The 72,089-nt window shown below is 40.4% G+C and overlaps 1 long non-coding RNA gene across 2 annotated transcripts; it reads right to left on the bottom strand.

Annotated features, from left to right (window-relative positions):
- Positions 1–33,732: 33,732 nt before the first annotated feature.
- On the bottom strand, positions 33,733–60,444 carry LOC143682493 (uncharacterized). 2 transcript variants are annotated; one of them, XR_013175162.1, is made up of 3 exons: positions 60,192–60,444; positions 36,406–36,707; positions 33,733–34,092 (listed from the first exon to the last, which is right to left on the bottom strand). It is a non-coding gene; the product is annotated as an uncharacterized LOC143682493 (long non-coding RNA). The 2 variants fall into 2 exon arrangements; XR_013175161.1 differs by having other exon boundaries at positions 36,448–36,707.
- Positions 60,445–72,089: the final 11,645 nt, after the last annotated feature.

Raw genomic sequence — 72,089 nt, 5'->3', positions numbered from 1 at the left:
TGCTCCTTTAAATGTAATGCCACATGAGGCTGGGATTGCACAGTCCTGCAGTAATGGGGACCTCATTTGGACTCACCCACACATTATTCCCAGTTCTCCTTGCAGCTGATAGCAAGCAAGCAAGCTAGGAAAGCAATGCCAGGATGCCCAGGAAACTCATGAACACTGATGTTATCTAATTTTGAGTTGTTTCTTATCTTGAGGTATAACTCCTAACTCCAAATTTTCAGAACAATAGGGTGATATGTGGGAATCCTGAATTTTATGCGTGATTGTTCAGTAAATCTACAACTTCTTCAGTAAAGAAAAAATTTAGGGAAAAAAAAGCTTATTACACAAAACAACTATGTCTTAGTGGTGCCTTGAGAATAAGGAAAAGGGTCATGTGCCCACACTGGGGACCAAGTAATAGGAGCAGTGATGGGGAAAGTACAGGTGATGGCAGTGAGAGCAGCAGAGGAGCTTTGCAGTGAGAGGTGACAGATGACCACCAGGAAAATGTAAATTCTCCCAGAAAATTTGTGGCAAGCACTGGATTTCTTAAAGTTATTGTGGTCAGCCATTAAAACAAAGGTGACACTGTAGACTGGAGATGGTGGAGCCTCTTACTGTTGGAACAGAGAATTGTATCCTTTATGCAGTTTTTTCAAGCTCTTCTAACTCATTTAAATGTACATATGATCTTCCTTGAAACAAGGGGAACAATATGCTAAGAGACAAATCACTGGAAGGGTTTCTGGCTTAATAGGAACCAGGATATGATGATAAAAGGAAAAAGTCTCATAGGAAAGTCTGCATTATGATATGTTCCCAAGTGGATTCATCCAGCTCAAAGAGATTTGGACAGGGAGTTAAACATCTGGGTTGCAAGAAATCTTTAAAGAGCATTGGCATTCTCAAAGGATCTCAAAGCCAGGTTTAATTTAATCAGTTGATTTTTTTAGACTAAAAATCATCTGCTGGCTGTGAAGTACACAGAGAAGGGTTTTAGAATTCAAAGGAACAGCAGCCTGACAAGAAATCAAATTCCTCTCTTTTTGAGGCTCAGATTTCCATAATTTTGGTTATGCTGCACTCATTGAATCCTGCCTTTTCAGACTTATTGAAGAACCAAAGGAAGTATCCTGTTTTTAATGCTATTGTTTGTCTGTTTTTAAAAAAGTATAAGCTGGTCATAAAAACAACCTGGATCAACAACAGGTCAGGGTGACCAAAGTGATGTGGGCCTGAAGACAGAGGGCTGCTGTGTGGTGTGGGCGCAGAAAGGTCCTGACAAGAGGCCTAGGTTCCCTTTCAGGTCCCCAGGCAGCTGTTTCATCTGCGAGGGTAGCAAAATAGAAAACAAAGTGGGTTGCAGGGAAGACCCCAGTTCCATCATTTATTAGCCTGACCAATTCAACCCAGCTTTCTCCACTGTAAAATGGAGATGATGAGAGAAGTTACTACACTGTTGGTTAGCTGATGGCTGGGGGTAAGTGGCCGTACTGAGTCAGTCACACAGTCACACAGACATACAGCACACAGCACACGACTCAGGAGACAACCCTCAGGGGTGAGTGGAAGGCATCCGCTTTATTGAGGAAGTGCACAGGCTTATATAGGCTGGGAGCATGCAGGGACACGTGTCGGGCTGGGATTGGTCACCGTTGTTGCTAGGGTGGAGGGCAGATTTAAGGTTAGCGTTTTTGGCATGAATCACCACCAGTTCTGGGAAGAAAGCCGGTCGCGGGCTAGGCCATTTTGTGTTGCCTGGCATCAGCCACGGCAGCCATGTTGGCAATATCTTATGGCTTCTCCATCACTACACGGCACTGGAGAATGCTTGGCACAGTGCCTGGACTCAGGGCAAGCTCTCTAAGTGTTAGTGACCCTCTTCCTTTGGTGATTAGGGTGTTATCAGGGAGGGCTACACATTAGCTCCCCAAGAGGGACAGGATACGAGCACAAGCTCTCCTCTCCTGATCTTGAGAGAACATGCTAGATAAGCTAAAGGTGAAAGTGGTAGGCAGGTAGAGCACTGATCTATCTTTAAAATCTTCTGAGTGCCAAGCGCTGTCTAGAGAGTGCACTAACAAAACAGCTCACAGATCTCATTTAAAAAAAATGCTGGTATGATTCTTAACATGCGACTATGTTAAAATCATTTTTGAATTTATGGTAGCTTCAGGCATTTGATATTTTCTCAATCAATGAACAATAAACATACTAATACTCTAATAGAGGCATTCCTTCCTCTGGCAACAAAGCAGTCTCAGTCTGGAAAAGGCCGGGGCCAGCAAACCTGGAGCTGGAGGCTTCTCCTACTTGGGGGCTGGGGGAGGCAAGAAGGGTGGGTGGGTGTCCAGAAGGCTGCAGGAGCCTGGGATTTGGGACTGGGGATGTGGCTCTGAAAAATGTGACGGGGTCAGTTTTCCCCAGGCTGTCCCCAGAAAAGAAGCAAAAATATCAGAAAATGGACAACATCTTCAATGCAAACCTACCATGTGAGGCAAAATCAGACTTTGTAATGGTCTGGGCAATTCAAAATCCCTTCAACAAGCCGAAACGTAATTCTGCTTGCCTTTCCCCGCTCACATCAGTCTCCACTTCGTTTTTGTTTTCACCTCTGCCAATCCTTCCAGCTTTCTCAGTTCCTCTTCTTTTCACACCCACAGAGAAATCTGGTTCCAGTAGTGAGAAAAACTTGTGAAGCAAATATTTTGGCTATATTACAAATCGTTTGTCATTTGTTTTCTGTTTTCTCTGTTTACATCTGCCTCCCTGCCTGGCTTTATATGGAATGGGGACGCACACTCAAGCTTTAATGCACTAACCTAAACATGGACGATTCATGGCACTGCCCTAAATCAATTAAAATCTTGGCCATGAGGCCATGAGAAGATTTTCATTTTGGCAATCTACTTTTTAATCACTTAAAACTTGTTCTCTCAAGGAGATGCAGGTACAAATAGAGTCCTAGCAATCTTAACCAACTCTGTGATGTAACACATTTTACAGTTCTTTGCCATTCCTGGTGCATTGGATCACCCCATATAGTATTTTATATCTTACTTTGTTTTTACCTAATATTTTATAATATGAAATTTCTGTTATCATAAAATTCATTCATAGAGGGAAACATCTTTAATGGCTGCATTATACTCCTGTGTACAACGTAGCAACATTTATGTAATCATACCCAATACTGGATATGTAGTTGATTCCTAGTTTCTCATTAATATACACCATGTGCAATGAGCATTTTTGTGAATGAAAGAGTCATCTGCATTTCTGTCTCTTTCTATGGGACAGTCATCCTGAAGTGGAATTCTGTAGCCAAAGGATATGAACATTTTGAGGGCTCTTGAAACAAATTGCCAAGTTGTTTTCCAGAAAAGTTGCATTCTTACTACACATCTACTACCCCTACCTCCCTCCAAGCTTCTACATGAATATCGGAAGAATAAAATGTGCAACACTTGGCACCTAGCCGCAGTTCAATAAATGGTAGTTGAAGATGACTTGGATGATGATCAAGCTAATGACCACTATTACCTCTCCCGGCCTCCCCGTCTTTCTCTGTAGGGGTGCAAGGCTTCCACGATGCTCTAGGCTTTTCTCTGTTGTGAATCATCTGGATGTCCAGATCGCCTAGTTATGTCCCTTCTCACAATGCCTTGCCAAGGAACTGACCGGCTAATCTCATACATTTCTTGAAACTGTGGTGCCATTGGGAAAAAAAATCAGGTACAGCTTTATCACTCTTTGATTTTCAGTAGTTATTTTAACATGTAACTCAGTAGTTCTGAGCTCTGGCTGCATGTTAGAATCATCTGGAAGCTTTGAAAACAGTACCAAAGCATGGCCTTAGTTGGCCTAGGGTTGGGTCTGGGATTTGGCATTTAAAAAATATTTTAACTGAGAAATATCCACACACGTACAGTCCAACCATATTATACAATCAATGGCTCACAATACCATCATGTAGTTGTATATTCTTCACCGTGATCAGTTTTAACATTTGTGAGCATTGGCATTTAAAAAATTCCTCCCAGGAAATTCTAATATAAGCAAAGGGTGAGAACCAATCACTCAACCCAAAAGATGAGAAGTTTGGGGATTCTGGACCCAGGTGGGATTTAGTGAAGGAGTTATTTGGAACCTGAAGTCTCTCAAAAATTAGACCATGGATGGCATCCTAAAGGTCCTCATGCTTCAGTACACTGGCAATAGTCCACCTGCAGGAAGGCAAGATAGATCAGCCAATTCTTTCTAGAAAACTTGTCCTGCTCTTGTGATTATAATAACAACTTCCATTATGCCCCTTCCCCCCAACCCCCTGGAAGAAATGTAAAGTTCAAATTAACTGGCACTGAGTCTCTGCTAGCAAGAGGCTGAAGGAGTCAAATCCAAGTACCCTATAACCCATGTTCTTTCTCTCAATCCATGTTGCCTTTTAAGAAAAAAAATTGTAGTGTAACTGATTTGGATTTTATGCTTTTGCTAAGTGGTGTTGACTTAGCTCCTCATTTTCAAAGATGCTTACATATAAAAAGTGTCCCCCCCAAAAAAAAAAACCCACCAACAATTGTCTTTTGATCGCGTATTATGGGTGTGCTCTCTGCAACGCCCAAGAGGAATGTAGCTGTATCTAGTCATCACTTTTATAAATATTGATGAAGAATGGTAAAAATGTTTTAAAGGAAACTTTATCTGCAGGTGTGTCTTAGAATTCAGCAGGGTTTTCTTTCCTTTCATGTCTTTCATATCTTCTAGCCCTGGGACTGAAACCCAAACATTTCAGGGTCTGCCACATCCCAGTGTTCATAGTTGTGGCACTGGCAATTCTGTACTTGGCAGGCTTGGGGCAGGGTGGCCCAGGGGACAGCAGATAGTCATTGTCCCTGAGCGGGGGCATATATTTGATAAAAATCAAGACCCACAAAAGGGTCTGGTTCTGAGGTCCACATCACTTTATGAACTCCCTTTATTCCAAAGATATGTGAGAAGAAAAGGCCCATTTATCGTTCAACCCGTCTGAGGACACACAGTTACACTGACCATCCTGGAAGGGGACTTGTGCCTGGTGGTTGTGCTGTCCAAGGGCTAGTCTGCCCTTTTATCATTTTCCTCTATTGGTTGCTGATTTAAAAGTTGGGAACAAAGGAGTGTATGCAAAGAGGGTTATCACTAGATTTTTTATAACAAAATTGGAAGCAATTTAAATGACAAACAAGATGATGGTTAAGAAAGATGATCCATTCATTCTATGAAATATTTAAACATTAAAAAATGGTTAAAAACAGTTTTAATGACTTATAGTGCTTATGATATGGATTGTTTTTCTGATTCTTCTTCATACCCCTGACCTCTAAGTCCAGCGTATTCAAAATGTACCTCATCACCTGGAAACTTGCAAGAAATGCAATCTCAGGTCCCACTCCAGAGCTGGTGAATCAGAAACTGCATTTTGACAGCACCCCCAGGTGATTCACAAGCTCATGGATGTATGTAAAGTACTGAGGTAAGTAAGCAGTTGAGTCCTCAAGCTTCCTTCCTACTCTAAATATACTCATGCTTTGAGTTAACTATTCTTATACCTAACATCATGTTAAATTTCTGATCTGATCAGTCTAGGATGTGGCCTTGGGCACTGGGGTTTCAAAACTGCAGCCTATGTTGAGGTCCACTGCCTACCTGATTTCGCTTAGCTGGAAAGTGCATGATACCAAATTGCATATTTTGTGTGCTATTACTTATGAGAGAAAAACATAGAAAAAACAACGGAAGGGAATAAACCAAAATGTGAACAGTGATACAAATAGAGGTAAGACTTTTTTTCTTGGGGGGGGGGGTTAAGTGGGCTTCTTTTTATACTTCTCTACATAATAGTCACAGATCTCAGGCCACTGACTCAGCTGTGAAGACATAAAGTTCATTTTTAATTTTTAGCCCCAATCTGCTTGTGGTGGAAACTTCTCAGTCACTTCAGTGTGATCTCTGTCCTGTCAAGAGTTGTTCAGTCAAGCTGCCAGTAGCCTATGGCATCATTGTTTGCAAAAGTTCTCTCTCCAGGAAGATGCAACCCAGCCCAGGGCACACGGTGCACAAATGAGATGTCATTCCCCATCTGCTCCCTAGGCTGGATGCCCCTGTGCAATGAACAGCCTGCCCTCCCGTGTACAGTGCTTCTTTGCTTAGTTAACTCAGGATCCCACTTCTTTACCCAGAGCCTTGGGTAAATTCCAAACTTACATGGTGGTACTAGGTTGGGAGGGGCCAAACGGAGGCATCAAGTCTCCTGTTTTCATCACTGGTGTTGTCTATGCCAAGATGACCTGATTCCCTTCTGGTCCTTGGTTTACCAGACTGTTGCTGAAAGCTCCAAAGCACCCTTTGGCCGGTTTCTCTCTCTCTGGATTTCCAAGACTTCCTGAGAAATGCTCAGCTGCTCCACAAGCCTCATGAGCAACAGGGAACTCAGGACAATTTAGTACCTTCTTCTGGGTGCTTCTTATAGTCACCCCCACACTGTGCTTGGGGGAAGCTCCTTAAGTCTCACTGCCCTCTGGAGCTCCATCTAGTGGGCACCAAATGAGTTCTCTCTGTTCTCAGTTGCCCCAAACCTTCCTATGGATTTTTGTTTTTTTTTTATTAATTAAAATAAAATTAACAAAACATTTAGAAATCATTCCATTCTACATATATAATCACTAATTCTTAAAGTCATCACATAGTTGCATATTCATCATTTCTTAGTACATTTGCATCATTTAGAAAAAGAAATAAAAAGACAACGGAAAAAGAAATAAAATGATAATAGAGAAAAAAAAAAACTATACGTACCATACCCCTTACCCCCTCTTTCATTTACCACTATTTCAAACTGAATTTATTTTAACATTTGTTCCCCCTATTATTTATTTTTGTTCCATATGTTCTACTCTTCTGTTGATATGGTAGCTAAAAGGAGCATCAGACATAAGGTTATCACATTCACAGAGTCTCATTGTGAAAGCTATATCATTGTTCAATCATCATCAAGAAACATGGCTACTGGAACACTGCACTACATTTTCAGGCAATTCCCTCCAGCCTCTCCACTAGATCTTGAACAACAATGTGATATCTACTAAATGCATAGGAATAACCTCCAGGATAACCTCTCAACTCTGTTTGGAATCTCTCAGCCATTGACACTTTGCCTCATTTTACTCTTCCCCCTTCTGGTCGAGAAGGTTCTCTTAGTCTCTTGATGTTAATTCTCAGCTCATTCTAGGATTTTTCTCAGTCCTTTGATGTTGAGTCTCAGCTCTTTCCAGGATCTTTGTCCCACGTTGCCAGGAAGGTCCACACCCCTGGGAGTCATGACCCACGTAGAGAGGGGGAGGGTGGTGAGACTGCTCATCATATTGGCTGGAGAGAGAGGCCACATCTGAACAACAAAAGAGGCTCTCTTGGGGGTGACTCTTAGGCCTAAATTTTAAGTAGACTTGACCTATCTTTGGTGGGGTTAAGTTTCATGTGAACACCCCCCAAGACTGGGGGCTCAGCCTATAGCTTTGGTTGTCCACACTGCTTGTGAGAATATCAAGAATTCAACTTGGGGAAGTTGAATTTCTCCCACTCTCACCATTCCCCAAAGGGGGCTTGCAAATACTTTTCCAGTCACTGATCAAATCATTCTGGGATTCATCGGGGGATCACTCTGGACAAACCAACAAAATCTCATATCCTACCTGAGATTCCAAGTACTTATGACATTCAATCAAACTATCTACATGAGTTATATTAGGAAATGCTCTAGTCAAAATCTAAATTTTGTAACAAATAAACATTTTTTGCTTTAGTCTTACACATAATGTGACATTTTGAAGTATTAGTTATCATCTATTTTCAGCACCCTGCAATAATGATAATCCTTTGTTCTTCTTCATGCAAAAACATTTTTAAAATTTGTACATTGTACATATCACTATTCTTATACACTCTAGGCATTCCTAGATTATACCATCTTGATCTTTAACATCTATCTTTCTTTCTGATTTCATTTATGTCCCCAGCCCTCCTCCCTCTATCATTCTCACATGCAGCTTCATTCAGTGTTTTAACATAATTACATTACAGTTAGGTAGTATTGTGCTGTCCATTTCTGAGTTTTTATATCCAGTCCTGTTGCACAGTCCGTATCCCTTCAGCTCCAATTACCCACTATCTTACCCTATTTCTATCTCCTGATGGTCTCTGTTACCAATGACATATTCCAAGTTTATTCACTAATGTCGGTTCATATCAGTGAGACCATACAGTATTTGCCCTTTAGTTTTTGGCTAGTCTCACTCAGCATAATGTTCTCTAGGTCCATCCATGTTGTTACATACTTCATAACTTTATTCTGTCTTAGAGCTGCATAATATTCCATTGTATGTATATACCACAGTTTGTTTAGCCACTCATCTGTTGATGGACATTTTGGCTATTTCCATCTTCTTGCAATTGTAAATAATGCTGCTATAAACATTGGTGTGCAAATGTCCGTTTGTGTCTTTGCTCTTAAGTCCTCTGAATAGATACCTAGCAATGGTATTGCTGGGTCATATGGCAATTCTATATTCAGCTTTTTGAGGAACCGCCAAACTGCCTTCCACAGTGGTTGCACCATTTGACATTCCCACCAACAGTGGATAAGTGTGCCTCTTTCTCCACATCCTCTTCAGCACTTGTCATTTTCTCTTTTGTTGATAATGGCCATTCTGGTGGGTGTGAGATGATATCTCATTGTGGTTTTGATTTGCATTTCTCTAATGGCCAGGGACATTGAGCATCTCTTCATGTGCCTTTTGGCCATTTGTATTTCCTCTTCTGAGAAGTGTCTGTTCAAGTCTTTTTCCCATTTTGTAATTGGATTGGCTGTCTTTTTGTTGTTGAGTTGAACAATCTCTTTATAAATTCTGGATCCTAGACCTTTATCTGATATGTCATTTCCAAATATTGTCTCCCATTGTGTAGGCTGTCTTTTTACTTTCTTGATGAAGTTCTTTGATGCACAAAAGTGTTTAATTTTGAGGAGCTCCCATTTATTCATTTCTTTCTTCAGTGCTCTTGCTTTAGGTTTAAGGTCCATAAACCCACCTCCAATTATAAGATTCATAAGCTATCTCCCTACATTTTCCTCTAACTGTTTTATGGTCTTAGACCTAATGTTTAGATCTTTAATCTATTTTGAGTTAACTTTTGTATAGGGTGTGAGATACGGGTCCTCTTTCATTCTTTTGCATATGGATATGCAGTTCTCTAGGCACCATTTATTGAAGAGACTGTTCTGTCCCAGGTGAGTTGGCTCGACTGCCTTATCAAAGATCAAATGTCTGTAGATGAGAGGGTCTATATCTGAGCACTCTATTTGATTCCATTGGTCAATATATCTATCTTTATGCCAGTACCATGCTGTTTTGACCACTGTGGCTTCATAATATGCCTTAAAGTCAGGCAGCGTGAGACCTCCAGCTTCATTTTTTTTCCTCAAGATACTTTTAGCAATTCAGGGCACCCTGCCCTTCCAGATAAATTTGCTTATTGGTTTTTTTATTTCTGAAAAGTAAGTTGTTGGGATTTTGATTGGTATTGCGTTGAGTCTGTAAATCAATTTAGGTAGAATTGACATCTTAACTATATTTAGTCTTCCAATCCATGAACACGGTATGCCCTTCCATCTATTTAGGTCTTCTGTGATTTCTTTGAACGGTTTCTTGTAGTTTTCTTTGTATAGGTCTTTTGTCTCTTTAGTTAAATTTATTCCTAGGTATTTTATTCTTTTAGTTGCAATTGTAAATGGGATTCGTTTCTTGATTTCTCCCTCAGCTTGTTCATTACTAGTGTATAGAAATGCTACAGATTTTTGAATGTTGATCTTGTAACCTGCTACTTTGCTGTACTCATTTATTAGCTCTAGTAGTTTTGTTGTGGATTTTTCCGGGTTTTCGACGTATAGTATCATATCGTCTGCAAACAGTGATAGTTTTACTTCTTCCTTTCCAATTTTGATGCCTTGTATTTCTTTTTCTTGTCTAATTGCTCTGGCTAGAACCTCCAACACAATGTTGAATAATAGTGGTGATAGTGGACATCCTTGTCTTGTTCCTGATCTTAGGGGGAAAGTTTTCAATTTTTCCCCACTGAGGATGATATTATGCCCTTTATAATTTTAAGGAAGTTCCCTTGTATTCCTATCCTTTGAAGTGTTTCCAACAGGAAAGGATGTTGAATCTTGTCAAATGCCTTCTCTGCATCAATTGAGATGATCATGTGATTTTTCTGCTTTGATTTGTTGATATGGTGTATTACATTAATTGATTTTCTTATGTTGAACCATCCTTGCATACCTGGGATGAATCCTACTTGGTCATGATGTATAATTTTTTTAATGTGTTGCTGGATTCGATTTGCTAGAATTTTGTTGAGGATTTTTGCATCTATATTCATTAGAGAGATTGGTCTGTAGTTTTCTTTTTTTGTAATATCTTTGCCTGGTTTTGGTATGAGGGTGATGTTGGCTTCATAGAATGAGTTAGGTAGCTTTCCCTCTACTTCAATTTTTTTGAAGAGTTTGAGCAGGGTTGGTACTAATTCTTTCTGGAATGTTTGGTAGAATTCACATGTGAAGCCATCTGGTCCTGGACTTTCTTTTTGGGAAGCTTTTGAATGACTGATTCAATTTCTTTACTTGTGATTGGTTTGTTGAGGTCATCTATTTCTTCTTGAGTCAAAGTTGGTTGTTCATGCCTTTCTAGGAACTTTTCCATTTCATCTACATTGTTGTATTTATTAGCATAAAGTTGTTCATAGTATCCTGTTATTACCTCCTTTATTTCTGTGAGGTCAGTGATTATGTCTCCTCTTCCGTTTCTGATCTTATTTATTTGCATCCTCTCTCTTCTTCTTTTTGTCAATCTTGCTAAGGGCCCATCAATCTTATTGATTTTTTCATAGAACCAACTTCTGGTCTTATTGATTTCCTCTATTGTTTTCATGTTCTCAATTTCATTTATTTCTGCTCCAATCTTTGTTATTTCTTTCCTTTTGCTTGCTTTGGGGTTAGTTTGCTGTTCTTTCTCCAGTTCTTCCACATGCACAGTTAATTCCCGAATTTTTGCCCTTTCTTCTTTTTTGATATAGGCATTTAAGGCAATAAATTTCCCTCTTAGCACTGCCTTTGCTGCATCCCATAGGTTTTGATATGTTGTGTTTTCATTTTCATTCGCCTCGAGATATTTACTAATTTCTCTTGTAATTTCTTCCTTGACCCACTGGTTATTTAAGAGTGTGTTGTTGAGCCTCCACATATTTGTGAATTTTCTGGCACTCTGCCTATTATTGATTTCCAACTTCATTCTTTTATGATGAGAAAGTGTTTTGTATGATTTCAATCTTTTTAAATTTGTTGAGACTTGCTTTGTGACCCAGCATATGGTCTATCTTTGAGAATGATCCATGAGCACTTGAGAAAAAGGTGTATCCTGCTGTTGTGGGGTGTAATGTCCTATAAATGTCTGTTAAGTCTAGCTCATTTATTGTAATATTCAAATTCTCTGTTTCTTTATTGATCCTCTGTCCTGATGTTCTGTCTATTGATGAGAGTGGGGAATTGAAGTCTCCAACTATTATGGTAGATGTGTCTATTTCCCTTTTCAGTACTTGTAGTGTATGCCTCAAGTATTTTGGGGCATTCTGGTTCTGTGCATAAATATTTATGATTGTTATGTCTTCTTGTTGAATTGTTCCTTTTATTAGTAGATAGTATCCTTCTTTGTCTCTTTTAACTGTTTTACATTTGAAGTCTAATTTGTTGGATATTAGTATAGCTACTCCTGCACTTTTCTGGTTGTTATTTGCATGAAATATCTTTTCCCAGCCTTTCACTTTCAACCTATGTTTATCTTTGGGTCTAAGATGTGTTTCCTGTAGACAGCATATAGAAGGATCCTGTTTTTTAATCCATTCTGCCAGTCTATGTCTTTTGATTGGGGAGTTCAGTCCATTAACATTTAGTGTTATTACTGTTTGGGTAGTACTTTCCTCTACCGTTTTGCCTTTTGTATTTTGTATGTCTGATCTAATTTTCCTTCTTTCTACACTCTTCTCCACACCTCTCTCTTCTGTCTTTTCGTATCTGTCTCTAGTACTCCCTTTAGTATTTCTTGCAGAGCTGGTCTCTTGGTCACAAATTCTCTCAGTGACTTTTTGTCTAAAAATGTTTTAATTTCTCCCTCATTTTTGAAGGACAATTTTGCTGGATATAGAAGTCTTGGTTGGCAGTTTTTCTCTTTTAGTAATTTAAATATATCATTCCACTCTCTTCTAGCCTCCATGGTTTCTGCTGAGAAATCTACACATAGTCTTATTGGGTTTCCCTTGTATGTGATGGATTGCTTTTCTCTTGCTTCTTTTAAGATCCTCTCTTTCTCTTTGACCTCTGACATTCTGACTAGTAAGTGTCTTGGAGAACGTCTATTTGGATCTATTCTCTTTGGGGTGCACTGCACTTCTTGGATCTGTAATTTTAGGTCTTTCATAAGAGTTGGAAATTTTCAGTGATAATTTCTTCCATTAGTTTTTCTCCTCCTTTTCCCTTCTCTTCTCCTTTCCGGACACCCACCACACGTATATTTGTGCGCTTCATATTATCATTCAATTCCCTGTGCCCCTGCTCATATTTTTCCATTCTTTTCCCTATAGTTTCTGTTTCTTTTTGGATTTCAGATGTTCCATCCTCCAGTTCACTAATTCTAGCCTCTGTCTCTTGAAATCTACCATTGTAGGTTTCCATTGTTTTTTTCATCTCTTCTACTGTATCTTTCATTCCCATAAGTTCTGTGATTTGTTTTTTCAGGCTTTCCATTTCTTCTTTTTGTTCATTCCTTGCCTTCTTCATGTCCTCCCTCAATTCATTGATTTGGTTTTTGAAGAGGTTTTCCATTTCTGTTTGTATATTCAGAATTAGTTGTCTCAGCTCCTGTATCTCATTTGAGCTATTGGTTTGTTCCTTTGACTGGGCCATATCTTCAATTTTCCTGGTGTGATTTCTTATTTTTGCTGGCATCTGGACATTTATTTACCTTAATTAATTTATTCTGGAGATTGCTTTCACTTATCTTACCTAGGGTTTTCTTGCTAGATGAGTTTGTTGTCTATCTGTTCATTGACTTTCAGTTCAGCTTTTTCTGGGCCTCTAGATTAAGTTTTGTTTAACAGAGGGTAATTTTTCAGTTCTTGTTTTCTTGTTTCTTGTCCTGCTTGTAAGGTGACTCTTCCCTCCCCACCCTTAGGAGGGTCTACATAGGTATTTCAGACTCCAGCCGGGTTTTCCCAGACTAAGCTGGCCTCCTTTCAGGGGGAAGGAATCACCTGCATCAGTTTTCCCTGAGTGTGAGACCCAGCAGGTTGAAAGACTTTCCTGTGAAGTCTCTGGGCTCTGTTTTTCTTATCTTGCCCAGTATGTGGCGCTTGTCTTTCTGCGGGTCCCACCAGCAGAAGATGTGGCTTGTTTAACTTTGGAAGGCTCTCCCTGCTGGGGGCATGGTGGAGACAGAGGAAAGGTTGTAGGCTGGTTTTAATGGCTTCAAATTGCAAAGCCCTGGGGTCTGAATTCCTTGAGAGAGGGATTCCACCTGAGTTGCGTTTCACCCCTCCCGTGGGGAAGGTTCAGGTGGGAGACAGCCCTGAAAGCAGCCTGTTTCTGCATTTGGGGCATTGCAGCGTGTCTAATCCCTCCTCCGGGAAGCCACCTGTGGGGGAGGGGCGTCGGGTGCCGGCTGCCATGGCTTGGGGAACTCACTGTTCTTGAGACTCACAGCCAATCCTGCTGGTCCAGACTGGGGTACGCTGTGTGTCCGGTCACTGTCATGGCTCTGGGAGCTGTTCTGTACTGTTTCTGGTTATTTAGTAGTTGCTCTGGAGGACGAACTAAAAACGCGCGCACATTACTAAGCCACCATCTTGGCCCCCCGCCCCCATGGGTTTTTAATACCATCTCCCCCTTTCCTTGATTGGCCTGGGGTCTTAGCAGAGAGTGATCACAAAGAAGAGCACCTCCTGAGTGCTGTTCTTCATGTTTTCTACCCTAGGGATCCTCTTCTCTTCTGGGACAGGAAAATCTGCTTCTTATATCATCTTGTGGTCTTCCAATTTTATTGTTTATCCATGGACTTTTATGTCCTGGCCCAGGATTTACAAATCAAAATGTTTAATTTTATATATCAAAGCATTGCCTCTGCTTTCTCCAGTTTCCCCTCATCTGGCCCAGTGAGAGACTCTAATTGAATGGGGGGAGGGGAAATAATTTTATGGAAATATGGAAAAAAATGTTGGTTAATATTTCAAAATACTATCCTGATACATTTACTTTCCATGTTTCCTAAAATAAAATTTTATGGAAAGCAAACAAAAAATTAAAGCTGCAGAAAAAAATCTCATAATAATTTTTTTCTAGATAAGTTTATATTTTTATAATAACCATTTTCCTTCCCCTTACTCTCTTTTGTTGGAAAGACAGCTGCTAGCTAACATTTATTGAGCTCTTGTTCTTTGCAACACACTATGGAAAGCACTTTGTATGTATTGCCTCATTTAATCCTCACACACTATATTATTAGCTCCAATTCTCAGGGGAGGAAACTGGGGCTTAAAGAAGTAAGTGACTTGCTCACAGTCTTCCATCTAGCCAGGGGCTCAGCCTCCTGGGAATTCAGCACCGCAGCCGCCGGAGAGCTCCTGCTTTAAGAAGCTTGGGTGGGGCTGCGCTGCTTTGTCCTCAGCCACGTGCCTCGCTTCCGGTGCCCAAAATCAAAAGGTTCCCACTGGCCTGCTTGAAGTTCATAGGTAACAGCCTTTCTTGCTTCACAAATCTGCAGTGATTTTTTTTTAAGTGGTTGGCAATTGTGGCTCTGTTTTTGCAGGTGGTCTGATGGGTGTCCTTAGGGGAGAGGGAAGGGTCATGAGGAGAATGTGACACTGATTGGGGCTCCTTCCTTGGGAAGCCTGGTTTTCTCATTAGATGTTGCAGATCAAAAGGTAATGAAGGCCATCAAATTCGGCGCAGCATGAGAAACTCAGCATTCATTGCTGGGTGCTTGTCGACAGCCATGGAGACTTATAACAAAGACTATATAACACCAGCACCTGGGGGAACAGGAGAGCTTTGTGCTGCCTAATTTCACCCTACCTAATGAAAAGCTGATTTCAAGCTTACATGCCCATGAAATCACTGAGAGCCAGCAACTGTGAAAGTTCTCCTGATGGTGGAGGTTTTGGGGGAGAAACCCAGGGGAAAACGCTTCATCCATGGGCATTTGTATGGATGCCCACATATTTCCTGGGCAGTGTTTGTCAGATAAGCAGACATCTGGTGGATTTCTCTGAGAAGCAGCTGGCACAGTACCTGCCACTATGTCAGCTATGGCTGCATATTAGCATCTATTGCCCCTCCTCTGGAGTTTACAATGGTGTTCTTGTCTGATTGCAGAAATTGAAATGATTTCCTTTCCCTGGCAAAACTATTTTTGAACATCTATTACATGTTGGATCTTTGCTAGTACTGAGAATAATAATTTATGAAGACATTTCAGTCCCTGCCTTAAGGAAATCCTAGTCAAGGGACTGATTTTGCAGTGATTACAGCTGTGGGATTGACGTAAAGCAGTGGGGACCTTTGGAAAAGGACTCTTGCATTAAGTGGTCGTTCCAGTGTGGCTTTTGCTATAGTTTCTCTCTCTTTCTTTGAGAGAAGTTGTAGGTTTACAGAAAAGCCATGCATAAAGTAGAACATTCCTGAATACCACCCTATTATTAACACATTGGATTGATGTGGTACATGTGTTACAATTCATGAAATAATAGTTTTATAATTGTACTACTAACTATAGTCTGTCCTTTACATTAGGGTTTACCATGTTGTACAGTCCTTTTTTTTATTTTATTCTAGTAGCATATATATAACCTACCATGTCCCCTCTTAACTGCATTCAAATATATAATTCAGTGCTGTTAATTATGTTTGAAATATTGTGCTACAATCACTACCACCCATTACGAAAATATTTCCATTGAAACAGTCTTATATTGAGAAAGCAAATTCCCCACCCATTCCAGTGGGGGTGACGGTGATGGTGGTGCTATTTTCTAGGGATGACAAAGTTGCACATTAAGGCCCTGCCAGTTGACAACGAGATGAATTTCTGGGCACAACCAAACCAAGAACTGACAATAGGAGCAAAACTGAAGCACAGGATTTTCCTGGATTCCGAAGGTCTTGACTGCCTGCCCGGGACCACCTCTGTCACCCACGCTGCACCTTTTCCTCAACCGCACTTCCAGGTGAGAGTGGAGGAGCAGCTTGGCAGAGAGGACAAGTGTCTTTGGAGTGGGGACAACTGGAGGTGGTGCCCCTCTCACATAACCAGCTGGGTGGACAAAGGGAAACACAAAAGCAGATACACCAAACTGAGGAAGCCAGGACCATACCATGCAGGCCCAGAGACTTGAAGCTCTTCATGGGCTGCACCTAAAGCTCCGCTGGAGCCCTCAGAGGTTCTTGAAACAGACCCTTGACATTGGCCACAGCCCTGCTGGTAAAACTTCAGAAACAGACTAAGAACAAAGCCTGGCATCGCTAGAGGGTGCCCAGAGCTCCCCGCTCCACCAGGGAGGAGGCAGGAGAGGAGGGGCATCGTGGGGGTAGGGGGAGGTGACCCTAGGACGGAGCATCCAGCGCGGCCTGGGGCGGGGGTGGGATGGAGGCCGTTGGAAGTTGTGGGGTCTGCCTGCCATCCTCTATTTTGGCCAGTCTCTTTGGATCTCTTCTTTCCTGGTCTCCTTAACATTGGTCTGTGCAACTGGGTTTGGGGGACTGGCTGAGACTTGGGAGGTTCCATCCTGCAAAGGCCCTCGAATGACAATGGCTTATATTTACAGAGCCTTGATGATGCACTGGGAACTCTGCTAAGAGCTATACATGAGTAATCTTACTTATCCACACACACGCACACGCACACACACACACACACACACACACACACACACACACACCATATGGTAGGTACAATTATTATTGCAAATGAGGAACTAAAGCTCTTTCTAGGATAATATTGGCCCAGTCCCTCAGGAGGCAAGGCATGAAAATGCTACGTCTTTGAGATAAACCTTCTCTGTCCTTCTGAGAATTTTTCCTCAGCTTTATCCTTTTTAAATTTTTCTTGCCATCTGGATGATTAGCATTTTCCCCAAAAGTCTGCAAAGGAAATACTTCAACTCACACCTGGACCAGCCCAGTTCTCCAAGGGTCCCAGTTTTGTTGTTGTTGTTGTTGGGGAGAATGAAAGATTCAGTTACTTAAGTAGTAATATAGTGTGTATTTAGCCTTGACCTCTGTGAACCCAGCAGGCCCAATAGGCTAGCTGGTGGAGAGTTCTAGGGTGTGAGATCTCAATTTACAAATCAAATAACTGATCACTAATTTAAGATAATTAACTTACATCTATGAGCATGCGTGTGTCACGAGGGAGAGGCTATGCGTGCATCTGCATACATGCATACACACACACTGAAAGACATGCTTATGGATTTAGATACATTTACACACTGTCTGAATTTGCTTCATGTTGGAAAATACGTTGTGTCCAAATTGTCACCCTCTCAAAATACAACTGGAGAGAGAATGCAGCCGTATTTCAGAGACGTTTTAGATTTCATTGAATAGCAACAAATCAGTCTAGGTGGCCAAAAGCTAGGAGGATACACGTCACCAAGCTGAGGACACTGATCACAAAAAACACCAGTCCCACTCCTCCAGCCACCCCCTAATCATCCCCCAGCTCCTACACAAAACTGTGGTCAGTACCAAATTTGCTGAATTCTTTCCTCTATCTCGGAGTTCCCTCATGCTCCTGGAGCTTGCCATCCCCAAGGGTTTCCCAGCTGCTCTGGCTGCTTTCTTCTCTCATATGCTTAGCAGACTTTCCAAGAGCTTCCTTCTTTATACCGGGAATTATGGGAAAAGAACATCAGAAGCATGAAGCCAGGTTCCTCCAGAGCATCTCCATCAAGACTTGTCACCCGCACCTCATCTGCAGGGATTAGGCCACAAGCAAGGAAGGAAAGTCTGCTTGCTGTGGCCCAGGCACTGGACTCGATCCTTTGGGTATCATTTAGGTCATTCAATCTTCACAACAGTCCTGGAGCTATTGTTACCTCCATTTTACAGATGAGGAAACTGAGGATTGAGAATTTAAATATATCAGTCATACAAATCTAGGATTTGTACCCATATATTCAAAATTGAAATCTCGTGCGCTTTTCAGTTCTGGCTGCAAGAACTACCCAAAGCCTGCCTCCCAGGCTGTGAAATCCCCTTGTAATTGAGGTCTTATATTGGCAGCCGGGTTGAGGATGATGGTGATGAGAACGACAATAGCAGCTAACTTTTATTGATCACTTACTGAAGGCCAAGCACCAAACTTTGATTATCTTTAACCTTTACAACTCTGTGACACAGTTACTATCATTTTCTGTTAAGAAACTTGCATGAGGTCAGCGAGTGGTAGAGCTGCGATTTGAGCTGCGTCATCCGGGTGTTTGAACCACTGTGCAGTACTGCAGGTAGTGGGAACTTGACGGTATGGCGGCTAGGACAGAGAAACATGCAGGGCTAAAGCACTATTCGGAAGATCCTTTTACAAAAAAAAACTCTGAAATAATAGTCGGCAAAAAGAGGAACAGCCATATCTTCATGCGATATAGCATAATGCACAGCTGGAAAAAAAAAGCTTACATGCTCCAATAGGAAGCTTTCTAACCTTTCCTGCTTAAAAAAGTAATCAACTATGATTGTTTTCTTTTTGCCTTTGGATTGAAAATTCCAAGAAGAGTGGTTTTAATTGCAGTCAGAAGTCAACCTGCACTGTTCTTGTTAATCAGGAGCTCCTCTCATCATTTCTATAACAAGTTGATAGATTTATCACTAGGGAACTGGTTCATAAGTGTTTCTGGTCCAACGAATGCCTTTTATTATTTTTTTTTTGGCAAAAAAATGCTGTTTTGTTGCCAGCTGCTATCTGACTATACAAAAAAACAAATAAAGACAGCTCAGGGAAAAGTTGAAGAACGGCTAACGTATTGGACTGGAGTTAATAGGTTTGAAATTCTCGCAGTGGTGGGGATGGGGTGGATGAGCACTTTCTTAGCAACACCTTGAAAAGAATCAGACATCAAATGAGACCTGAGCAACTCATCAATACTCCCCAAGATTGCATTTTTAAACCCCGAAGAGTTTGAAATTTTTCCTAACAGTGTTTCAGAGAAGAAACAATAAGGATGTGTTCATCAACAAGGGTCAGGTAGTATCTCCTGAATATCTGGGACACAAATAGTTCTGCTCAGTGGTGAGCTGAGGTGTGTTGACTTGGAGGCTTCGTTCAGATGGTGTATGGCAGCTGCTGTCACAATCAGCCCAAGGAAGAGAACTCACTAGTGAGCCCCTAGATGGCAGTAATGAGCAAGGATCTGGGAGTCCCTCAGGGTGCCGTGTCTCAGAGAAGGAATCCCTTCCAGGTACCTGGGGAGAAGCTGGACTTGCCATGGGGTTGACGATTCTGAACTGGGTGGTGTAGAATATAGGAACGGGAGGCAGTGAAGTTGCTGGCTGTGTGACCTGGGGCACCTCTTCTGCTCACAACCCCTTTCCCTTCTTCTCCTAATTTTCCTCATCTATAAAACAAATGGAGTTGGATGAGCTCATTTCTAAGAACCTTTAGATATACTATGACTCACAGTCTGATGGAGCCCTGGCACGCTTTAGGAGGAAAGCGCTTGAATACTTGGGAGGGGAGTTTGGATGGGAGGCTTGCGTGTGTGTGTTCAAGAGAGATGTGTTATCATCTGCTTTAAAAACAATGTTTACGTCCAGAGAATAAGCTGACCTTCATATCCTAGAATATTGTCGCCCTAGTATTAGTAAAAGAGGGACTGCAAGTGATTTTAAAATAGCTGGTGACATCATTTGGCCCTCCTATTGCTCCTTCTCCACTAGAGCCCCCTCCTGCCCTGATTGTAGCTCCTTTAGGCAGTTCCAGCAGCTGTGTCCATAAGAAATAGAACTTTTGCAGCATTGTTTTCTAGCCAACTGAGCTGTGGCTGCACCATGACAGTTATAATGTCTTTGCTCTCTCACTGTGTCAGGACTATGCTAAACCTTTACTGTTATCTTACGCATATCAAATCCTCAAACAATACTATATTGCTTTTATTCAACCTTCAAGTAGTTTTCAATTATCCTTGTTTAAGCAAACTAGCCCCCTAAACCAGGTTCATCTTAATAATAGTTAATATGTACAGAGCTATCTTTTTGTGCCAGGCCTTATTTGAAGTAATTTATGAGTGTTGTTTCATTTAAACCTCAAAATAATTTGATGAACTAATATTAGTATTTGACATTATTTCTATACAAAAATTGAGGCCCAGAGAGGTTAAATAACCTGTTCTAGGTCATACAGCAGCCCCAGGATTTGTCCATCTGGTTCTAGGATTGCTCAAAACACCACACTTAAAAGAGGTCTAGGAATGTATACATACTGCTTCTATTTTTCTTTCACTAAGTTAAAAGCAGGTTTTAATTTTTTCTATTTGGTAATTTATTACAGAGACACTCTGATTAACTTTGTTGTCTTTCTAGGATTTATAATCTGGGAATATAGTCACAAAAACAAATCCCACCATGACTCCACCAGGACAAGGTGACTCTCCCCTTTATTTAAAAGGGATTTTACCTATACTGGAGACTAAAAAGTCTAATTTTTGTAATTGGAAAACAGTTGTTGGAAGTAGAGGAAACAGCGTTAGGGAAAAAGAAGTAAATGTCTTTGGGGACAGCTTACAGAGTTGTCTGAAAGCGCAAAATTATAAGAATACAAGAAAAGATTCGATGGCTTGAATGAAGATTTTAACATGAGGCATGGAGGTGAGATATGGCAAAGAGACTGTTTGAAGTGACAAGAATGCCAGATGAAGAGTCAAAGTTAACGTTAGTTGCTCTTGAAGTAATATAGCCCACGTCCAAGGTAACACTGGAAGAGCTCATGAATTTTCCATGTCAAGGAGGCTAACTGAGTTTATACTTGGATGGGCTTCCAAGGCTTTTCATCTTGATTGTAGGAGAGTCAGTCTACTTTATTGATGCCTTTATTCCTTGGAGAATTGCTCTGGGGTGCTAGGCCAGTATCCTGAACATGTGTCCCCATTTTGAAGATGCAAAAAATGAAGTCTGTAATGAGTAAGCTGCTGGTCTACTACTCACCAAAGCCCCTATATCACCAGGAAAATAGCTCAGTATTTCAGTCAAGTTTCTCCCCCCCCACCCCATCCTGTCTTCCCACCTAAGAGAAGACACAAGTTTATGTGATGTCTCTCTGGGGCCAGGGTGTTCATGGAAATATGGCCTCTGTGTATTTTGTTCAGTATTTATGCATCTCTGAGGTGCTCCAAATTCACTTTCAGAGCCAATTGGCCATTGGCCATTGGCTTTGGCTTCTCCAGAGGGAGGGCATGCTGAGCAGCTAATAGCTTTTATCCTCCGGGAATTCAAGTCACAATCAATCTCTGTTCCTCAGGGAAGAAACAAGCAAAGGCTAATTTCATGACTGTGAGAATTTATTACTCACACGATACTGTTTTGGAGTATGCTGCCTGTCTCTGGGTCTAGTGATTCTTGGCAAGTCAACAAAGTTTTCTTCAGCATCAAACTATTTGGGTTTCAACTGTATTAAGACCAAAAGCTCATGGTATGTGCTTCCTACATACAGCCTCTTCCAGAGTCGTTCCTTGAAGAATGTTGGCAAAAAAAACACTAATCACAGGAACACCTGTAGCAACAGAAAAGTGTGAAGGCCATTTGAGATCTTTCCTTAACTTTCCCTGTGTTTTCCTGAGCCTTTTGCTTAGGAAGAAGATATTGGAAGTTTTGTGTTGCTTCATTTTCACTTAAGTACTCAAGAAGCTCTCAAGGCATTCTAGAGACCATTGATCTGTTGTCCCTAGAACTCCTGTAATTTTTTAGTATTTCTAATTTTTTTTATGGAAAATAAAGATTAGTGAAATCAAATGACTTGCCTAAAGCCAAATAGTTATTAGGTACCTGAAGGCAGGTGTTCAGACTGCAAAGTCTAAAGGCTTTACTCTGTGGAGTGCTGCCAATCATCAACCTACATTAAACACACAGATTAAAGTTTCTTTTGTGACTCTTCCTTCTATCATCTTCCCCTATTCAGTGGTCACTCACTCCAAGATCCTGACTTTCCATGAAAATTAACTTTGGAGTTGGTTTTAACTTCATCTTGGTTCATGAATCTTACATACCTGTACGAAGCCAAGGGGTTGGGTGCATCTGTAACATTTTCCTTCAGGACACCTTTGAGAACTTGGACAAGTCATTTCTCTTGTCTCATCAGGAAAGCAAGGAGGATGGCCCAGGTGATTGTGAGGGTTTCACTCAGCTCAAATGTGTCAGATTTGCTGCCAACCTGGAGCTACTTGTGGCAAGGGACTAGTCCTCTCTTCCCTGGATGGTTGCTGTCATTCTTTCTCCATGGTCCCCACTGAGGGCTCCAGCTAAGTGGCCTCACCTGTGAAATATCTTTGCAGCAACGGTTAGACCTGTGCTTGCCTGAGCAGACAACTGGGCATCATTTAGATGAAACAATTAGAATACAATTAGAATAAGGAACAATTAGAATAAGGAAACTAGTAGAGTCATAATCTAGAAATTAGGTTACCAGGGGATGGAGTGGGGATAGGGAATGGTGGTTTAATGCTTAAAATGTACAGGGATCGTATTTGGAATGATGAAAATGTTTTGGTAATAGATGGCGGTGATGGTAGCACAACATTGTGAGCACAATTAACAGCACTGAAATATATACATGAATATGATTTAAAGGGGAAATGTAGATTGTAAATGTGGTAACAGAATAAAAATTAAAAGAAAATGTCCATGTAACTGCACTGCAAAAATGGAGAACCCTGCATTAAACTGGGTTTAATTAAATATTAATTTAATTAATATTGCAATTGTAGATGTGTGCTATCATCCATTGTAGCTGATGTTTCCACACCAATGCGGGGTTTGTGTGGGGTGGTGTTTGAGAACCCTGTATCTTTTGCCTGATTGTTCTGTAAACCCAAAATTTCTCTAATAAAGAAAAAGAAAAAAGAAAAAAATCAACTGGTAAGGCTGCCAGCAGTGCATTAATAGTCAATCTCCATCCTTGACTATTGTAATTTGAGAAATATGTTGAAAATATAGGTATTTTTTTGATACACATATGCTTGCTTATTACTAGAGCTTCCTCTCCATTGAATTCTTGTTTCTTACATGTATAGTTGATGTTGATATTATGCAGTGGGAAATATTTATCTTCATCTAGAAATATGTCTGTTGGATATTTGTGGGACAATCAGCTGTCATTCTTCTTTGCTAGTATCTACAGTCTTTGAATGAAACACTCTGCATATGATTGGACATGGAATTATGTGGACAGATGCTCAGGAAGTACTGTCATTTATTTATTTTCAAATTGTGGTTCATGTTTTTACCCACAAATTGCTATTGTGTGTTATGGGTGGTTTTGTGAAAGGGAGGAAACAAGTGGACATAAAAACCCTGTATATCCTTTGTATGTAATACAAATGGGTTTCCTCCTCCTTGAACACTATTTGCTTGATATTAAGATTGAAAGATCTTATCTTTCCTTAGTGCAATAGGTCTAAGGGATTTTGTGTTGGAGAGCTGCATGATGACATCTGGGAAGGAGAGGAAAGTTAGTATAGTGGGCAGGCAGAGGAAGGGCAGCTGGAGGACTTCATTACTGAGAACTCCAGAAGTTTAGTGCCAGAAGGATTAACTCAGCATTGACTCAGTTTCTACCTCCTGGTTTGTTCATCAAATGAGCTACAGATGAGACAGCTTCCTTGGATAGGAAACAGGACTCTAGTGAGAGACACAGTGAGGACTCCTTGTAGGAGGAACAAATGAAAAAGAAGCATTTATTGGGCAACTGTTGGAGGAATAAGGATACATTTCAGGGATTATGGCATAAGCCCCTGGGATTCCATGCATGCAAGAAAAATTGAGCCCCAGATGTAAGCTTAGAAATAGGAGTTATTAACTTAGAGTCCAGGAACTCCTTGAAATCAAATGCAAAATTAGGCAGGCATGCATGCAGGCAGGCTTTAGAGACAACGTCCATAGCTTTTATCAGATCCTCAAAGTCATCTGTGACTGTAAAAAGGTTAAGAATGGGGGTGAAAGGGTAATTCAATGGTAGAATTCTCACCTGTCACGGGGAACCTGAGTTCGATTCTTGGCCCATGCGCTTCCCAAAAACAAACAAACAAGCAAAACATAGAAAAAGCAACAACAAGCAACAAAAATTCAACAAATGGTGTTGCAATAACAGGATACACACATGGAGAAAATGAAATACGTACGACTCCCTCCATACAACATACCAGAAAAAAAAAAAAAGGTTAAGAACAGCTATACATGTGACTGACTAATTCACTCCAATTTGGTGGGAAGGGATGAGAAAAAGATGCATAGCCAACAGCTATCCTTAGTTAACTCGGGAGAATGGGCTTGCCTGGAGGGCCAGGGAGGCCAAGAACTTTTAAAGAGCTACTTCTCAGTATTGTTTAACTTGTAAAAATGGGTACATATTTTGAAATTTAGAGAAGTTAAAAAAAAAAAAAAAGAAAGAAAAATCTTCAATTGAAACCAAAAAGAGCCATGCCAGACTTTATAGAATGAAACCGTCCTTTTTTGGCCATCAATAAACCACATAAGAAAGGACCCCCTCAGGAAAGAGATGTGGCTTTCATTAGCTAGAGACAAAGGAGTTCTGTGAAGGTGAAGCGCAAACTCTGAAACCCAGGGAATAATTCTCTAGAGAACAAGGAAGAAAGAACTTTCCTCATCTAGAGAAACTGGAAAGTGAGTAAGGAGTTGGTCTTGGGAGAGGGAGAAGAGTGAGTCTTAGAGCTAAGGCTAGAAGAAGCTCATAGGACCCAGAATTTTTGCAGACCTGACCGGGATGCTGTAATACAGTTTGTTTGAAGTACAGTCTTGACAGTTTTCTTTTTTTTTTTTTAACTTTTTAAAAAATTGTATAATATATACATACAAAGCATAGAAAGAAAAAAGCAATAATTTCCAAAGCACTCTTCAACAAGTAGTTACAGAACAGATCCCAGAGTTTGTCATGGGCTACCATACCATCCTCTCAGATTTTTCCTTCTAGCTACTCCAGAATATAGGAGGCTAGAAGGAATAAATTTTTTTTATCATTACAATCACTTTCTTTTGCAATAAATAACATATGGGGTAGGGAGATGGAACTAGCTGCTGTTCTGGAGAGGCTGGGCCCTCTAGGTTTCATGATTTATCTGGTCATATGTTATGATATATATAAAACAATAAATTTCAAAGCACAGCACACAACAATCAGTTGTAGAAGAGATTTCAGAGTTTCGTATGGGTTACAATTCTACAATTTTAGGTGTTTACTTCTAGTTGCTCTGAGATACTGGAGACTAAAAGAAAAATCAATTTATTGATTCAGCAATCATATTCGTTTGTTAAACCTGACTTCTGTATGACTCAACCATCACCTTTGATCTTTCTGTCCCACTCTTTAGGGGTATTTGGGCTAGGCCCATTCTAACTTTTTCATGTTGGAAGGGGATGTCAATAATATGGGGTAGGAAGATGGAACATCTGACGTTCTGGAGAGGCTGGGCCCTCTAGGTTTCAGGACTTATCTGGTCCAGGGACCCATCTGGAGGTTGTAGGTTTCTGGAAAGTTACTCTAGTGCGTGAAACCTTTGTAGAATCTTATATATTGCCCTTGGTGTTCTTTATTATTGGTTGGAAGGGTTTTGGTTGGGGTTTGGCAAGTTATGATAGGTAGCAATGTGTCTTGACAATTTTGAGACCCTGCTAGAGACCAGGCAGTTTCCTTTCTTGAGCGGCTGATTAAGTCCACACTCCAATTATTCGACTTATTTGGTTCTCACACTCAGGGACATTATACACTGGCCCTAATCACCCTGGGTCCAGGAACCAAACAACTATAGATCATCCCTTGTGGCCTAGAGCCTATGACATTATCCAAATTAGCCAATACATGGAACTTAAGAAATCTGGCTAACCCACCCCCTTTATCATACTTAAATAGTCTCCTAACAGTCCTGGCTTTCAGTTACCCTTTCCTGGGGTACATACCCCATCCTCTCAGGCCCTAAGTGGCAGCTTTCTCCCATTCAGAGCTTTAAGTAATAAAGGCTCTGCCTTTTGTCCGAGTGTCTTTGTGTTATGTACCACCATCCAAAGAGAGGAAGGAAGAACAAGAAACAGAAGGAAAGCTAGAAAGGTGCTTGACTATAGCCCCGTGTTTTGATTTGCTAAAGCTGCCAGAATGCAATATTCCAGAAATGGATTGGCTTTTACAAAGGGGATTTATTAGGTTACAAATTTACAGTTCTAAGGCCATGAAAATGTCCAAACTAAGGCATCAACAAGAGGATACCTTCACTCAAGAAAGGTCGATGGTTTCCATGATTTCTCTGTCACATGGGAAAGCACATGGTGACATCTGCTGGCCTTTCTCTCCTGAGTTGGTTTCAAAATGGTTCTCTCAGCTTCTGGCATCTCCTGGGGTGTTTATGTTCTGCATTTCCAAAGTCTGTGTCTTGGTTTCATCTCTCTTCTTTCTGTGTAGGCTCTGAGCTCTCTAAAACATTTCCCTGTAAAAGGACTCTAGTAAGCTGTTTAAGACCCACCTTGAGTAGGTGGGGTTGCATCTCCATGGAAACAACCTAATCAAAATACCCCATCCAACGAAAGGTCAACCCCCCAAAAGATTGGATTAGAAGAACTTGGCTTTTCATAAAAAGAGAGCATATAACAAGTTTTCAAACCAGCACACTCTGACCCTCTAGCAAGGCAATTCCTAGGTTCCATCTGGGGTGAATCGAGGCACAGAGAAGAGCTGATAACCAAGGAAGTTGGATCCTGAGCCATGGAGATGCTCCCAGGTTACATCCCTTAGACTCTTCTGGCTCCTCTTCCAGATGGTTGTGGGGTTACACCCTAATGCAATGGTCTCTGTGGTTCTGCCCAAATCCTTCCAGTGCTTATTGGCATTGAAGATGGTTGAAAGAAGCAACTCAGAAGCCATTTTGCTTTTTCTTATTTTGGTTCAAGCAAAATGGTCTTATTTTAGGCCCTGCAAAGGTTCACTGCCCCACATATGGTGTTATTGCTCTCTGCCCTTGTTCCTCATCACCCCCCCCCCCCAAAAAGTTGAAGACTATATTTCTCAAATTGGAAACAGTACTTTGTCTGTTTTTAGATCATGCTTATTTTAAACTTGGTTAATGAAAATGCCACCTCAAGCTGTTTTCTACTGAAGATAGATTCATAATTACTGTTTGCTTAATGCTCTAAGGTTTACAAAATATTTCTTCAGGCATTATCTTATTAAAACCTCATTATAAGCCTTTAAAGGTATGTCTTACTGATAAACAACTTAGGCTTACTTCCTAAGTCATAGGAAGTAACAGGACGTGGTGGAGTCTTGATTTCAACACAATTTCCCACTATAACGTTCTATTTATTTTATAGGTGGGCAATGGTTGCTGCGGTCAAGAAGGTCAATAAATACCTGGACTCCAGAATTGGGTTGCTTGGGTTTCAACCCCAGTGCCTTTATTCACTAGTTGCGTGACCTTAGACAAGTCGCTTAGCATCCTTGTACATCGGTTTCCTTATCTGTACACTGGCCGTGTAGCCCTATTGCCTGCCCTGTGAGCAGTGAATCAATTAATGTGTATAAAACACTTAGAAGAGCTTCTAGCATAAGGGAACACTATCTGAATATTTGCCGTTATTAGAAAATTTTTACTTTTAAGAGATTTTGTGGGCAAAGTAATCTTGTTCTGTATGCATCTCATTCTGTCCTTCCTTCTCCCTTGAAAACAACCAGGAAGAAAAATAGCTGCTTCCCTGAACGAAGGTCTGGGTTAAGCCTCTCTGGCCCTTTCCATAGATTTCCTCTGGAAGAAAGGGATTTATGCGTGAAATTATAGTAATCCTATGGTTACTTCCAGTCTGATCCAATCTGACTCTCTCCTGCTGAGGAGGAGCCTGGAGTCCAGAGGGTCACATGGCTAGTTGGTGTCTAAACTGGTCTCCTGACTCCTAATCTAATCTAATCTAATGCCCTGGCTTTCATCTACAGACCATGGACTTAACACCCTTTCTCAGTTCTAAAAACAAAACAACCTTCTTGTTCTTCAAGAAACAGGCTTTGTACTGTAAAGCGTGTTTGAAGTCAAGTGGGCGAATGATTGTCATAACAACATGTGGTTAAAATAAAAGGTGGAAAAGATGTGGAAGCTATAGCTAGATTTTTGATGAAGAGCCCATTTTATGTGCTTTTTAAAGAAGTAGGGGAAAACATTCTGTGCATTAAGGCTCAAAATAGAAAAAAGTTCAAAAGCACTCAGTTAATTTTATTTATTTATTTATTTAGCTCCTAGGTGATCAGAGGAAGCACACTGAAACTGCAGCTTTCACCAACTGTGAAGAAAAAACATTACACTGAGATTGGAACTGTACTGAGGCTGACTTTACTGGTCAACAGACAAGCTCTTAAAGGAAGGAAGAAAAATGCTCCTCATCCCTATACTCTAATAGGAACAGTAGCAATCTGTGGCTTAGTCATTTGGGAAATCTTTCATGCTATTTCAGTAATTAGACTTTCAATTTGTGTACTGTGATATATGAATGATAAAGGAAAAATGTTTGGTTCGTGGCTCCTTCATCAAAAACGAGGGCACATGTAGTTCCATTGTGAGCAAAAGACTCTAGTTTTCTCATATAGAGATTTAAAAACAGAGGCATAGCTGACTCCCAAGTAGCCCTTACAAAACCTACACACCTTCAATGCAGGTCCCCTAGTAAGAATGGAAAGACCTTTGCCTGATCTTGGGAAAAAGGCCCTTTTCACAGCTTTCCTCTACGAAACAGAATTTTAAATGTAGATTGACCATACAAATTAAGGGCATTGATATTTTTTGTGAGTTTTAGGACCCGCCTTGTTTCTTTTTCTTTTTTTTTTTTAACATTTTTTTATTGTATAGTATAACATATATACAAAGTAAAGAAATAAAAAAGCAATCGTTTTCAAAGCACTCTACAACACGTGGTCACAGGACAGATCCCAGAGTATGTCATGGGCTACCATATGATCCTCTCAGATTTTTCCTTCTAGCTGCTTCAGAATATAGGAGGCTAGAGGACTTAAATATTTTTTTATCATCACAATCGACTTTTTGTGAAAAATAACATGCACAAAAAAGCTATAAATTTCAAAGCACAGCACCACAATTAGTTGTAGAATATATTTCAGAGTTTGACCTGGGTTACAATTTCACAATTTTAGGTTTTTACTTCTAGCTGCTCTGAACTACTAGAGACTAAAAGAGATATCAGTTTAATGATTCAGCATTCATATTCATTTGTTAAGTCTTTCTTCTATGTATAATTGCACCATCACCTTTGATTTTTCCATACCTCTCTTTAGGGTTGTTTGGGTTATGACAATTCTAAATTTTTGATATTGGAAAGGTCTGTCACTAATATGGGGTAAGGAGATAGAACTATCTGATGTTCTGGAGAGGCTGGGCTAGGTTTCAGGACTTATCTGGACCAGGGGCCCATCTGGAGGTTGTAGGTTTCTGGAAAGTTAATCTAGTGCCTGGAACCCTTGTGGAATCTTATATATTGCCCTAGGTATTCTTTAGGATTGGCTGGAATGGCTGTGGTTGGGGGTTGGCAGGTTCAGGTTCTACCTGAACCTTGCATAAGAGAACCTCCAGTAGCTTCTGGACTCTATTTGAACTCTCTCTGCCATTGATACTTTATTAAGTACACTCCTTTTCCCCCTTTTAGTCAGGATGGCTTTGTAGATCCCATCATGCCAGGTCTGGATTCATCCCTGGGAGTCCTCTCCCACATCACCAAGGAGACTTTCACCCCCGGAATGCCATGTGCCACATAGGGGGAGGGCAATGATTTCACTTGCAGAGTTGGGCTTAGAGACTGTGGTCTACAAAGTCTTTAATCTCTGTCATATGTACTATTTTTCTATTTATTCTTCCAAATTCCTCTTTATGCTCTTCTACTGTCTTCTTGATCTCCTTTATATAATTTTCTATCCCACTTATTTTATTAAGTAGAGTTGTATGAACATCTTTGATTAGTTGTTCCAATGTCTGTGTCTCCTCTGGTGTTTTAATTTGGTCATTAGGCAGATCTATATCTGTCAGCATTGTGATATGCTAGTGATCTGCTATCTGAATGGTATGTAAATATCTTGATTGAGTGTCTCTGTGAGTTGATTTCTTTCAGTAGTCTAAGGTCTTGTGTGGGAATTTGTTTCAGGGCAGATATAGGTACAGGGTAGGGATGTTACACTGATGCTTGTGAGCATTGTTGGCCAGGAACCAGGGAGGATGTAGCTGTGTGGGTGCACCAGTCTGGGGGGGCGTAACCCTGATGTGTGCTGGTCTAAGGCATGGGGCCCCTTGTGCACATGTGTAGATCTGTGGCTGCAGGTCTGTCTTATGCCTTCATGGATTGGGGGCAGATGAGACCTGGCTATGCAGGTTGGCACTTTCTCAGAGCTGGGGAAGTGTGGCTGAGGTCATGTACATGCACGGTTCTAGAACTGCTGAAAAGTGCAGTTCCCAGAGCTGAATGATGTGATTGGGGGCCCATGTGCACATGTGGGCCTGGGATTGCTGGAAACAGATGTGCAGAGCTCAGGCGGTAGGAAGTGAGGCTATATGACACTATGCACAGGGGGGTAGAGTTAGCTTAGGTATAGAGGTTAGTGCTCACAGCCTTTATGTGCTGGCAACATCCTGTAGGGAACAGGGAGGGGGAGGTAGTGTTTGGGAGGAGCACAAGAGAGGTGGGCTGGGCTGTACTTGGGGTGGGGGTGTGGGGCAGGCATGTGCACTGGGAGCGAGTGGGTTGGGGTTCCTGGAGCACAGTGAATGGGAGCAGGTGACAGGGTTTGGGTGCGTGAGGTATCAGGTGTGGGGTGAGTCACTGGTCATGGGGCCACACTAGTGAAGGTAGAGCACCCAAGGAATGCAGCCTGGCTTACTTCCTAATCCCATGCTCCTGTCTGTGCACGTCCATGGGCTCTGTGGCTCCCCACCTCCATGCCAGGTTCCAGCTTTCTGCCTCTCAGTTCCTCAGCCTCTGCAACCAGGGCTGCCGCATGTGGTACGGAAGGCTCTCCCAAGTCAGCCACACTCCGAAATTGCCACCTCAGGCTCCCTCCTGTCCCTTATGTAACTTTTCCGTGGAGCAAGGTTAATCTCAAGCTATTCTATTCAACCATCTTCTGGGAAGTCTGCTTTGTTTCTTTAAGTTACAGCCACCCAGGGAGTGAGCAGGCACAGTCCTAATTTATGCAGGGACTGAACAATAGTACAAACGGCCCACACACCCTCCGTCTCAGTATTCACAAGTAATAAATTGAGCTACCCATTAAATATGTCGCATCTTCCTGCCTGGAGAAATATAACTTCATGTCTAGTTTCCTGGTCTAAGGGAGTTCCTTAAAGGGAGTTTGCTGTCTTTCATGACAGAAGCCAGAACACAAACACTCATACTGGACTATAGCTAAAACAGTCCGTTATGAATTTTCTAGAACAAATCTCAATTTCAAACATGCTGCTTTGTTGCCTGACCATGTATCAGGCTACATGATGTATATATGTGTGAAGGTCCAGTTTTTCTTAAAGATGGCAGTGTTGGTATTTTTGTTGGGAAAAATAATTATGTGAGGCTTTCATGAGCATTTTAAGATTTTAGTATCTCTGATCTTTGCCCATTAAATGCCAGCAGAAGACCTCAGTCATGTGACAAGTACAAATGTTCCACTGTGTTTTCAAATGCCCCTGGAGGGGACAGTACTGCCCTGATCCTCTCTTTAATATTTCCTGCCAACTCCAATGACCAACATTTGTTGAAACACTTCCTTTATACAGAGCACTGTCTTGGACTCTGGGTTGAAAATAGAGGCTTGATTTGATGACCTCCTGTGAAGGTCTGTTATCAGTGACACCACTGAGGTAGAGAAGGAGAAGGTATAAAAATTATTACCTCTTATATGTTTAAACATATATCACCCCGATGGCATGGAGCCCTCTGATATTAAACCAAAATTTTAAGAGCACTGGTCATTTCCTCATCTTGTATTTGATCTATTTGTCCTTGTGATTTTTTATTGCAATCATTGTGTTAATCTATTCAGTAGCAAGAACTAGACACACAATTTGCTGTAGGTAATGGGAGTTATTTTGAGGACACCCTTTGGAATAAATAAGACTGGACCATCAGCCCCTTGGCCAGGCTCAGTCAATGAGGTCTCAGAGGGAATGCAGCAGGGTTTTTTTTGTGTGCAAAAACATTTTTTTTAAATACAAAAAAAAAAAACACCAAATAAACCAAACATTCCTATTTTGATCATTCCGTTCTACATATATAATCAGTAATTCACAATATCATCACATAGTTAGAGCAGGTTTTTTGAGCTAGGAGGTTATGTGGGTCCGGCATAGTCATCAAGGCTGGGTTGTTGGCCATCCCTTCAGCAACCAAATTCGTCAACCCCAACTGTGGTACTCTGCTATTAAAGTGAATCGGCATTTTGATTCCATTTTCTACCCTGCCAACCAAACCCAACAAACCACCTTTTACTCTAATCTATATGTCTTCTAGCTTCTGATAATTCAAGGCTCCTTTTTTGTTCTTGTTCTTCTCGTTTGTGTTCTTGTTATTCCTACTCATCATCCTTTTTTCTCCTTCTGATCGATCCTCTTCCTTCTTCTTTAATGTATTCTGTCTTCTAACAGCTTCCACTTCCTCTATCATGTCTTCCATCAGCTTGTGACCTCTGCTGCCTCATAGCCTTTGCTGTCTGCCTTTTCTCTTATGTCTTTTTGCTTTTGTACCCCTCCCCATGCCTTTAGTTAAAATTTGTAAGAAAAATAATTATAATGTTTCAGTTAATCATTATAATTTGCATGGGGCAGATCCCTCATGCCAAAGCTTAAGCTGTTCTGTGGCTGAAGCAATGCTACATGAAATAGCCATCAGGGACCTCTCTGGGGTTGCCCTCATCTGTGAGTGTGGTGTACCCAAACTAGGCAGACAAACTTCCATATGACTTGACAAAGAATGGTAAGGTACTTTGCACCCTCCATGGGGGAAATATTTATGGGCAGAGATGTATGGAATGATAGGATATTCCTGTTAATAGCATACTGACATCTAGGTTTAATTTACTGTTCTATTTTTTTTTTTTTTAGTTAAAATGAGAAAATTATCTCTTTTTTCCTTTAAAGTCACTATGTATAATTTGATCATAGGAAAACCTAGGTGACATTGAGCAATTAGTTTAAATGGTCTGAACTTCATCCTTTACACAATGGGATTAGACTCATGGGGTATCAGGTGAGGTTCCTCTGAGATTATAGCTATGAAAAAACTTTATGTATCAGAATGCTGCAAATACATCTTATTTTTCCACTTTTAAAAGGTGTGCAGAAATAATACAAATTATTCAGTAATATATTCAGAGTCATTTAACTGTGCTTCTCCCCCTGCCACTCCCCCATCAACATTAATCTGACGTTTCTCCTTGCAGCATTGCTGTATGCCTCAATCTGGCATTATTACATATGTGCCTTCTGGACTGTCAAATCCTGCGAGTGCTGAAATCTCACAGGCACCATCTTCTCTAGAGTGGAATTCAGTAGGAGATCTTCCTGGACACTGTCGGTGGGATTTTCATTCCTGAAGCCCCAGGGGGATTTCTAGATGGTGGGTTCCATAGGGAGAAACTCTCCTGGAGTGTGATGGTTGGCCTGAGCCAGGGAGATGAAGCCAGAAGAACAGAAGGACACCCCCATGCACTGACAGATGCTCCTCTGGAAAAAATAGATAAGGCAAGAAAGAATTACCGCCAAAGGGTCTTCAGCACCAGTTCTGTTGCAAAACCAATCTCATGTTTGTGGTTTACAACCCCCCAGAGTTTAATGCCTGGAGTGGAAAATGATTCTTTAGCCTGAGACATTACTGTACTAGGTGATGTAGGAAAGAGGAGGAAATGAAAGAGGAAGGCTTATGGACTTCCCACCCTGTGAGCCAATTGGTTAGTTTTGCTGCTATGGTGCCGAATGTTCCACTTCTAACAGATGACTCTCAAATTGGGAAAAACAAGGTGTGCTTTCAGGTGGTTTATCTAAGAAGTCTTTTGGCTAGAACCCGAGTATATTTGGCTGTGAGACATGCAGGAACTGCCACAAATTTGTCCACAAATTATTTGGCCATCCTTCCAAGGAGAGGTAGGGTCTATTTTCATTTTCCTTGAATGCAGGCTGGTGTGTTGACCAATAGGGCATGGCAGGTGTAATGCTATGCCAGTTCCAGAGTTAGCCTTTGAAAGGATTGGCCACTTCTTTCATGGTCCTTTGGAGCTCTTGGCTATGGGGTAAAAAGTACGACTAGCCTGCTGGAAATGTTGCATGGAGAACTCCTGGGACTAAATGGAAATGGAGAGGGGACCTGCTGAGCCCAGCCCTCCAGCTGTCTCTGTTGGGCTTGGACCAGTCCAGCCCAGCCCAGCTGCTGGTCGACCACTGAGTATCCCTATTTGACACTACATGGAGCAGAAGAATAGCCAAGCCAAGCCCTGTCCAGGTTCCTGGCTCACAAAATCATGAGATATAATAAAATGGCTGTTGTTTTAATTAAGTTTTGGGGTAGTTTTTAGTTCATAATAGGAAACTAAAATATTCACAATACCAAGAAAGGAAGCCAGTATGGCTTGGACCAGAGACAGAGAGATGAAAAACCTAGGGACTAGTGGATGAGTCATATGGGACTCATCTCCTGCCTGGGAGATGGGTGCCCTTGGGTGGATCAGCATGTCTAAAAGTTCAATTAACTGTGCATCTTAATATGGCCTCAAAACCTCAGGATCTTCCCTGAGCCTGCCTATGCCAAAAACAAAAACAAAACAAATAAAAAAACATGCAATAACCTCAGGATCGATCTAAGCTGTGATAGTCTCAGGGTAGTAGGACAGGAGACTCTAAAACGGGCTGAACTCAGAGCCAAGAGGTGGAGGATTTGGAGTTCAGGGTATGGTGGTTAGTTTGTACAGGATCTGGTCCCCAATGAGGAGATGTTAAGTAGTAGAAAGTGTTTCAGAGATTCAAATGAACAGCCTGGAAGTTAGGAATATAATCCAACAGTATTCTAGAAGAGAGGGGACCTAGAGGATGAAATGGCTTAAGAGACTCAGACATATGGAGTGTGAAAATCAGGGAGGCTTGTGGTGAAGGCTGTGACTCAGTGGTCTATGGTTACCCTAGGATTCCTCCATTCCCTGGTGAGTCTCAGACTTGGGAAACTTTGAAGTAAAACTGAAGAGAAAGGTAGCAAATTTGCAGAAGTGACTGCCTGTTAATTTACACGTGTGTATAAACAGATACATAGATAATTAGATAGATACAGGTATTATTTTGTATTTGTTAGGGTCCCAGGAGTAAATAGATGGTGAACTTGAAAAGATTTCACTGAAGAGCCTTTAATGAAGAAATTACTTAGAGAGGTGCAAGTGAGTGTGCAGAAAAGAGTTAACATAGCAGGCCTGAGACTGGTATACTTAAAAAGACCTGCTTACAAGGTTGGCCCTAGCTGAGAACTTAAGTTTTGAGAATATTCCCACCATTTTATGCCTAGAATGGCTCACTGTGCCTAAGCTGTTTATGCAAACAATATGGTTGATCCCAAACATTTGCTTTCCTTCTGGGAATCTGGAACTTTCGCATGTGATAGTCAGAGATGCCTACATGACCAGCCCCCAGTAAAAATCCAGGGTACTGAGTCTCTAATGACCTTTATCAATAAACAACATTTCACATGTGTTGTCACAGCTCATTGCTGGAAGAATTTAATTCAACTCTGTATCCACTGGGAAAGGACCTTTAGAAGCCTGTGCCTAGTTTCCTCCAGACTTCACTCCATGTGCCTTTTCCCTTTGCTGATTTTGCTTTGTATCCTTTCACTGTAATAAATCTCAGTCATGAGTACAACTATATGCTGGGTTTTGAGACTCCCCTAGTGAACCATCACAGATTGGGGCAGACTTGGGGATCCCCAACACAGCAGGTTAAGGAGGACAATAAAGGGTGGTGAGGCACCCAATGATCAGCACAGCAGGAAGCCATCCCTACCCCCAGATTTCGGTGGGCAGGAGGAAGGAGCAGTTACTGGACCTTGACAAGAGTTGTTGCTGTAGGAAGGAGACATTCTGTCAGAGCTGAGGCCTTGCCAGAGAAACAGCCACTGACCAATCACCACCTGGCAAGGAAGAAGAAGGGAGGAAACACGTCTCTGCTTCTCTCTCCTCCTGACACACAGTCTCCTGCTGGTCTTCACACTGGCTGCATCCTGCTGGAAGGCAGAGACCAGGTGAGCTCAGGTGAAGTCTGCATCCTAGGGCACAGAACCAAACAGAGGAGGACGAAGAATGGATCTGAAGGGCAAATGGAGAATAATTAGAATAAGTTTAAAGGCAAAACATTTTTAAATGTTACTGAGCTAAGCTGATGCCAGCTTATTCCTAAAAGGTAACATTTGACAACATTGCATTACTCAACAACCCTGTATGGATCCTCATCCCACATACAGAATACAGTCCAAATTCCTTATCATGGTATCTCAAGGCCTCTCTTAATCTGGTCACAGCTCCCGACTACGTCCCCACTCAACTGCGTCTTCTCACCCCACAGTCTGCATGCATTCTATACTCCCGTTCATCATTACCAGCCAATGATGTTACTCTGATACAACATCCTCCAGCCTGTATAGTTTGCTTTCATCTTCTTTGTATTTGGTATGCCCCTTCCTTGTTACCTTTGCTTAATGAAGCCCCTCCAATCCTTTAGAGACCAGCCCAACTTCTATATGGCCCACAAACCTTTCTTGAGCCCCAGCTATTTTCCCAGCAGATAGATCCGCCCCTCCCCCATGGTCTCATGGCCTTCTGTTAGCATCTCTCTTGAAGGGCTGATCAGTCCACCATAGGTCAGGGTTGGGTCTATGCCTTCTTTCACCAGCCCCTCTAGTGTCCAAGACAGAGGCCATGGGCTCCATATAGCAAGCCACAGAGGATACCTCATTGAGCTCTGACACATAACTTCTTTCTCTGTGTGGTAGCCAGCGTCGAGCTGCTACCTGGTGCTCGTCTGGTATGTAGCTCTGAAGGATGTGGCATCTCGTAGCTGCTCCTGGGCTCACACCCAGCCCATGCAGGCTCCAAACCTGTGGATCTGTAGAATCCAGAGTAGGTGCTGGGATTCTGCCTGCTGGGCCCGGGGGGGACCTTGGTACCCAGGTCCTCTGGAGGCTGACACTGGATACTGTGCACATGTCCATTTCCTCACGGGGTTTGGACCATCTTGAAAACAGTGACTATCTCATAGTCACCACATAACCATCACACTGCTTAGGACAGTGACTCATCCATAGTGGGTTTTCAACACAGCTGAATTGGTTAATTGGAATAAAAGGAAATTGAATTGAATTATTTTTCACTCTCCTAATCTCTGTCATTTTTAGAAGTCAGGAAAATAGATTGTTCTTGTTTCTAGTTTTGAACCTGGTTGCCCTAAGAAATGAGAAAATGAATCCATTTTGAAGTCATATAAGAGGACTTTTTATGTACCCTGGAGGTTTTGTATGTGAGAAAGAAAATGAGTAAGCTGTTTTAGAAGAAAGAAAATGCTTCTGCGATATGACCTCCCTTCTGCTCATGACAAATTAATGCATAAAGCTAAAACTTGCAATTTTAATGATAAAGCCAAGTTTTTCAATTCTTAAATAAAAATAAAAGTTTAGAATTATTACCAGAGATTTAAAGTCATTCTGGAAGCTCTTTAATGTTTGCATGAACCTTGCTTTTTCTCTTTTTTTGCCTAAGCCTATATAGAATAAAAACTTGATTAAAAATTTTTTTTCTTTTTGCATGGGCAGGTACCAGGAATCGAACCCAGGTCTCTGGCATGGCAGGCAAGAAGTCTGCCTACTGAGCCACCGTGGCTCACCCTAAAAATAAATTTTTATTATTCCAATAGGTTGTCATGACCATAAGGTGGTATCCTAGCAACAAGAAGGGAGACAGTGGGGTGAAGAGATGCAAACTGTGGAAAGATATTCCATGTAGAATTTTTTAAGGCAGTTGATAAGGTGACCAGCTCATAGACACGGATATTTAGGCATTAAAATATGTTCCTGAATGAAAGATGTAGTGGGAGGAAACTTTTTGCATAATTTGGAGATGCTTTATGGTTTAATTAGCTATTCTACAAGCAGTTCTTTTAATTTCTTCATGCTTTTTTTTTTTAATGGAATAAACCAGAATTGAATACTTCTGCACACTTAGCTCTTCAGGACTTCTAGTTAAAGAACTGCGTTGATAAAGAAAGTGTTGATAGGCTTTGCAAACCGAAAAATCACATCATAACCCTCGAGGAGGAGTTAAGGAACTGAGCTGTTAAATTTCAATTTGTTTGCTTTAAAACACAAACCCCACATGTACCTGATCAGTACACAAGAGGGTTTAACTCGACTATACAAATTCCTAGAAATGGTAGGGATGCTTATAATCCTCTGGAATCCCTGGGATAGTTTAATAAATATCACCACATTGTAGCTATTGGTTTTTGCAGGCTCGTCAGTGTCACCATGTTTTATAGCAGCTTTATTAAGATATAATTCACATAACATAAAATTCATCCTTTTAAAGACTACATTTCAGTGGTTTTTAGCATATGCACACTTATGCAAACTTTAACCCTGCTTCAGAACCTTTTTATCATCCTACGAAGAAACCCCAATACCCATTTAGCAGACACTTCTCATTCTCCCCTCCACTCAGGTCCTCACAACCACTAATAGGATTTGCCTGTTCTGGATATTCCAGACTAATCGAGTTGTACAGTATATGGCATTTTGTGTCAGGCTTTTTGGTTAATATACTGTTGTCAAGGTTTGTCCATGTTGTAGCATGTGTTAGTACGTCATTCTTTAATTACTGAGTAATTTCCTATTGTATGGATATCACATTTTGCTTATCCATTCATCCATTGATGGACTTTGGGCTGTTTCTATGTTTTGCTATTGTAAATAGCACTGCTATGTACATTGATGTGCCTAGCTGTTGTTTGAATACCTGCTTTCAAATCTCCTGGGTATGTACCCGGGTGAGTAAATTGCTAGTCATATGCTAACTCTATTTTTCACATTTTGAGAAACTGCCAATCTGTTTTCCAAACCATTTTACCTTCTTAACCAGTAATGTATAGGGGTTTTAATATCTCCACATTATCAGCAAAACCTGTTATTGTCTGTCTTTTTTTTTTTTTAACCCATTCAAGAGGATGTGGCGTGGTATCTCACTGTGGTTTTGATTTGCACATCTCGCACATCTCTAATCACTAATGATGCCAAGCATATTTCCATGCACTTATTGGCCATTTGTATGCTTCTTTGGAGAAATGCCTATTATCTCCTTTGTCTATTTTTAATTGGATTGTTTTTCTTCTTATTGTTGACAAAAGTGCCTTATCAGATACATGATTTGCAAATATTTTTCTTCCATTTTTTTCACTGTGTCATGGTGTCCCTTGCAGCACGAAAGTTTTATATTCTGATGAAATCCAATTTATCTACTTTTTCATTTTATTGCTTATGCTCTTGGTGTCATATCTAAGAAAGTATTACCCTTCCCAAAACATGAAGATTTACTCTTATGTTTTCCTCTAAGAGTTTTGTAGCTTTAGTTCTTATATGGTCCATTTTGAGCATTTTTTCTTTTCTTTTTTTTTTTTGGTATATGGTGTGAGGTAAGTGTCCAGATTCATTGCTTTACATATGGCTATCCCACACACCATTTATTGGAATGACTAGTCTTCCTTTATTTCTTTATTGAATGGTCTTGGCACCCTTGTCCAAAATCAACTGATCATAAATGCAAGGGTTTCTTTCTAGACTCTTAATTCTATCCTTTTGCCCATACCATATTATCTTGTAGCTTTGTAGTAAGTTTTGCAACCAGACAGGGTGAGTCCTCCAAATTTGGTTTTCTTTTTTTTCTTTTTTTTTTTTTTACATGGGCAGGCACCAGGAATTGAACCCGGGTCCTCTGTCTGGCATGGCAGGCAAGCGTACTTACCTGCTGAGCCACCATGGCCCTCCCGGTTTTCTTTTTTCACGGTTGTTTTGGTTGTTGTAGGATCTTAGCATTTCTGTATGCATTTTAGAATAAGTGTGTCACTTTTACAAAAAAAACATTCTGGGAATTTGATTAGGATTGCATTGAATCTCTACATCAATTTAGAAAGAAGTGACATTCTAACAATATTGTCTTGTGATCCATGAGCATGGCTTTTCTCTCCACGTACTTACATGTTCTTCAAAAAATATTTGGCATTTTTCAATATATAGGTCTTGTATGCAGTTTTTAAAACTTTTTTTTAATCTTTTTAGCATGGTTTTAGTGAAAGAATAGAACAGAGTAGACCAGAAATACACCCACAGAAATATAATTAACTGATCTTTGATGAAGAATCAAAGTCAATTCAATGGAGAAAGGATAGTAGTTTCAACAAATGGTGCTGAAACAATTGGATGTCCATATGCAAAAACAAAACAAATCCTTAGACACAGATCTTACACTTTTACAAATATTAACTTGAAATGCTTCATAGACCTAACTGTAAAATGTAACAGTATAAAGTATAAACATGTAAGATTTCTTGAAGAAAACATAGGAGAAAATTTCCAAGACCTTGGGTTTTATGACACATTAAAAAAGTTAACACCAAAAGAAATGAAAGTCACTTAAGCAAATGAAAGGACAAGCCACAGAATGGAAGAAAATATTTGCAAAAACATTGAGAAATCACTACATACCTATCAGGATGGCTGAAATATGTATAAAAATATTTGTGTAAACAACTGACAATACCAATTGCTGGCGAGATGCAGAGGGAGCTCTCATTCATTCCTGTTGGGAATACAAAATTTTCCAACCATGTAGGAAGGCAATTCATCCATTTCCTACAGAACTAAACATAATTTTACTATATGATCCAATAGTCATACTACTAGGCACTTACCCAACTAATTTCAAAACTTATGTTCACAGAGAAACATACATGTGAATGTTTATAGCAGATTTATCATAATCACGAAAAACTGGATACAGCTATGATGTCTTTTTATAGGTGAAGCAACTATGCTATCTTTTTATAGGTGAGTAGATAAATTGTGGTAATCCATACAATGGAACATTTCCAGCAGTAAAAAGAAATGAACTATCAGGCATCAAAAAGACATGGATAAATTTTAAACACATATTTCTAAGTGAAAGAAGTTAGTTACAAAAGGCTGTATACTGTATGAATCCAACTACATGGCCTTCTGGAAATGGAAAAACAGTAGTGGTGTTAAAAGGTCAGTAGTTATGGGGGATTTCACAGGGCAGTGTGAGTTGTTGACGGGTTAAGCCCAAGGGATCTTTTAGAGTGCGGCATCTATTATATATGATACTGCAATAATGAATACAAGACATTAAACATTTACCAAAACCCACATAACTTTAAAGCACAAAGAATAAACCTTAATAAATGCAAATAAAAAGAATCACTTGGGAGGTGGGCACCCCAGGATGGAATGTAGAATGTGACAAAATGATCTACTGCGTTGTAAATGTATGAAACCACATCGCTGGAGGGGATGAGACAAGAGTGCTGACCTAGGGAACTTTGGAAGTGAGTGGAGCTGTAAGACTTCAGACAAACAAAAACAAAAACAAAAAACAACTGGTACATAAGCATATTGCTCTAGTTGATAAAGTTGTTTCTCACAGGGTTAGGGATTAACAATTCTGAAACCTCTACATATGTATACTGCAATTGAACAATTAAGCAAATGGATGGCAAGTTGTGGCAATCAAGTTTCTTACTGTTGGAGTGGGAGGTTCCAAACACAAGACGCTAGAATGATCCTTGTGGTAATAGACTGAATGGGAGATATCAGTGTGACTGCACACACACACACACACACACACACACACACAAACACACACAAATGGAAGGAACCATGTGCATACAATATCTCCTTGCTTTGTCAGCTACAAGGGCCTAGAAGTAATGAAACCCCAATAACAATGAACACACCTGATAAGTTTCCAATACAATTCTTGCATTCTTGGACTGGGGCAGAAAACATACAAGTTGAACCTGTAGTATTTGTAGTTCCAGAAGGTAAGAAAGTGCTCAAAAAATAAAAACCCACAGTGATGTCAACATGACTTGGGGATCAACTGAAAGAGCTCCTAATGGCCCAAACGGTAATTATTTGAGCAATAAAAGAAAGTAGTTCTTGATGGCTTACAACCCAAAGTGTAAAATAAATATCTATGAGTCCACACTGATGGTAAATATATGATCAAATAAATAATGGGGGAAAATAGTTAAATCACTTGTGCAGAAGTATTGCAAATAATTTATGTGGACAGATACTCAGCCCTTAAGGAGGTGGAGCATACTCTGTACTCCTTAAGTGCAGACTTCACTTTCTTATAAAGAGTACAGTATGAAAAGAAAGAAGAAAATCCAATAACTTTACAGTGAAGAAACTTGATGTCTTCAAGCCACCTGTTCATAATTAACAACAATGATAAGTCACAACCCATGGTATGGGAACCTTGAGGTGATGTGATAAAAACAGCACTTCACCTTCGCAGTCTTCCTCCCCCAAACCCATGACCCCACCCTAACCATGAAAAAAACACACCAGTGAAATCCCAGTTAAGGGACAGTTGACAAAATACCTGACCAGTAATCCTCAGAACTGTCAAGGTCATCAAAAACAAGGAGAAAGTCTGAGAAATTGCTACAGCCAAGAAGATCCTAAGGAAACATGACTACTAAATGTAATGTAGTACCCTGAATGGGATCCTAGAACAGTTAAAGGACAGTAGGGGAAAACTGAGGAAATCTGAATAAATATATGGATTTTAGTTCCTAATAATACATCAATATTGGTTCATTAGTTGTGACAAATGTATCTTACTAATATAGCATATTAATAAAAGACAACCCAACAGTGGAGAATATGGGAAGTTTCTATATTATCCTTGCAATAAGTTTCTAAATCTAAAGCTCTTCTGAAATTAAAACATTCATTAAAAACAAAGACCTAAAGAGATTGAGTACATATGGGTAAGGAAGAAAAATATTGGAATAATGATTGCTAGGCTGAATATAAAACTAGTTATATCCTACAGGAAAGTAAAACTGTGACCTTCAGGGTTATCTTTTCTATTGACAGAAATTGTTTGCAACGTATTAATCTTCTATATGTTAATATATAAATTCACAGAATCTGGACCCCCATCAAAGCAAATAGCATGTTAAGACCCTACAGCAGGGTTTGACAAACTTTTTCTTCAAAAACCAATATTTTAGGTTTGCAGACTATTAGCTCTTTGTTACAACTACTCAATCCTGCTGCTGTAGCAAGAATGCAGCCATAGACACTATGTAAACAAATGCATGTCTGTGTTCCAATAAAACTTTACTTAGAAAACAGGTGGTCAGTCCATGATCAATAGTTGCTAACTTCTGCCTTAGAGTATTAAATAATTCTTGATGGGCCTGTTAGACAATGCTCCAGCATGACACTGGAAGGACATGCAGTCATCCTCTGGTCTTTACTCTAAGCTTCGACACATTTTCTTAACGTTACCATCTGGATGGGCTCCTGGATTGAGCACATCAGCTCTGTAACTTGGAGCTGCTGAAACAACCTCCTTTGTTTCCATGATTTCTTATAAATTTCAGTCAGGTCTGTCCTCTGGCCACTGTTGTCCACTTAAGGCTATGCCTGTGGCCAATGCTGTGGCTTTCATCTCTACTTGAAGGGTTCCTGCCTCCAGAAAGAGTGAATGGGCTCTCCTTGCCTGGGCCTCTTCTGCCCACCACATTATTCACTCCTAATGTCTTCTGGAACTTTGCCATTGCTCCTGTGGGATTCTGAGTTCCCAACCTGCCTTCAACTAGGGAAGTATTATAAACCTTTCTCTTCACCTTCGGGAGTTTATAACCATACACACATTCTTGAATCTGTCCTTCTGGAGCAAGAAGTGTTTGTACTAAGCCTTTATGATTTAATAGAAGTTAAAGTAGGAGACTCTTGTCTTGTGACAGCTGTACCCTCCATCCCATGCCAAGCTCTCCTTTCCTAGGCAGGAAATCCTGGGTTCTCAGCATATAAAGTCTTTATAAGATTTTCAGCAGTTGTAGATCCCAGAGTTAAAAATTTAAAACTGCTTCTCTAGTTCATACTGGCTTTAAGGAACAGATTTTAACTCTTGAGTATTCATTAAGCATCGTTATCAGAAACCCAATCCCTTGCTTCTCCTCTTTGTGTACCCAGGAGCCTTCTGTTCTGTTTGGGGTTTTTGGCAATTCTGTGAAGACGGTGTTTTTTCCCTCACACTTGCATGTTTTTCTTACTGTTCTCTGGTCCACACAATGTTAATCATATCTAATCACACCACTCAAATCATACCTAACCTTTGCCACCACACCTTCTTGTTGACATTTTTATTTGCTTATTCTAAATCTTGCCACTTTCAGAGTATAACAAAATAGGTGGGTATCCCAGGCACACTAATGACTTGACAGGTCTTCAAATTGATATTCTTTAAACGTGTGTTTGACAATTTGCTCTCTAATATTTGGAGGAGGGACTGAGTGTTTGATGGCTGGAATTTGGAGGAGCCCAGAAACAACATCTAGCTGTGCCTCTACAACCTGGAGCAATTCAGCTCTGGCTCTAAGCTTGCATACTTCACTCAGCAAAATGAAATCCCTGAGCTAATCTGAGCCATGCTCTTTAAAAGGCAGTCACAAACACATCCTGTCTCTCCACCCTGTCCTTATTTCCCGGTATAACTTCTGCACTTTTTTAAGACTCAACTTTGCATATCTCCTGTGGATAGCACTTACCTGACTCCTGAAATTAACTATTTATATTTCTATTCTCCTGTTCCATGAGCTCCTCATGGAATGGAAAGAGTCTTAATTATCATCATATTTCCTGCACCTAAAGCACTGTGCTTGATACATAATTGAAGTTCAATAATTGTTGGTTGAACTAAACTGAACACTCACTACATTACTGAAACCTTATATTATAGTGTTATTTCCTTAACATTAAGTAAACATTTAAATAAAAAAGTTACTTATAACTTAATCAGCATCTTTTGTTCAAGACCCTCTTGGGCATGACTCATATTATCTTTAAATACAACTGATGACAATAGCTTTAGGAATTCACATGCTTTGGCATCTTTAGATGCAAGGTTTATGGCTAAACTTATTATTGAGCTGCTAGCTTACTTTGCATCACCCTTTCAAAAAAATGTATGAAGGAAGAGCATCTGGTAAGAATTTCACTAATTCTTTTAAGCTTCCATTTAGTGTGTCCTGGTGCAGAAAATTAGTAAATGATACCCTGGGATTTTGAAGGTATAAATACACTCACAAAGAACCCTGTGAATTCCCTTGGAAGAAACTCTTTACTTTAGGAGAATGTGGTTCATTAACTTTGATAATGTATCAAAGAGAGATGGATGCAAATATTTTTATAGCAAGAGCTCTGAGTTTGTGCAAATGATGTACGGATTTGGTGTGGGTGTAATACATTGGTACAATATGGTGAGGAGAAAAGTTGGGATCTGGGGAATCATATGAGACTAGAGTAGTATTTCTCAAATTGTTTTGTTTTTACTTGACTTCCAGTAAGAAAATAATTTTATATCATGATCCATTATGTAAAACATTATAATATTTTCATTAAACAACACTATTCCTGATTATATGTGCTCTATTGTAGTCTAAGCTATTCTATTCTATTTTGCTTTTTAAAAATGCTCTCCTGAATCCACCAAATTGATTTCAGTTCCTAATAATGAGTCAAGGTTCATAAGTATTTCCCCAACAGGTTATCATGGAAAATTTCAAATATACAGAAAATTTGAAAGAATTGTATATTGAACACTCATATATACACCATGTATGTTAAATGTTTTACATATTATAACTGGATTTTTTTAGGCATAAGTAGTAAAGTTTATTTAAAAAAGAAGTTTATTAAAAAGAGAGGTACACATTAATTAGAGGGGTTAATGTGGGCGTGCCCAAGGGAGGGACAAGCACTGAGTGGAGTGGGCCGGCTTGTTTTATAGGAAAGTTTCACCAGTAGCAGGTTTTCATAGTATCCTTTGAAGACTAGATGTCTTCTCTGTTCTAGGAGGAAACAGCCAGCAGAATTCATGCTTTGCTGTCACATACCTAAATTTTGTCTTTGGGCAAATGGTTAACAATCTTTATGACCCTGTGCTTCCTATTATTTACTAAGAGTTTGCTTTGGGCTCAGAATTTTACTAGCTTTTATGGTTTGGGGAGGTTGCAATGGTTTGGGGAGGTTTGGAGGCTTTCCGGAAATTTCTGTCCCAGGAAGGGTTCAGCTCTGTATTAGTTCCTTTGGAGCTAGATAAGAAATAAGGGACTTGGAGTTGTCTGTTAACTCTTTCAGAGATGAATTAGAAACCAGGGACTTACAGTTGTCTTATTTTATCCTGCTTCAGTATCCCCCGGAAAGAGTTCAATCCCTTTAATCTTTTTTTTTCCCCTATTATTTATTTATTTTTAATCCATACGTTTTACTCATCTGTCCATACCATAGATAAAAGGAACAACAGACAAGATTTTCACAAACACACAGTTACATTACAAAAACTCTATCTTTATACAATCATCTTAAGAAGCATGGCTGCTGGAACACAGCTCTGCAGTTTCAGTCACTTCCTTCTAGCCTAATATACCTTAATCTAAAAAGGGGATATCTATGCGTAAGAATAACCTCCAGGATAACATCTCGTCTCTGAAATCTCTCAGACACTGACATTTTATTTTGCCTCATTTCTCTCTTCCCCCTTTTGGTCGAGGTTTTCTCAATCCCTTGATGCCGACTCCCAGCTCATTCTAGGATTTCTGTCCCTTGTTGCCAGGAAGGTCCACACCCCTGGGAGTCATGTCCTATGTAGAGAGGAGGAGGCCTTGTTGTGTTGGCTGAGAGACAGAGGCCACATCTGAGCAACAAAAGAGGTTCTCTGGGGGTGACTTTTAGGCTTGTTTTTAAGTAGGCTTAGTCTGTCCTTTGCGGGGTTAAGTTTCATATGAACAAACCCCAAGATTGAGGGCTCAGTCTATTGATTTGGTTGTCCCTACTGCTTGCAAGAATATTAGGAGTTCTCCAAATGGGGACAGTGAATTTTCCCCCTTTCTCACCATTCCCTCAAGGGGACCTTGCAAACACTTTTTTATTCACTGTTTAAATCACTCTGGGATTTATCAGGACATCCTTCTAGACAAACCTACAAAATCTCATGCCCTATTTGAGGTTCCCCCATGTATTTATGGTGCTCAAATGACCTGTCCATATAAGTTATATTAGGAAATGCACTAGTCAAAATATAAATTTTGTACCAAATAAACATTTTCTGATTTAGTCTTACATATAAGTTAAAGTTGTAAAATGTGAATTACCATCTATTTTCAACACCCGGCAAAATTGACATTCTTTCATTCTTCCTCATGCAAAAACATTTTTTATTTTGTACATTTAATCACTATCATTGTACACTCTAGGAATTCCTAGATTATACCATCTCAGTATCATCTATCTTTCCTTCTAGTTTCATTTGTGCCCCAGCCCTCCTCCCTCTATCATTATCACATTCAGCTTCATTTGGTGTACTAACATTATTGTGCTACAATTAGGAAGTATTGTGCTATCCATTTCTGAATTTTTACAATCAGTCCTGTTGCATAATCTGTATCCCTTCAGCTCCAATTACCCAATATCTATATATTTCTATTTCCTGATGGCCTCAGTTCTTAACTGAGATTCTCCAAGTTCATTCATTAATGTTAGTTCATATCAGTGAGACTGTACAATATTTGGCTTTTTGTTCCTGGCTAATCTCAATTAGCACAAAGTCCTCAAGGTCCATCCATGAATCCCTTTAATCTTAAAGGGGTAAGATTATATTTATATGAGGGATAAATTTTTGGTGTTTTCACAGAGTTGAGAGAGTAGATGTAGGAATATGCATAATTGCTGACAATGTTGGAAGAGCTGGGAGATATCAGAAAATACAAAAACATTTATAAGTGGAATTTAATGTTTTCTTATAGTCTTCTTTTTTTTAGGTAAAATTTACATATAGTAAAATGCACAAATTTAAGCTCATTATTCATTCCATGAGATTACACAAATATACAACAAATACAATCAAAACTCTTAAGACCTAGAATATAACCTTCTTCTCAGAAAGTTCACTTTGCCCTTTCCCAGTTAATCCCCAATCAGGATCTATCCTGGGAAGGGTATGGAACAAAATCTGCCTCCCCCAGTATGGAGGAAGGATAGTTGATTTGGAGGGGACAACAGACATTGCTGCTAACCTGGAGCACTTAGGTTTTTCTGTTTCCAAACCTTAGAGCCACGTCTCAGGAGCAGACAGTTTGCATACTCTTCCCTGAAGGGGTTTTGAAGACACCACCTTTCGCTTTATCCTTTGGGATTCCTTGGGGCTTTTTTTTTAAATCCCCAATGCAAGTGTACGGCAGCTATTTTTATTCTGAGGTCCATGTCTTTACTTGGAAGATTGTAAGAAAACAAATGGCATTAAAAAACTAACCATGGAGAAGTTACAAAATTTTGGAAATCTTTCACAGTGTTCATGTTATGGTCCCTGAACCACAATTTCTGAGTCCATTCGGAGATGGGAACCTACTGGATTAGTATTCTCAGCTTTTCTTCCATTCCTGAGGATTTCCTTGGCTGTCTCCACAGTTTCCTGCCTTTTGGATGCAGAGAAATGCTGCACCTTTTATTCATGAATGCCTTTCTTAGCCGGTGCTTGCAGAGACCATATCCTTCTCCAAGGTGGGAAAAAGCCTGGGGAGGTGATTGAATGATAGCAGTATGCCACACAGAGCAGCCTCATTGGTACTGCCTCCAGTCCACAGGAGCTTCTCCTGATTGTGTCCTACTGCAGGGAGGGAAGCTGCCATTTAAGGAGTTTCTGGTTAAAATGGTCAATGATGAAGTGTTCTCTATAGTCAAAACATTCTCTTTGTAGGCCAGTAAACTACAAGTCTGAAAATGCGTACCACTTCTTGGTACTTCATTCCTAAGAAAAAGCCTCATCTCAAAGTCCTTGAAATAGAGTCCCCAAGCTCAGATAGACTTTGCTTTCCAAACATACACACACACACATACACACACACACAGACATACACACACACGTACACACGAGCACATGACTGTGAACAGGTACATTTTGTGGATGATTCCTTCTCACTCTTTTCTGGAAATAAACAATACAAGGAAGGATGATTCAGAAAGAGATAGGTGTAGAGGAAGAGGACAATAATGATCAGGGTCAGAGTCAGGGAGTTAATTCAACAACCATGTTAGATGGTCCAGAGAAGTGTCCAGAGGAAAGAGTAGAAATCATATTTAAAGACCTTTGCAGTAAAAAATTTGATAAGGGTTTGATGCCAACCTTTGTTGAGGCAAAGGCCAAGGAGTTTGTGGTTCTAAGCAGTTCTTAAATTTCTGGTCTCAGAAGTTGAAGTCACAGGTATTGATAATCTGGAAGGTTATATGAAAAGACAAAGGAACTAGTGGCTCTGGCCAGGAATGGTGCTGGCTCAGCAGTGTCAGACAGTTTATCCTCTTACCTGAAGTATACTTTATGCTAGAGAGGGGAGATTGTGAGTCTACAGGTGTGCTCAGAGAGATGTGTTGTCTCACAGGAAGTATGCTGAAATAGGAAGCACAAGACATAGGCTTCAGCTCTGCTCTATGCCACACCATCTGTGTGACCTTAGGCCAGTAACTATTCTCTCTGATTCTCAGTTTCTTCATCTGAAATACTTTGGTGAAAATGCTGTTTTCAGTAAGGATGAAATAAGATGATGTATGTAAAATCAATTTGAAATTTTAAAGTTCTATATACATGTAAGGTATTACCATCGTTATTACTGGAGGTGTCCTATGCCCTCTGATTAAAAGAAGCAAATGAGGCAAGAAAACAGATCCATAGGGATCTTTATGTTCCAGGCCTCCAATGGAGAAGTTATGTCTATAACTCTAAATTTCTTCTTTTGTGTCAGTAAGATGATGCTATCTCAAAGTTCTAACATGATAACGCTGACTGCTATCATCTTGTCTATTAGTCAAGGCCCTTGGCTTCCAACTTGGCAGGTGAACTCACTGCCCTCCTCCCTATGTGGGACATGACTCCCAGGGGTGTGAATATTCTTGGCCACATGGGACAGAACTCCCATGATGAGCCAGAAATCAGTGTCATGAAATTGAGAAAGACTTCTTGACAAAAGGGGGAAGAGAGATATGAGACAAAATTAAGTTTCAGTGTGGAGAGATTTCAAACAGAGCCATGAGGTTATCTTGGAGGTTATTCTTATGCATCATATAGATAGCTATCCCTTTTTAGTTTATGGTGTACTGGAGTGGCTGGAGGGAAGTACCTGAAACTGTTGAGCTGTGTTTCAGTAGCTTTAATTCTGGAAGACAACTGTTTAAAGATATAGCTTTTACAATGTGACTGTGTGATTGTGAAAACCTTGTGTCTGATGCTCTTTTTACCCAGGGTATGGATAGATGTGTAAAAAAAAATATGGATAAAAAATAAATAATAGTAGGGATAAGGGGTAAAAAATATGGGTAGATAGAAATACTAGTGGTCAATGAGAGAGGGGGTAAGGGGTATGGTATGTGGGAGTTTTTTCTTTTTTCTTTTTATTTCTTTTTCTGGAGTGATGCAAATGCTCTAAAAATGATCACAGTGATGAATACAGAACTATGTGATGATATTTTGAATTACTGATTGTACACCATGTATGGACTGTGTGTAAAGATTTGTCAATAAAAATACTAAAAAAATAAAGAAAGGCCCTTGGCTTCAAAGACAGAAACCTAAATTCAAACTGGCTTAAATTATAAAAGAAGTTTGTGGACTTAAAGAACAGGGAAATGCAGAGATGTAGCTCGATTCATGCATGACTCCATTCAAGGGCTCAAGTGATGCTATAATCTCTCTCTGCCACCCCTTTTAGCTGTTTTCTGTGAGGCTCATATACCACACAGAAAACACTGCATGCACACTTAAGAGGTGTACATGCAGCTGTAACAGCAACACATCATTCCAGCCTAGCAACTTCAGCAGAAGGGGAAATTCCCTCTTTACCTTCCATACGCCACTGTCAGGAGAGACTGGAATGCTTCTCATCACCATCCCTCTCCCAGTTATAGGTAGCATGTCCACCTTTGAACAAATCAGGGTTATATTCGTTATAAGATTTCTAAATTGTAAAGTTTGCAAAGGTAAGATATTTTAATATTTCTTTGCAATCTGGCTTCTCCTCCATCGTGTCTCCTCTTGTGTCCAGCAAAGCCAAGTGGTCATAGGCATTTGTCAAGGGGTGGTTAAGTGTATATTTGGTTTGGCTTTAGTGAGATATATTTACATGCTTTGCAAGGCTTTCCATGTATGGTTAGGGTATTGCTACCCTTTGGGCCAACCTACGTGACATCAGGACATGAATATTCAGAGCCAGAGATCACATAGTGAATGAATGTGTCTATTGGCGTCCAGGACTCATGGACGGATGGTGGAGAAGAAATGTACAGACCCAGAAGCTAAATTCTGAAAATTCTTGCAATCATCAGATGTGAAATTATAAGTGAAGGATTCCATCTATATGCAAAAGAATGAAAGAGGACCCATATCTCACACAACTATAAAAAAATCAACTCTAAATGGATCAAAGGCCTAACCATTAGAGCTAAGACTATAAAACTTTTAGAAGAAAATATCTTATAAATCTTGTGATAAGAGATGGTTTCCTAGATCTTACACCCAAAAACAGACCCATTGAAAGACAGACAAAAACAAAAGAGGTTAATCTGTATTAACAAAACAATACAAAACAACGCAACAAAAGCAAGAGTGGAATAATAGAAAAGCCTAACCTTCTGTGAGTATTTGAGGTTGGACCTTTAAATGCTTAAACGGTTTTTAAATCCAGTTCTTGGAATTTTATTGTTTTTTGTCTTAATGAAGTCTACATAATAATGGCCATGAAATATCCAAACTGCATTTCTGCACACAGAAGTGAGGGATGTTCAATGAAGTGAATCAGAAATATCATAAAATCCAGGGGTTATGAAGCTGGGGGAAATCTTTAAAGGGAAGAATCAGCCTAGAATTCAGCCACAACCGTATAAAACTCAGCCACAACCGTATAAAACTCTCCCTATCACCACATACAGTAGCACAGAAAAGACCAGAGTTAAAAGCTCAAAAACAGAGCAGGGATATGCAGTATCACTACACAGAGACAAGACATCTTCCAGGTAATAAGCAACCTCAGCTGGCATTCTGCAGAGTGAATTAAGGAAGAATAAATCTTCTCAAATTCTAGAATTTAATAACAGCTTAAAGAATGAACTTTAAGAACCGCTGCTGTGAAGAGATTTGTGAATTCTCTGAAATTGTATTAAAATCTCTGCTGCAAGAAAACAGGCATTTGAAATGCAGATGGAGAGGGTGGTGAATGAGCCTTCAGAAAAAGAATCTGCAGATTGGCAGAAAATGAATGAGTCATTTCCCTTTGCCTCCAATGCCTAAGGATTTCAGCAATTCCTAATTAAAAAGGATTGAAAGGTTGGAAGCTGTATTACTAAGTCTGTGCAGTTGATTATCTATTATATATATATATATATATACACACATACAAACACACACTCACACAGATATGGATATAGATATAGATGTAGATCTATAGATGCACACAAAATACGTTCTGAAAGGGCTATTGCTAACTAAGCCTTGTATTTTGTGCACTAAACTTCTCCTCCTCCTACACACACACACACACACACACACACACACACACACACACACACATACACACATTAATTCATGCTTAAGAAATCTGAATATTAAAATATATATATAGTTTTCATTCCATTGAGTGATTTTAGTTCATTTTATTGAACTTTCCATCGCCATTACAAAGGTCTAATTCTCTAATTACATAGGAGATTGTCAGATCATCAAAATTAAAACAAAAGGTCCTTCAGTGAACTTCTTTATGAATCCTTGGGCAAACAAAAACTGTAGCTGTCAATGCACAGTACACGTGGGATAAGAAGAGTCAACAAGTATCCAAGTAACCCATCACTGAGAGACAGACAAAGACAAAAGAGGTTAATCTGTTAACTCAAAGGACCTTGAATTCAGACTGGGTTTAAACCTTCATTCTTCCCCTTGCCAAACACAAGAACTCACACAAATTAGTTAGTCTCCAAACAGGTAAGCTTGGAGAATGAAATTGACTCCCAAGGCTTCTGTGAGGATTAAATTTATATAAAATATGTAAATCTCTCTACCAGATAACCAACATGCCCAAGAACTTAAGGAAAACTTCCTGCTCAAATTCCCTGCTAACAGGCCTCTCTAATCAGTCAAGTTTAAAGTCACTCAGTCTTCTCCACCCTGGACCATGGATTGGACTAGAGTTGGGCATAGGATCTATGTGTTTCTGATTTACAATTGACCATTGGCCTACACAATTGTCTAGCATGGAAAGGCCACACTTGGGCATTTGACTCAAGAATCCTAGAGATAATCAGGAAGTTGCAGGAAGAGCTGAAACAAAAAGAAACACAAAGACATGCTCTGGGGTATGCAGGGGTCTCTGAGGAACTCTTAGCAATTTTGAGTTAAGAATAAGCTGAGTTGTGCCATTAGGGAAAAGGTATAGAACAGGGGAGAGAAAGCAAGAGGAGAAACAGTAAGCCACACTAAAACCAGAGCAGACAGAACAGTGGCACTCTGTGGAGGTGGAGAACTAGAGGAAAACTTAGAGGTTGGCCAAGGTAAGATTCTAGGCTCCATGAAGCCATGTCCTGCAGGGGTCTCTGTTTTTGGAGTCAGGCAAGATCTCTGTCTCCCCTTCTAACTCTTCTCCTTTTCTCTCCTTTTCTAGGCTCTCCCCAAATCCCACTTAGCCAGCTCAAGTCCCTGCACTTAGAATTCTAATAACCCAGTTAAATCAATACCTAGTTAGGACATGATAAAAAGTTGATCCTCAATGATGTTAGTCTCCATCCCCCTCCACCAGCTGATAACTGGTGTCGAGATTTTGGTATGCAAACGTACCAGGTTAAGTAAACAATGATCCTTCCAATATGGCTGATGTCTTAACCCATCTTACTCCTATATGGTTTTTTTTTTTTTTTTAATTAGAGAAGTTGTGGGCTTACAGAACATTCATGCATAAATGTGGAGTATTTCCATATACCACCTTATTATTAACTCCTTGCATTGGTGTGGTACATTTGCTGCAATTGAAGAAAGCACATTTTTATTATTGTAATATTAACTATAGTCCACAGCTTAATTTATGGCTCACTGTGTTGTGAAGTTTCATGGATTAAAAAATACGTATTTTAGTACCATATTTACAACCTAAATTTCCTTTCTAATCACATTCAAGTCTATACTTTTGTACTGTTGATTATGTTCATAATGTGGTGTGAACCATCATCCATTACTAAATGGTACCATCACCACCATCCATTACTAAAACTTTTATATTGTCTCAAATAGAAACTCCGTACTTCTTAAGCCTTAATTCCCTATTCCCTATACCTATCCAATCCCTTGGTAACCTAATTTCTAGATTCTGACTCTATGAGTTTGCTTTTTCTAATTATTTCATAACAGTGAGATCATACAATATTTGTCCTTTTGTGGTTGGCTTATTTCACTCAAAATAATGTCTTCTGAGTTCATCCATATTGTCACATATATCAGGACTTCATTCCTTTTTATGGCTGAATAATGTTCCATCGTATGTATATTCCACATTTTCTCTATCCATTAATCAGTTGATGGACATTTGTGTTGCCTCCATTTTTTGGTGATTGTGAATAATTCTGCTGTGAACATTAGTGTGAAAATATTGCTTTGAGTCCCTGCTTTCAATTATTTTGCATATATACCTGGAAGTGGGATTGCCAGGTCATACACTCCATATTTTACTTTCTGAAGAACTGCCAAACAGTCTTCTTCAAAACGGGATGGGATGAGGTCCCATTTTACTTTGCCACCAGCAACAAATGAATGTTCCTATTTTTCCACATCCTCTCTTTTACTTTAATTTTCTGGGTTTTTTTTTTAAACGGTAGCCATTCTAGTGGGTGTGAAATGGTATCGCATTGTGGTTTTGATTTGTATTTCCCTGATGGTTAATGACATTGAATATCTTTTCATGTGCTTTCTAGCTATTTGTATATCTTACTTGGAAAAATGTTTATTCAAGTCTTTTGTCCATTTTTAAATTTGATTGTCTTTTTATTAAGTTGAAGGATTTCTTTATAAATTGTGAATTTTAAACCCTTATCAGATACATAATTTCCAAATTTTTTCTCTATTGTGTAGGTTGCATTTTACTTTTCTGATAAAGTCCTTTGAGGCACAATAATTTTAATTTTGATTAGATCCCATTTATCTGATCTCTCTTTTGTTGCTTGTGCTTTGGGTGTAAAGTCTAAGAAAACATTACCTAAGACAAGGCCCTGAAAATGCTTCCCTATGTTTTCTTCTAGGGGGTTGATATTTCTAGCTCTAATACTAAGGTCTCTGATATATTTTGAGTTGAGTTTATAAATAGTGTGAGGTAGGGTCTGCCTTCTTTTTTTGTTTTTTGCAAATGAGACCCCATTTTCATTGATCCACTATTAGTTGAAGAAACTATTGTTTCCCCCATGAGTGGACTTGGCACCCTTGTCAAATATCAGTTGGCCAGAGATGTAAGAACTGATGGTTGATTTCTGAACTCTCAATTCAATTCCATTGGTCTAGATATCTGTTTTTGTGCCAAGACCAAACTGTTTTGGTTACTGGAGCTTTATTATAAGTTTTATGATTGGGAAATGTGAGTCCTCCAACTTCATTCTTCTTTTTCATGCTGGCTTTGGCCATTCAGAGCCTCTTATCCTTCCATTAATGATAAGCTTTTCCATTTCTGCAAAGAAAATTTTTGCAGTTTTATTGGGGTTGTATTGAATCTGTAAATTGCTCTGGGTAGAATTGACATCTTAAGAATACTTAGTCTTCAAGGGGTGCCAGAATAGTTAAGTGGTTGAATTCTCTAGTTCAGTGATAGAATTCTCACCTGCCATGCAGGAGACCTGGGTTCAATTCCTAGCCCATGAACATCCCAAACGAACAAAGAAACCAACAAAAACCAACAAACAAACAATTCAACAATGGTGCTACAATAACAGGATACTCACATGGAAGAATGAAACATGACCCTGCCATACAGTGTACAAAAAAGAAATACTTAGTCTTCCAACCCATAAACATGGAATGTCCTTCCATTTATTCAGGTGTTCTTTTATTTCTTTAGCAATGTTTTATAGTTTTCTGAATACCAGTCCTTTACATCCTTGTTGAGATGTATTCGTAGATGTCTTTACTTTGTCTTGCCCTGGAGTTGTACTTCCTGATGGTTTAGGAGTTCCCCTGTTTATGGTTGTGTTTGAATGGCCCCCTCTATTTCTCATGAGACAGACCTTTTCCTTCTCCCAGGTGTTCCACTACTGGGCTTAAAGCAGGTAAACCTTTGCCCAGGCCATCCACCTCAATTGTTTCTTTCTTTTATTGCTTCAAGCTGCCATTGCCTCGCAGACAAATTTGGGGGTAGAGCATGCTGTAGAGAAGTTTCCCAAGGTAGTTTTTTCCAGCCAGAACAAGGTCAGTGTCACATAAAAGGAGAGCAAGCAGGTTCCCAACTGCCCTGGAAGAGGGAGGAAGGAGGGGACAGGAAGGGTTCCAGGAGTTTCTTTCACTGCTCCCCAAAGCTTAAATTTCTTGACATGCCCAGCAAGTGCAGCCCTTCAACTGTATCCACAGCTCTGAGGGAACTTACTATCTTTAAGTTTCCACTGCTTTTGTCAGGCAGGTTGGAGTCATGGCGGGTTCCCAGCACTCTGAAGTGGCTAGGCATCGGTGATCCAGCCGTGCCTAGCCTGGATCTTGGGGAAGTGGACTTGTATGTCCTTTTCTGACACCAGTAAGCTACACCAGGGGCCTGATCCCACTGTGACCCTCTGTGAGGGGGGGATGAGTAATGAAACCTCCATGTGGAGTGCAATTTACTGTTATTTACTGTGATTCACCAGTCTTCTCCCACTCTTCCCTCAGTGCTGTACAGTGTTCTACCGAACTCCAGAGGTTTGAAATAGATTCAGGCAGTTCCTGCTTGTAAAATAGTTGTTCTGGTGGAGGGACTGACTCCTAGAGCTCCCTACTCTTTCATCTTTCCACAATTCCCCTCCCCCATATGGATTTGAATGAGTATAAAGGTGCCATCAAGATTCACTTCTTTAGGAACAAGTTCTTCAGCTTGTACACAACTTAGTATAAACATTAGGGACCATTACACTTAAATAAATTTGTATTCTTAGTTGTGAGCAGTGAATAGGTGGTCACCACAGAGAAGTAGCTTTCCTTTACTTCATTCTACTGTAGCAAGGGTGGGAGAAGAAAAAAAGATAAAACTAATAAGAGAAATAGAGATGGCTGGTTGTTGCTAAGCAACCGTTGTTGGCAATTAAAAAAAAAGGAAAAACAAGACTCAAAGAGCTTCTAATTGGGCAAATATCTTAGAAAATACTTATAATTTCAGAGAGATTTGGATGCAGACCATTCCTTTTTTGATTAAAGCACTCAGTCCCTTATTTTAGAGATGATTGTCATAATTACATAAAGTTTGAATCACTTAAAGCTAATTTTAGAGTGTAACTGATTGAGTTCCAAGTGTTTGTGGAAGAAACCTTAATTTTTTCTATATAAATAAGGCATCAGAATATATGTAGTTTTTACATGAGAACCATATTCTCTATGTCTATAGCTAAGTAAAGTATCTCCCTGGAACTATAATAACCTAAAACATAGGAGGGCCCCTAAGTTTACTGCTTACATTATTATAGTCTTTAATAGGGTGACCAACTCATCCTGGTTTGCCTAGGACTCTCCCAATTTTAGTATTGAAAGTCCTGCATCCAGGAACCCATTGAGTCCTGGACACACTGGATGGTGAGTCACACTATCTCTGATTTTATTATTATAGTCATATGATTATATTGGATTCAGGATTGCCTCTGGGGCTAGAGTGGTCTTGGAAGATTCTTTCTTGGCACAACTGAACTTCCTATCTCTTTGTTCCTCTGTATAGCTGGCTTGTTTAGATTTGATAGGACTCTAATCAGCTTGGTGGAGTTCCAGGAGAAGGTAGTTTGGTAGAACCCACTTGGAACTGCTTGAGACGGAGAGTGAGACCAACCTGTCTTTCCTCCATTTCAGAGTTTCCTTAATCTATGGTGTTGGCTCATACTCTAAGCCCTAGACTTCCAAATTCTTTTAGACACAGGGATGGTTCACATATTCAATACATTCTCATCGGTCGCATCTGTTATTATAAAAAGCAATTCTCAATGGGTATGGATGTAGCAGGGGTCAGGCATGGAGGATGGGTACAAGTAGAGCATGTGCTGCTTGAAAGAGAAAGCCACCAGGAGTTTCTCAACGATCCCCAGGGATGGGGCACTGTTCCCTCTGTGAGCACAGTCACATCTTTTCCCATAAATATAGATGAATTCTCCCAAACTACCTGGGCTACCAGAAGTTTGGGTCAAGCACAATAAGTGGGTCAACTAAATGTCCACTTCTCCCTGAGATTCTTGGCCCATGGTCCAGGTTGGCTATGTGACCAATTGACCATTGTCTAGACTACCCAATTATAGGGTAGCAGTTGGATATGGATATTCGCAAACTGAGTGCAATGTGGAAGGGCAAGGAAAGAGGTGTCTGAAGTGAATAAATGGTTGGGAAATAACATATCCAGAATGGGGTAATCTGACCTAGTGATGACAAGACTGAAAAGTAATGATCAACGTAAGTAAGGACCTTCACATGTCAGATTGTGAACTTCACTGAAAGAATAAAATAAGAGAAACTGTGTGCAAGCCAAATATGCCAGATTTAGGTGGGGTGTCTGGCCATCCAACATGTCATGGTTTTACCACATTAATCTGGCAATAAAGAACACACCAGGCCCAAGGTTAACAAAGGATTCCTTAAGGCTTAACTTGGTAATTCTCATCAGTTTATTCATTTTAGGAAGGACCTGAGCTGACTCTCAAACAATCCATGGTAACCTTATTCCTTTATCGAATTGGGAGGTTTTCAGTGATTTTTTGGTAAATGTGCCATGGCTAGCAAGCTGATGGATTAAATAAGGATGCAGACTTACTGGCTAGATTTACTAGTACTACAGTTATTTTGTAAAGATGTAGGCGGAAACTCAGTTGATAGCCTTTAATGCACCAATCTGTCAAATGAATAGAGTTACTTTTGTGCTTTTATTGAGGGACAATGGTGTTACATTTTTAACTAACAAATGCTGGGGATAAGTGATTTTAAAAGAAAATAGGAAATTTCTGCAGGTAGAGAAAGGTACATAAATGCTAAGGAAAAAGCAAAATTACAAAAAACCCCTAGAACACTCTATTCAGGCAAAAGAAAGATGCCCTTTTCTGGGTTGCCTTAATTATGTAAACTGAAAAAATTTCCAAGATGGTCAAACTAGGTGCTATGCCCCTCAACACTGAGAGAAGGGGTGGTGTTATCAGTTACATACAAGTGAGTCAAGCAAATACACAGAATAAAATTCTGAGTTCAATTCTTTGGTTTCAAGGAATATAATCCTACCCATGTTGAGTCCACAAGGTGGAGGCAAAGGTTGGCATGAAGTGGAGGAAGGTGTGGACACTCAGGAATGCCTTCCTGGCTCCATCCGTCTGGTCCCTAGACCCTTCCATAGGTTCAGGGACTTAACCTTCGACTCTCGGAGCCGCACTGAGTTTGAGCTCTCAGTCAGCAGAGATCATCCTTCTTTGCACCACTTGCCTTAGGAACTGGCCTCCACCCCAACAGAACACACAGTGCTTCGGCCCTTTTAACCCCTTTCATTATCTGGTCCTCAGGTAATGAAAGATCCCTCCTCTTCTCTTACATCATCTCCAGTATGACATAGCCATCCTGTCTCCAGGGGGGCTGTGAGGTACAGGCATGTGTCTTCAGGCCCTGACCTCAGAGAATCCCTACGAACATCATTTCTGCTAGTATAACTCTAAACCTTATTGTGCAAGCAGAGTGTCTGCTTCTCTCCCAAGACAAAAGCTTTCCTTTTCTCCTTTAGCCTCAAGAAGCAGCAGGATCCAGAAAGGGAAGGAGTGAGGAAAAAAACTTGTCCCGCCACAAAAGCATTTGAGGTTTATCGTCTTGAACGCATTTACTCCAGAGCCAATTGTTTGGAGAGGACTGATTCTGTTAGCAAAGGTTTAGCAGGGAGGAAGGAAGAGAGAAAGGGAGAGAGGTAGAAAGGGAGAGAAAAGAAGGAAGAGAAACAAAGGAAGGAAAAAGAAAGAAAAGGAGACACAGTACCCTTCCTGCTCTGCCCGTGGAGTGGGTCTATGCCACACAAACTGTATGACAGGATAGCAGGACTTACTTAAACTCTTGGCTCAGGACTTTTTCCCTTGCTGTTCCTTATCCTTGAAATGCTCTTCCCAGGGATCTGTGTTTCTTGCTCTTTTGCTTCCTTCAGCATCTAATCAGCTGTTACCTTGTTGAGGGAGGTCTTACCTCACTACCCTCTGACCCCTTTTGCTGCTTTCTTCCTACATGTATGGCATTTATTACCACCTGACACACTGTATATGTGTATACATAGACAACATACATATATATGTATTGTACATGTGTATAAAATAAACATTGTATATGTTTATTGTTTGTTTTCCCCACACTAAAATGCAAGCCCTATGTGAGCAGGGTCTTAAGGATTTTGTTCAATGCTGTCTCCAGAATAGTTCCTGGCAACATAGCAGAAGCTCCATAAATATTTGTGGAAAAAAGATTTCTGTGAAGCTTTATTGAAGGCTCCAGAATTTACTCCATTGGTTTAAAGCAAATAAGGTAGGAACCGAAAATAAACACGAAACCATGCCAGGCATCCCTTGGCTTGGAGACAACCAGAGGATTCTTAGCAGAGTAGTTTCCTTCATATTGCAATAAATGTGGGAGAATCCCTAATACTGGGGATGTGAATGACACAGGGCTGTGGCCTTTCAGACACCGTGAGCCTTTGGATGGGTAGAGGTTCATGGAGAGGCTATTTAAATGCCTATGGAGCAAGGCAAGTGGGAACACTCTACTGACTCCTACCCTTGCCACTCACTCCCGACAGGTAAATGAGCATCTGATTTGACTGGTGGCCACTAACCTTATATCTCTGCAAAATGTAAGCGGAACAGTTCTTTCTAGAAAAGAGCTGTGAGACCTTGGAATAAGGGACAGATGCTCCAAGGTAAAACAATGGGGAATCTGGAGGTGGGAGAGTCAATTAATTGAACAAGCAGAACATCCAGTTGGGGGTTGATGTCATTCATAAAACACTTTGTTTGTTCCATTTATTGTAATTTCCCCCTGCATTGCAACAAAGAACTTGCATTTTATCCAAAGTAAATATTCCAGTAGATGGAATCTAAGCAGGCAACTTGAGCACTTATAAAGCTGAGTCCTAATGGTTTTCTCCCACACTGGGATTTGAGACATTGTGCTTGTGGGGAGCAGGGGAGCGGACTGGGAGGTAACTGTATTTTCAAAGTGAGCAGTATTTCCTCTCTCTAAAGTGACTTGACTTTAAAGGAGCTATACTTCCAGCCCAATTAGTTGTGTCAGGCTAAAAAACAAAACTTTTTCTTGGCAATAATCTTCCCCTTCCCACTAACTGATGGATCTTTCCCAGCTGTTGGCATAATTTGTATGTTTTGTTGGCTCGTTTGTGTATGCACCTTTTCCCTCTGTGGGGTTTTCAGATCTTTGCTGGATGTGTGAAGAAGATCCGTCGGCCCTGATGTGCTCCTTCTCCAGGCAGCCTCATCAGAAACAGAGGGCTCACCCAAAGCAAAGATGAGCTGAATAGCTGGAAAGGTTAATGGCTTTAGCGATGGCTTCATTGTTTTGTTATTATTATTATGATTTTTTAATTCAACCTTGCCATAGTGTCAAGAAGTAAAAGTCACATTTCTGTGCAAGTTCAGAGCATCTTCTTCTCCCAAACCAGATGATCACTGAACTGAGATTTTCTCTCACTGCTACTGCCTGGAGTTTGAGTTAGGGCCCTTCCATGAGCATCTGCTCTGAGCTCAGGACCCTGTGGTACAGAATGACAGGGGCTCAGAGGAAGAAATGATGGGCACAACCCTTGGTTTTCCTGAGTGATTTCTGTACAGAGGGATGCCTCATGTGTGCACCCTAAAATACCTGCTCCCTCCAATCCACTCTCCACATAATAGCTTTCCAGAAAATATCAGATGGGGGTCATTATCCTTCCAGAAGGCCTTCAGCATCTTCCTATGTTATCTTGGGATAAAGTCCAACATATATATTATTACTTATCCTCTGCCTTGCTCTCCAGCTCCATCTCTCACCTCTCACTTAGAGCTCCATCTGTAGGGAGCTGGGGGAAACATTTTGTCTTCCTCCAATACACCTCTACCTTTGCTCTCAGGCACTCCACTTTTTATCTCTGGGCCTTTGCACATGCTCACAGTCCCGACTTCCTGCCTTCTTTGCCCCTGTTCATCCTCCAGGTCTCCAGATCACACGAGTGTTCAACTCCAATGCTTTTGGGTGCAGGACAGGGTGAAACTAGCCCTGACTGATACAAGAAGGAGTTTTGGGGAGTGTGACTAATTGGAGAACACAAGTTCCTGTGAAAGGACAGCTGCTTCTCAGCTCCAAACAAGTGTTGCCATTTTGGAACGCAGGCCCCCTCTTGCCATCTTTTTTGATTTTTAAAGAGATGTTAGAAATCCAGATTTTTATGGGAATTGCCTTAATATTGAAATGTCCTAGCCTATGTAGGCCCAGATGTGGCTTGCAGACCCCAGGGGAGGCTCCTGTTTTATTGTTTCTCTTCTGGGCTACAAGTCTATGGAGACAGGGGCAAGTCTGTCTTATTCATTGTTCTACATCACTCCCAATGCCCAGCACAGATCTAGCACATAGTACAGTAGGTGCTCAAAAAATTCAGGTTGCATTAATAAGTGGTGCAGTTGAAATACTAAACCTGGTCTGTTGTAAGTTGTTGCTTCTTAGATTGCCAAGGTCCTATTCTGTGGGATCTGTCTGGAATGAGTAGAGGGAATGAGTTTAGATGATTGGATCTTCTTTCCTGGACAGTTTAGATTTTCCCCAGAATCAATTGCCAAGAAAAGAGGGAAGTAGTTTTAGAGACAGGAGAATGCAACTCAAGACGGGCTGTTGGTAGGCAGGAGAGAAGGAACCCACAGCTTTTCCTGAGATTCCTTCCCTGGGTTTGGCTTTTAAGGTGTCTTAATAGGTATAAAGTCATGGACACCTGGGAGGTAAGGGCAAGATGTCCTCTTGCATGGACAGGCTGGAGTTTAGCTGGTAAGGTGGCCTTGTAGAAGACTTCACATTGAAGATGAGAAAGCCATCCCTTGTCAACAAGATTCTTTAGTTGCAAGCTACTCTCTGCTTATTCACTTATTTATTTTTATTCCAAGAACTTTGGCCCAGGCTTGTTTAAATGTTCCAGCCTGGTTTGGAAGGGGAAGATATTAGAATAAGATCATTAAATGGGGAGAAGCACCCAATTACTGGCAATCCAGTAATGGAAAGTACACCTAGACTGTAGTCTCTAGGTTTGTTAGAAATGCAGAAGCTTCCTGCCCTCCAGACTTGCAAACCAGAGTCTGGGAGTGAGACCTGGGTATCTGCCTTTAATAAATATTGCCTGAAGAGAAGCATAAGGGGAGGAGGATGATTTTCCTTCCTCCCTAGCTACATTGAAAGATTGAGGTTTGATTTTGTTAAGAAAGGTGGCAGTTTCCTTTCTGCAGCACAGGAACTATTTGTTTCCTTGTTCTGTGTTCTTTGCATGGTGTGATCTAATAAAGTGACCTTTGCTCACAACCTCCACTTCAGCTCCATTGCTCACTTGCCCTTTTACCAGAGACTTTGGTGGGCTTATTTTAATTGTTTTACCTCCCCCTGTATTTCATCCCTCTCTCTTGTTTTCCTAGTAGTCAACTATAGGAATGGACTGTTCAAGTGCATAAAAAGGGACATGTAGTGACACACAGCAGGGAAGCAGGTTTTGTCTAAATAAGCAACCTCATTGTTTTCCTGTTCCATGGTTGTGTTTACAGTGTGGGAGCCTGACCAGCTCAGTTGACTCAGAAACAGAAAGAAAAATCAGAGTTCTGGGAGCAGGGAGCTGGCTTAGTCACTGATTCAAGGTGCCGCCTGTGCTGAAGTCATCAGTCTCCCACCCACCAACTCCCACAAAGAGAAGGACACAACATTACCCAACTCTCTAAGCTGAAGATGATAGAATCACAGATTCTGACTATTCAAAAGCATTTTACAAGTTTCAAAAAATGTGGTGAGTCTGCTATTTGGGAATAGAAGAAAAGAAGGGGGCTCTGGTCTGTTGTTGAGGAACATAGGATAGCCCAGAGTTAAGAGGTGAAGTTTTCAGTTCTGGCTTTGTCATTGGCTTAACAGGGTGAACCTAGCATGTCCCCTGACCTCAGGCAAATCACCTGACCTTGTCAGCCCTCAACTTCCTCACTGCAAGATGGCAAGTGGGGAAAGGGATCTCTAAGGCCCTCCGACTGCTTTAGCTGTGCCTAAGAGATCAGTGAGGGGGACACTACCTTTGCTCAGAAGCACCATTACTGCTCTGATTTCCTTCAAACACCTGTCAGAGGGGGTTTGGTTTCTCAGCATATATCATAGAACAGAACAGGCTGGGATACCTTTCATGTGCCTCCATATTTAATTTAAAATTAAAACCATATGAGACTATAAAGCAAGTGTCAAGACATGCAATAAAGTTCTCACTTTTCCTACAATGATTGTCTTGACATCTTTTCTTGGGAATAGCAACAAAATTCTTTAAAAACAATATTTTTGGTGCTCCTGATCTTTGGATCTTCAAAGGTCCAAATATATGTTTATTCTGCCTCCTTGTTAATCCAGCACTGGACAGACACTCCTTCTGTCTCTGCAGGGATCCTGCTGGCAATTGAACCTCCACCACAAAGAGGAGATAGTGCTTTGCTCAGAGAAGAAGAATCGAGTTGTAAGGAGTAGAGGAGAAAGGAATCCTGAGGGAAAACTGGGAAGGTAAATACTCGATAAGCTGAACCCAATTGTCCCACCCCAGGTTCAGATTCTCCAGTCCTTGGTTATTCCACAAGGCTGGGCAGCAATTGGTGTCTGTCTTGTGGGCTCTCTTACATTTACCCAACATCCAAGCTGGCTGATTTAAGAGTATCTGAATTGTTATAAGAAAAACTCCGCATTTTGTCCTCATTAGGAGCCCTTTGACAGGATCCTTCAGGACAAAGTACAGGGGAAGGAGGGTCGTGTTGATTCTTTTGATGCCCACATGTGCAAGAGTGGGCCTCGGGTTGCCTTTTCTTTTCCTATTGCCTTGTTTTTCTCTTCCTCTGGAAGTCTGTTATTACATAAGCACAGCTCCTCCACCTTCTGGGCTGGGGGGTTATCCTCTCCTCTGAAGCAGACAGAAAACAGGAGCTCAGTCATTTGCCAAGAACCAGCCTTGTGGGAAACAGCCAAGCAGCCAGTCACTTCATTACAAACCTGAGTTTCTGCTGTGGACAAATGGCCTGATGGTGTATCCCAAGTAACTGACATGCAAGATATTGATTACCTGCAAAATTTGGAGTGGTGAGCACAGGTCAGAGAATATGATAGGACCTGGTCATGTAGGACTTTCTTGGAATATATCTTTTAGGGGGCACATACAGAAGAGTTTTAAACAGAGGGAGTAAAGATCAGCTTTGCATTTTAGAAAGCTTATTTAGCAATAGGAACAGATTATAGGGCAGCAAAGTGGTCAAGGGGAGAACGGGGGTAGTGCTGTTGGAAATGGAGAGAGGTACTGATTTTTTAGAATTGAGTAGCAGAATTGACTGGTCTTGGTGATTTATTGAATGTTGAGGGCTGGGGATAAAGAGGAGGGAGTAGTCAAGATTTTTGATTTGGACAAATGAGTTGATACTGAAACCATTCATTAAAATTGGGAGCACAGGTGGAAGAACTGGTATTTGGGGATGATGGGCATTGAAATGATGAGTTTGATTTTGGAAATATTGATCTGAGGTGTCTACAGGATAGTCTAATAGATGCTTATTAGACAGTTTCATATGCTTGTATGGAATTCAGGAGAGAGATTGGAGTTGGAGGAAACCATGGGGAGAGTTGGAATTATCCAGGGAAGGGGGTGCAGAAAAAGAGAATGGAGGTCCTAGGATTACACCCCAATGTTCACTCCTGTTAAAAGGGGATTCAGGAAGGGGGACTTGCAAGGAGGTTGAGAAGGAAGGGTCAGAGGTAGGAAAAGAATTAAGAGATCCAAAATAAAGGAGGGTTCAGTCATGTCAACTCTAACTAAAAGTATGAGAAAGATAAAGAAGGAGAAAAAGTCCACTGGATTTGGCAACAAAGAGGTTGTTAAGGGCAATTTTGGAGGTATAATGGGGCCCAGAATAAATGATGAATGAGGGGGAGAAGAGAAAGCAGAGGGATGGCTGTGAAGAAGAAGACAGAGAGGATAGCTGGAAAGAGGCCATGGAATCAAAGGATTTTTTTTTTTTTGCTATTGCTTTGTTGCACTTTTTATTTAAGATGAGAGCTTGAAACAGTGGTATAAAAGAAAAATAGCCATCATGTATGTGCAACCATATGGGTGAATCTCAAATGCATCATGCTAAATGAAAGAAGCCAGATTCAAAGGGCTTCATATAGTTTGATTCCATTTATATAAAATTCTGAAAAAGGCAAATCTATAGTGACAGAAAGCAAATCATTGTTTACCATGGGATCTGCAGAGCAGGGGACTGGTTGCAAATGGGTACGCGGCTATTTGGGGTAATGGAAACACTTACTAGAGGCAGTCCTCATTTTGCATGACTCCTATATGCAAATTAAAAAAATTTAGTTTAGTTCAATAACACCAGTCCCTCAACAACGTGGTTCGTATTTCAGTGACTACAGTATATTAATTATAAATATTTGCACAAAGTATAAACTTTGTTGCTAGCTTTTCAGTCCACAAATTACTGCTTATAATATGCCCCTTCAACAGTGACCTCCTGATACTTCTTTCAAAGTCTGTTGGTTATTGATCACTGCACATCTGTTATTCAGTTCAAGCACAGACAACATTTAGTTATGTTGCTCTTTGTCTCTCAGCCATAAACCCTCATAAGATTTTATAAAAATGGATAATCAAAAGATAATCGGCCAACAAAAGTCTGAAAGACTTTTTTAAATTTCTGTTTTAACTCTTTGATTCTTCAAGTCTCAATTTTCAACAGTTATTGAATATTTACTATGAGCAAGGCACTTGCTAACAGCTTTTTACACTTTACTTCATTTAGTTCTCATGAAAATCCCATTATCTCCATTTTGCAAATGAGGTTCAGGTTAATTGATTTGCCCAAGGTTGTACACTTAGAAAGAAGTAAAGCCTAGATAAATCCAGATCTAGCTATGAAGCCAGCACTTTTGCCTGCATTCTCATTATCATTACTATTAAATTATTATTAAATGTGATTACATGTATAAAAGGTCTAGGAAGCACAAGTTCACTTCCATAAGGAATCCCTCATCAAGGTTGGAAGGGACTTCCCTGAGGCCTGTCAGGTGGTCATAGGGAAGCAGAGAAAACTTTGGGGGGCCTGAGCACTGCAGGTCAGTTGTGGGACTCTGGGCAGGAGGGGGATGAAGCAGCCTTTGATGACCAAGGGGCAGGAGCTCTGCTGCTGGGAAGTAATTAGTTGTCATGACTCTACAACTGTGGGCTTGTACCTGGCTTCCTGTGGCTGACACCTGGGCTGGTGAGGGCATGATGTCCACTTAACTGTTGGAATGTATAGGACATCGGCTTAGGTCAGGTTCGTCTTCTTTTGGCACAACCTATTTGAATCAGGTCGATGCTATTTTGCTAATCATGAAACCAGATGGTACTGGCCATAAAGCATTAGGAGTGAAAAGCCTGGTGGTTCAGAGCATGGGCTTAGGAGCCAGGCACACCTGGGGTTGAATGTTGGCCTTGCCGCTTATTAACTGTGTGACCTTCGGCAAGTCATATAGCTTCAATTTTCACATTTGTGAAAAGGAGATAAAAATACCTACCACCTAAAGGTATTATAATTATTAAGAAGATAATGTATGTAAAACCTTAGCACAATGCATAGCACATAGTAAGTCCTCAGTAAATGGTAGCTATTGTTATTACTGTGGCCATGTTGAAAATGGGGTCTTATTTCCTGTTTCCTCTCTATATAATTGTTCTTTCATATATTTCACAGTAAATTCAAAGATACATGATTCTTACCTTTCTCCACATATCAAAATCCTACTCATTCTTTAAAGTACAACTGATCCGTTAACTTGTCTGTGACTCATGCCCTCCTTACTTTATGTTCCTTAGCCTGCTTTTTATTTTATTTCATTTTATTATTTTATTTTATAATTTTACCTTTATTATGACTCCACAGACCGGGATCTGTGTTAAGCTTCAAGGGGCGTATAGAATGTCCTTGAAGAAAGTCCTGGTGATATCATCTTTTACTTTTAATCAATAAATCTAAAGAACTAAATTGAATGTGTACATCTTGAGTTTGTTGGTGCCAGTGTGAACCAGCTAGATTCCTCACAATTTGGAAGTGACGATCAATAAAACAATAAGAAAACATTGTTTGGAAATCAGAAGAAATGCCAGATGGTAGACCTGAGGACGATGCTCCAGACTGCAAGCTATGAAGTAAGAGGATAATGGGGAACAGTTGTGGTTTGAATAGGGGTCAACAGTGTAAAGCTGTTTTTGAAACTACAGGGCAAGACTGAAAATGAATGAAATAATAAACATTCAGATCTTTGGAGTTGTGTGAATACGGGTTAATGCCAAATTATTAATGGGAATGTTCTAAATATTGAAGAATATAAAGATGTTGGCTAGAGCCAAGAAAAGAGCAGCAAAATGAGAAAGAACATCTGAAAAACAAGAGAGGAATGATATAAGCAGAGAAAAGGAGAGAGAAGTGAATTTTAGACATTATGTAAAGAAGAATTTCTCAATAGAAAAGTGAAAAGTTTGTGAAATGAAACCCTCCTTGAATGCTTTGAAGGTCACATTCAAAGTTAAGAATGGATGCAAAGGTCCCCCCACAGGCCCTTTGACTGCTGTGATTCCATGATATGAGGCTTTCTAACTGATGCCCAAGCACACTCTGTTTCCCAAAAGCTTAAAAGTTGCAGCTTGAATGCAGCCGGTCTGATCTACAGAGGAATCAAATCAGATTTCTGGCTTTCTCACTTCCCGACCATCATTCAATTACATTGTCAAGCAGCCAACCAGGCCCAGTGAGAATGGAAACAGTGGGTCAGCTGAAAAAACAACAAGCACCTCTCCAACCAATTTGTACTTTATATCAGGTCCCAAATGACCAGGAGTGGGATCTGTACACAACAGGGCAGCGCTGAGCTTGTTATCTGCTGTCCTTACAGATGCTCGGGGGTGTACAGTTCACCTGAATGTCTTACATTGTCCTGTCTTTGGTCTTTGTCTGTATCCAGTGACTCTCCTGGCCTGGATATGGGGGGCATTGGACTTGGGGCAGTTAATCCTGTGTGAGGAATGGAACCTGGTTCAATTCTGAAATGTTAAGGAATCCAGATTTTCTGCCGAGAATTGCTCCTGCTTCGTACATGGAGAAGGCGTGACTGGGATACCTTGGGAAGAAATTTTATAGAAAGGAAATTCTAGGATTGGATTCCAAGCCTACGCTTGTCCATTTAGAATAGGTGGAACCACAATACAGAATCAAAAAAAACAAACCTAACTTGTGATTTTCGTCAGGATTCCCTACCGTGCAATACAACAACCAGAGAAACTGTGCTTCTGAAAGAATGTTTCCAGGTTTAAATTGTTGCCACATGAAGCCCTCCCTGATAATAACTGAAAAATAATCTGCAACCTCATTTCATAAAATTGTATTTTTAAAAAATTTTTCCTCTGTTCTTCAGAGTCTTCTATTTTCCTGCTATCAGCCTTAGGGGTCACTCCTCCCTCTTTGTTCTCTTCCTCTTTACCTCTCCCCTCACACTCCCCCACACCCCCCACACCCCTCACACACCCCCACCCCCCCGTCTCATAGCTCCACAAATGCCGGTTTCCTTTACCACCCAGCCCCAGGCTTTCAGGGTGCTTCATTTCCCCTTGGTGGTCTCATTACCTCCCAAATAAAGCATCCCATTGCACTAACACACATGCTTAAAATGATTTGAAAATCTGAGCTTGTTTTTCCACAAGCGCAAGATGACTGTTGAGATAACAGTGTGAGATTGGGTCTCTTCCATGAATGCCTTTTATTAAGTGATTAGACTGAATTTTATTTCCTGCCTAAGGTCAAGGTCAAAGAACCTCTGTATGTCATCTAACCATCTGTTTTTCTACCTAATCTGAAAATAATAGCCTGTCCCTAAAGTTTTTTTTTTTCTCTCACTCTGGTATCTATTTGCAGATAGTCATCAATCCCCTTTGCTTCCCGGCTCCCTGGTGACTTCCTTGGCTCTCTGCGGTGGTGGTAAAAGCTATTTTTCTAAGGAGAAATGCAGCAGCACACAGCAGAGTGGCAGAACAGCCTTATTTAGACTTTGTTTATTGACCATATCATGGTTTCTAGGAAGATTCGGTGATCAGTATTCAGATCATTCTCTGAGATGCATCGTCCCTGAGTCAATATTTTCATAGACCAAGAAAAATAGGAAGGGAAACCGTTCCTCCTTACTGAGTTTACCAGTGTGGGATCTTAACAATCTGCTTAGCACGATGAAGGCTGCGTTTCCTCAACTGTAAAATGCAGGTAATAAAAATTACTTATGCCATGTGAAGGCAATGCTTATATAGTGGTCAGCTTGGCACCTGAGAGGTCAGGAGTGTGTGGTGGGTAAATGAATGAAATTGAGCCAGGCTGCCTGTCTCCCAGTCTTCCCTCAGTTGTTTACTGTCTATGTGACTTTGGGCAGATCCGTGCCTCAGCTTATGGGTCTGAAAAATAGGGTAATAATCGAATCTACTTTGTAGGGTTGTGTGGAGAAACAGAATCTACTCCATAGGTTTGCTCCATGTGTTAATGGAAACACTTAGAACAGTGCCTGGCATATAACCAGTGCTATAAAAGTGTTAGGTATTCATGATCAGAAACTACTGGTGTTAATTCAACTACTGATATAAATTGTGGCTTTGAAAATGCTGTCCTGAAAGGCTGATAAAGTTGAAGTCAAGCAGTAAATATTTTAACTTTGGTCCTGCATGGACTAAGATGTTTCTTTGTTTTTTTTTCCAGTGACAAGAGAAAATAGAAGTTCAGAGTTGATGCTGACTTGGGAAGGCCACCCAAGAAGTAGTAATCCCAGGTGACCTGGCTTCCTCTACATTCCTCAGGAAGCCCATTTGTCCCCTACAGAAAGACCTGT

The sequence above is a fragment of the Tamandua tetradactyla genome, chromosome 5 (assembly GCF_023851605.1).
Source record: "Tamandua tetradactyla isolate mTamTet1 chromosome 5, mTamTet1.pri, whole genome shotgun sequence".
NCBI lineage: Eukaryota > Metazoa > Chordata > Mammalia > Pilosa > Myrmecophagidae > Tamandua > Tamandua tetradactyla.
Note: the sequence above shows the minus strand (reverse complement) of the source record. Positions and strands in the feature narration are given on the sequence as shown.